We start from the raw sequence: 72089 nt of genomic DNA, 5'->3' as shown, positions 1-72089 counted from the left end.
TCTGTGGTGGAACCCGAAAGGGCGGGTCCCCGTGGTTCGCTGAGTGGTGGTCACAGACTCTCAAGACACAATTTCTCTCACCTTAGAAGGTTTATTACGAGCAGCCTGCAGTGCTGCAAGGTGACAGTCCCAAAAGACCTGAGGAACTGCCCAACAATTTCAGGAAAGGCTAACATATTTATAGGATCAGTTCCCCCCAGATACAATGGCAGAACCTTCCCACCAATCATAATACAGCTCTGCAATACAATAACCAATGAGAAGCAAAGCATTTAAGCATATACAGAGTTCAAGTACTTCTCTGACTAGAATACTATAATGGGTATTGCAATAGTTACAGGAAATACATCTCTATCTGTTTCCTAGTTGTGGTTAGCTTGCCTTAAAAATACGTCTTACTATCTGTTTAACTGTCTGTCTTGTGACATGGCATTTATGCATATGCAAAGTGCAGATAATTCCAAGACTAGAAAAACAATACGTAGATGGGTATTGCAATCCTGGAACATCTGTTCCTTTGTAGTTTCTACTCTTCCTGTCCTCACTGGGAGGCTCACACTCTGACTACACTTCTTGTTGGTTGAGCAAGTGTTGCTCAATATATTTTCAGCTACAGTTTGCATCAAATTGCTATAGAACTTAATTTCTAATAGCAAAGGGCTTACATCAAAACAGGGTGGGCACAGACAAAACAGCCCATTCACACATTTCCTCGACATGTCCCATGATAGCAACAGTCTCTTTACACAGGGAGAGAAAGAGGAAGCAGCAACGACCATGTGGCCTATTCAAGGGCTGTTTATATCACGCCGCTTTTCCTGTACACAGCAGGAAATAACGGAACATTCCATTAAAAAAAAGATGGATTAAAAGGAGTATATTTTGTGATGGAAAAAGGAGTGGGAGGCAGATGACACTGTCAAAAGGACACGTGAACATCCATAAGTGGGCACTAGCAGGTGTGCAATGAAACGCTCATCTGATGACACTCTAGATCTATAACCAAAGTCCCAGTCAACATGGTCAATAGTCAGAGATAATGGGATTTGTAGTACAAAACATCTGGAGGGCATCGGTCACCTACTGCTGGTGTGGACAATACTGAGCTAGATGGAGAAATTGTCCAATTCGGTATGACAGCATCTATCTATCTATCTTAGGCTGATATACCAACTGCGCCCTTATCTGGACAGAGATAGCCTAGCTACAGTTATCCATGCTCTGATAACCTCTCGTTTGGATTACTGCAATGTGTATAACGGTCTGGAAACTTCAACTGGTACAAAACAGGGCAGCATGGTTACTAACAGGGACTGGCCAACAAGACCACATCACGCCAGTCCTTTTCCAGCTTCATTGGCTGCCAGTCCAGGTCCGGGCCCGATTCAAAGTGCTGTTATTAACATTTAAAGCCCTAAACAGCTTGGGGCCAGGCAATCTGAAGGAACGCCTCCTCCCATATGTACCTGCCCGGACCCTAAGGTCATCCTCAGGGATCCTTCTCTGCGAGCCCCTGCCAAAGGAAGTGAGGCAGGTGGCTACCAGGAGGAGGGCCTTCTCCACTGTGGCACCCCAGCTGTGGAATGAGCTCCCTAAGGAGGTTCGCTTGGCACCTACATTATATGCTTTTAGACGCCAGGTGAAGACCTTTTTATTCTCTCAGCATTTTAACAGTCTATAAATTAATTTTAACTTGGTGTTTTAAATTTGTAATTTTGCATTGCTTCTGTTTTTATCTGGTTGAGCTTTTATATTGTATTTTATATTATGGTTTTATACTGTTGTTTTATACTTTGAATGGTTTTAATTTTTGTGAACCGCCCAGAGAGCTCCGGCTATGGGGCGGTATAGAAATGTAATAAATAAATAAATAAATAAAAATAAATGAATCTATTGTGATGATATGAAAAGGAGGACAGGGCTCTTGTATCTTTAATAGTTGTAGTGAAAAGGGAATTTCAGCAGGTGTCATTTGTATATATGGAGAACCTGGTGAAATTTCCTCTTCATCACACCAGTTAAAGCTGCAGGTGCCCTGCCCTCTTTTAAAACTGGTCACTCTAGTATAGCTCCTGCAGTTTTAACTGTTGCGATGAAGAGGGAATTTCACCAGGTGCTGCATGCATACAAATGACACCTGCTGAAATTCCCTTTTCAATACAACTGTTAAAGATACAGCAGCCCTGTCCTCATTTTCATATGGTCACCCATCTATCTATCATCTATCTATCTATCTATCTATCTATCTATCTATCTATCTATCTATAATTATACATATCCCTCTCCCAAAGAAATATATACAGATACAGTGAGTTGAAAAGTGCTGAAAATTGACACATTTGTACTTTTTACTTGGCATATAATTCTCCCCTCCCCAAATTTTGGGGAAAACTACTGATGTACTTTCATCAGGCTTTTTCAGGTGTGTCACTCATTGGTTTGGTGAAATCCTGGGCAGCTGTTTAAAACAAATAATCAAGGTTTTTCTGCTCCATGAAACCCTATGGCAGCAACGGCCAGCAAAGCTATGTTAGGCATGCTCAGTTTTACTCTGAAGCTAGAATGCTGCCAGCACACTCTAGTGTTCTGAATTCCACTGTTCCTGTCAGCATCCTGACAGTAGGGGGAGGGGTAGCAGGAAACTGTCAACCAAGATCAGAGTTGAGGTACTTCCGAAGTTTACGAGAATCACTCTTACTGATGAAGAGAGAGAGAGGAAAATGAAAAACCTATGCTGGAATCCTGTGCAGGCTTACTCGGAAGTATATTATTTTGAAAGCAGTGGGACTTATCTATTTATTTGTTCATACTTACATATTTAACTAGTCTCCCCCCTCACCTGAACACTGTAATACTAAATTTCCTCTTTAAAAACCAAGGAAATTCGATGATAAATAAACTGTGCCAAATTATCTCATGTTGACTCAAGCTCCACAAAGCCAGGAAACTAGAAGCTAAGATGCATATTAACAGATGAGCCCCTTGATCAATTACGATGTTGTGCGATATCGGAAATCGTGCTTGCTTACAACTTACCCTCCATACGCCTGCACTTTTCCAGTAACTTTCAGGCCCAAATCGAGATTGGGAGGATGGAGTGCCTGGGACCAGCAAAGATGTTCCACGTTGTCCCGGTCCTGTATTGTTTTATGAAGTAACTGAACCTTACTGCATTGCTAGAGGAATCCTTTTTTGAGGTGATCCATGCCTGTTTGTTGCTTGTACGCAAGTATGATTTGTGATATGGCACAACGTCATTACTCGTCATTGGGCACATCTGTTAAGGCATCAGCCTTAACTTCTAATTTCCTTGTTTTGTGGCGCTTGAACCAACATGAGACAACCTTAACTCTAGTTGCTAGTCTTTTATCATTGATTTTTTGTAGGTTTAATTTTGGTCTTGTCATCTAATTCGAAGATGAAAGACCTTTTGTATCAGAATGCAGGGTTTTTTTTGGGGGGGGGGAGAGCTTCTGATAGTTAACCCAATTATGGTTATTCCTGGAACTTCTCTAAGGACTTTTCCTTCCCACCCTGGAGAAAATGAGACAGAGTCCCAGGGGAACTGATATTTTGCTTTGCACGAAGCCGGGCTATTCCTTTGAGGAAGATGAGAACTGTAGCCCTTTAATGTGTAAAGCATTAGATATCAGAGGTCCCTGATTCTTCTTTTCTCTTGGTGCCTCTGTTAGCTAGGAATTGAGAGAAATGCCTCTGCATCCTTAAAGCTGACTCTCTTAAGCCTAAGCACTATATACCATTTGGGATGTGGATTTAGTTCTGAACAATTCATCTGAAATAGATATTTCACTTGCCTTCCTGAGGGATTTATTGGCGAAACTAGCCATCTATTAACATTATCTTGGGACTTTGCACAGTGAGAATAGATACTATAAATCTTAGTTGTATAAAGACCCAGGAGCTATAAGGTTTTACTGGGCAGCAAATACAAAACTCCAATAACTTCAGATCTGTTTATTTTATTTAGGCTGAAAGAACTTTGATTGAAGCTTAGTAAGGAGTGTTTTCTTTAGCTGCTACTATGCTGCTTCACTTATTTTTTTTTTTTTTTTTAATAATTTTTATTCATTTTCAACACTATATAAACATAAATGAACATTTCCAAAATATAATTGAAACAAACACAATAAGAAAAAGAAATACATCAAATATCTGCTTCATACATATTGAATAATTGTTGAGTACAAATATCAAAAACTATTACATATGCCTTATCACACTACAACATTTTCATTCTTAACATAAAAGTGCACCCCCCACCTCGGGATCATTCTTGAGTCCAAAATCTAATCGTTTCTTCTGATGGTGGTTTCCCATCTCCCTTAATAAACACGAACACTAGGAACTGTTTCCAAATTCCTTCGAACTCATTTATTTTAGTTACGCCTTTTCTCCACTTAATATTACATGTCAGTTTATCATTAATGGCTATATCCCATACTACTTTATACCACTCCTCAATAGAATATTCCCCTTGGATCTTCCAGTTCCTAGCTATCATCAATCGTGCTGCAACCAACAAACTCGATATCAGCTCTATAGTTCCTTTTCCACACTTTATATCTTCAAATAGTGACAGCAATGCTATTTTTGGTGTTTGTTCTATTTTCATTCCCACTATTTCTTCAATTTCTGAGAACACCATCTTCCATAATCTTTGTACATATTTGCATTGCCACCACATATGTAAATACGTTCCTTTTTCCCCACATCCTCTCCAACAATTTGCTGAATGTTGATCACTTATCTTGTTCAATCTAACCGGGGTTAGGTACCACCTCCATAAAATTTTAAAATAATTCTCCTTTATTCTTACTGATAAACTTCTCAACACTCTTTGTTTCCATAGTCCCTCCCAGCTCTGTCGCCCTATTTGTATCTTCAAATCTGATTCCCAAATCACTTTCTCTGTATTCTCTCTAAACTCCTTCTCTAACAATATTTTATATATTTCACTCATTAATCCTTTTGAAACTATACTACCTCCTTTTCCTTTCTCCTTACTTACTACTAATTCTTCAAACCTCGTCATCTTTCTGCACATTCTATTATCTTTAATCCACTTTTTATTCCATTGTTCTAATTGACCATATTCTAGCCAAGATAGCTTCTTCTCCTTTAACAAATTTTCCATATCTTCTCTTGTTTTAATATCTCTTACCCAATCCTTTAATTTTATTTTATTTTTCTCTTTTAATATTTTACATAATCTACCCTTTAGATCCTCTGGGAAATTCTTTAACATTATTATCGGTGCTAAGGGAGAGTTGCTCGGAAGCAGCTTCCCTTTAAATTTACTCCAAATTTCCCATTGAGTCCTCAGGAGTGGATTATCTATACTTCCAACCCATTTTCTTCCTCCATCTTTAAAAAAAACATTCTCCAAATTCATCTCTACCTTACTTATGATTTTTTCTTCCATCCAGTATAAATCTCCTACTCCCATAATTGCTTCTACAACATGTCTTAATCTATTTGCTACGTAGTATAATTTTATGTTTGGGAGACCCATTCCCCCCTTTTTTTGGCTTAGGTACCAATTATTTTTATTCACTCTTGCTCTCTTTTCTCCATTACAATATTTATTAATAATATTTTGCCAACTTTTTATCTCGGTTTCTGATATTTTTATAGGTAGCATCCTAAATACGAAATTAATTTTAGCTAATATCTTCATTTTTATCAAAGCTATTCTCCCAAACCAAGATAAATTTAATCTTTTATATTTCTCCAATTTCTCTAATACCTCCTTCTTTAACCTCGTTAAATTTTCCCTTTCTAAATTCTCTAGATTTTTTGTAATTTTAATTCCCAAGTATTTAATCTCATTCTTAACTTTCAATTCCATCCCCTTAAATTCCCAATCCTTTTCTTCCTTCTTAGTATAGTTAAACAACATCATCTCTGATTTAGACCAATTTATTTTTAACCCTGTAATTTCCTCAAATTCCCTCAACTGATATTTAATTCTTTCTAATTTTCTTAATGGATTCTTAATGGTCAATAAAGTATCATCCGCAAACATGTTTAGCTTTATCTCCCTTACCTCTCCAATTCCTTCTAATTCTTTATCCTCCCTTAGTGCCTTCGCCAAAACTTCCATAACCATTACAAAAAGGACCGGCGAGAGCGGACATCCTTGTCTTGTTCCTCTGGCTAGTCGTATCTTTTCAGTAAGTCCGTCATTTACCACCACTACCGCCGTATTTTGGGAATATAACTGTTCTATTACATTTTTAAATTTATTTCCAAATCCCAATTTATCTATAATACTCTTTAGTGCCTGCCAGCTCACACAATCAAAAGCTTTAAAAATATCTAATGCCATAATACCTGCCTTAATATTTGCTTTTTTTATTACATTTATTACATTTAAAACTCTACCCACTAAATTATGCATATATCTTCCTACCACAAACCCACATTGATCTGCTTCTATATATTCTGCCAAAAATTTATTTAATCGTTTGGCCATAATAGATGTAAAAATTTTAGCATCCTGATTTATTAAAGAAATAGGTCTATAAGAATCAGGATTAGTCAAATCTTTATCTGGTTTTGGGATCAGAATTATCACTGAATGTTCCCATGATTCAGGTATCTTCTCTCCTGATAATATCCTATTATAAAGTTCCATTAATTTTGGAACTAAACAATCTTTGAAGACCTTATAATATTCTGGACCCAAACCATCTGCTCCTGGTGATTTACCCACTTTTAACTTATCAATAACTTCTTCAACTTCTCTTTGAGTTATTACTGACTCCATTAACTCCTTATATTCTGATTTTATTTCCTTCTTTATAAACCTTCCAATATACTCCTCCACCTTTTCTTGTTGAATTTCTTTACCCTTGTACAATTCCTGATAAAATTCCTGAAAAATTTTTATTTTAGCTTTCATTGCATGACAATAATTCCCTCGACTATCTTTCAACGTTTCTATCCCATTCCTCCCTTTTTCTTTTTGTGTGAGCTTGGCAAGCAACCTCGAGTTCTTATCACTGTTTTCAAAATATTCCCTTTTCATATACATTAAATTCTTTTGAATCTCTTCTATATTTAAGTTTTCTAATTGTTTCTTCTTAGCTTGTATTTCCACTAATTTATATTTATCTTTACTTCGCCAATATCTTTCCTCCAAGTTTTTAATTTCTATCTCTAACTTTTCCTGTTCTGCACGTTGTTGTCTTTTTAAACTACATGTTTCTCTAATACAGATTCCTCTTGCTACAGCCTTCATGGTGTCCCAAATGACTGACCCAGCTGTTCCTCCTTTTTCATTAATTTCCCATGCCTCCGACAGTTCCTTCCGAATTTTATCTACTATTTTATTGTATTTCAATATCTTTGTGTTCAACTTCCATCTATATGCCTCTTTATAATCTTTCTTAACTGTAAATTCTAAACTTAACAAGGCATGATCGGTTACTTTTATTACCCCCATTTCCATTTTACAAATCCTCGTTGCAAAGTCTTTTGAAACAAATATATAATCTATCCTGGAGTATGTATGATGAACTGGGGAAAAGTATGAAAATCCAGGCCTATTCCCGTAAAGTAAGCGCCACGAATCTAAATAATCATTTTCTTTTACTAATTTATTCAATATAGTCATATTGTTCCTCTTTTCAGCATTAGTGGGATTTGACCTGTCCCTTTTATTATCCATAACCATATTAAAATCCCCAGCTAATAATGCATACCCCTCCTTAAATTCTTCTATTTCTTTGAACAGCTTTATAAAAAACTCTCTATGCCTCTCATTTGGGGCATAAACATTAATCAAAGTATAAACCTTTCCCTCAATTTTACCTTTTAACATAAGATATCTACCCTTATCATCCTTTTTTACCTCTTCTAATATAAACCCACTTTTTTTTGAAATCAAAGTGGCCACTCCATTTTTTTTTGATGTCCCTAATGATTTTTCATAATAGGCTAACCACTTTAATTTTATCATATTCGAATTCTCGGAGCCTTGGTGTGTCTCTTGGATCATTATAATATCTGATCCCTCTTTATTTAGCATTTGTTCTATTCTCTTCCTTTTCACGACTGCCCCTAAACCTTTAACATTGAGTGTTGATACCTTTATCTTTTTATCCATAATCACCCTTTTGAAATCTCTTCCGATCCCTTGTGCTCAGCAATTCAAACTTGCTTACATAAAAACACAAACTCCATACATAAAACCCACACCCTCCTACCCCGATCCCTCCTCCCCTACCTTCCCCCCCTCCCCACCCCCCCACTCTAATCCCCCCCCATATCCCCGTGAGTCTAATACTCCAGCCATCTACTTTAAAGGGGGAGGGGGGAGGCAGTGCTGTGCCTGGCTGGCAGGTCTCTATATTAGCATTTTTATTTGCAATTATCTCCAACATAATTAACAATTCTCTTACTCTCCAGATGTCCCAGCCTCATTCCCTCCCCCACCCACTCCAGCCCCATCTGCTTCCCCATCCAGACCCAGCCTCTTCAGCAAATCTTTACCTTGATCCAATGAGGTTACTCTGTATTCCCTCCTCCCATATGTAAATCTTAAGAAAACCGGGTAACCCCATGCATAAGGAATTTTATTCTTCATTAATGTTTCCGTTATTGGTTTAAGACTACGTCTCCAATTTAATGTGCGTTGAGAAAGATCATTATAAATTTGCACTGGTTTGCCTTTACACTGTATCTGAACCTTAGATCTCAATTCTTTCATAATTTGCTCTTTTTTGTAATAGTTGCCAAATTTCACCAATATGTCTCTAGTCCCTTTGTAGTTTTTCCCCCCCACACGGTGGACTCGGTCCAGATCCGATCCATCTATTGGAATGTCAGGCGTCAGCTCCTTGAACCAGTTCACGATAATTTCTCTAAGATCTTCTCCTTGCGTCTCCTTCAGCTGCTTTATTCGAAGCGAAGATCTACGAGATTGATCTTCTAAGGCGATCAAACGCAATTCCCATTCTTTAAATTGTATATTAGTTGATTTTTCGAAAGCCTCTTGTTTCTTCTGGTCCAGATCCACTTTAGCCTCTATCTTTTTGATCTTATCCGAGTTTTCCATCGTTTTATCCATAATAGTACGCATTTGTTTTCTGAATTCACTCATTTGCTGATCCATTTTTTTAAAAATAATCATGTTATTTTCTGCTATAATAGCCTTGATTTCCATTAAAGAGGGAGGGTTACTACCACTTTCTTTCCCCCCTTCTGCCATGTTTCCTTCTTTATTTGGTATTGTATCCAAAGAGACTGGGTCTATATCTTCCTCTTCCTGTTCAACTCCAGGGGCTGTACTTCCCAGGAAGGAGAGGTAAGCCAAATTATGATTTGAAGGTTTCTTTTTTTGTTTATTAAGCTTTTCCCAACTTTTGATCTTTTTTTTAACGTTGGGCATGGGTCCCTTCTGGGTAGGGCATAAATCTTAGAGTCCAACTCTCTTCCTTAGCAACTTATGCTGGCTTCTCTATTATATAGCACTCACAGCTCCTTCTTCACGAGGAGGGGGGAAAAATCCAGTTCACAACAGCATTCACTAGAGGGGATCAGATTTAATCACTCAAAGTCTCTCACATCCCACATCTCCCTCACCGAATGCCAAATGCAGCTTTTTTCACCCCTTCACCCCCCTTCTCGCCACGCCAATAAATCCAGTCAACCACTTTAACCTTAGAAAGCCAGCATTCCAATCGTTCCCATGTGAGATAAAGATGAGAGGTTATATCACAGATCAATGTCCAGCAAACATAAATTCCTTCTTTTTAAACTGCGTCAGTCAGCGTTTACTTTCACTTTTAATAGAGTTGCCGTTTAGACAGACATTGCATTAATCACAGTTCATCTCACCTCCCTTCTCCAAATCTCTCCACTTTCCCGGCTCCTGTTGGTTTTATAATCATTTTCTGTCAGTTGCTCAAAGATTTATGCCCATTAAAAAAGAGATAATTGCCTTTTCCGGCAAGCGCCGTTCAGAGCCTCAGAAGAAACCCGCCATCGCTCAGGCTGCCAAGCTCCGCCCCCCTATGCTGCTTCACTTAAAATGCACATATAAGCCCCACCCTGTCATGTGCTTTCTTGGTATTAAGGTATTAGTTGTATGCCCTGATTAACTGTGAAGGTGAATTAATGATCCTCAATTTTTTTGCATGGCTACAGTGTTAGATCTTCATATAAATAATAAATGTTCTTCATAAATGCAAATGCAATAGCTTAAAATACAACTCACCACTGTATACATGAATTTCAGAGACCTACCTGCTAGATATTTAGAATATAACTGACTGTGAAATGAACATAACATGAAGATCTGCAATTATCCTATGCACAGTTACCCGGGAGTAAGTTCAGCTGAACTCAATAGACATTCATAGGACTGTGCTATTAGTATATATGAGTGACACTGCCTCCAGGCAAGTTATTATTATAACATATGTGGGAAGTACTGTTGGGACTACATAGTGCTTTTGCTGTACTCCCTGTAGTTCTCTGTTGATTTTCAGTCTATTAAAAAAAGGGGGGGAAGAATCTTACTGTACTCCTAAATGGATTTATAAATCAGTATGTTGGTGATTTGAGATTAAATTGTTAGTATGACCACTGCTTGATTTTTGGGGTGTGTTTGTTAGGGGTGTTAACGAAATCCACAAGCCCCTCCTCCTGACTTCCCTCCAGTTCTAGTCTAGTCAAGTCAGAGGACTATTTGCAGTATGTTATGATTTCTATGTCTGTTAATGCTAAAATGGATGCACAGGTGCGCTTTTCATGGTTTAAATTTTTGTGAACCGCCCAGAGAGCTTCAGCTATTGGGCGGTATAAAAATGTAATAAATAAATAAATTTGCAATGTGCAATGATAAAAATGTTTTACAATTCCAAAATGTTTATATTGTTGTAATCTTTTACAGCCCCACTGAAGAAAGCCTTAAAATGAAAATAGGCTGAAACGTGTTGGGCTTTCTACAAATAAAATCTTTTTTCCAGCATCCGGAAACTTTCCCCTCCACTTTTTGGATCTATTTTGGATGTTCTCTCACTTTCCCACCTAGTCAAGTCATGGCCATCTTGTGGTCTTCTAAAGACACTTGTTCAGGGGGCAGCACAAAGGGCCAGGAGGACAGGGACCTTCTTCTCTCTGTTATTTGAGCATCATATGGCTGAGGACCAACATACTGAAACTGAATCCTGGCAAGGCAGAAGCCCTGTGGGTAAGTGGTTCCTGAGTCTGGAAGGCAAGCCCATTGCCTGTTCTGGAAGTGATTGTACTCCCTCTGAAAGATCAGGTTAATGGTTTGGGAGTACTCTTAGAACTATTTATTTATTTATTGCATTTTTATACTGCCCAATAGGTGAAGCTCTCTGGGAGGTTCACAAAAATTAAAACCATTCAAAGTATAAAACAACAGTATAAAAACATGATATAAGATACAATATAAAAACACAAACAGGATAAAATCAGCAGCAGTGCAGAAATACAAATTTGAAACAGCAAAGTTAAAATTAATTTATAGACAATTAAAATACTGAGAGAATAAAAAGGTCTTTACCTGGCGCCTGAAAGAATATAGTGTAGGTGCCAGGTGAACCTCCTTAGGGAGCTCATTCCACAGCTGGGGTGCCACAGCAGAGAAGGCCCTCCTCCTGGTAGCCACCTGCCTCACTTCCTTTGGCAGGGGCTCATGGAGAAGGACCCCTGAGGATGACCTTAGGGTCCGGGCAGGTACATATGGGAGGAGGCGTTCCTTCAGATAGCCTGGCCCCAAGCTATTTAGGGCTTTAAATGTTAATACCAGCACTTTGAATTGGGCCCGGCATCCAATGAAGCTGGAAGAGGACTGGCGTGATGTGGTCTTGTTGGCTAGTCCCTGTTAGTAAACATGCTGCCCTGTTTTGTACCAGTTGAAGTTTCCGGACTGTTTTCAAAGGCAGCTCCACATATAAAGCATTGCAGTATTCCAAACGAGAGGTTATGAGAGCATGGATAACTGTAGCTAGGCTGTCTCCATCAAGATAAGGGCACAGTTGGTATATCAGCCTAAGCTGATAAAAGGTGCTCTTTGCCACGGAGTTCACCTGTGCCTCAAGCGATAGGTCTGGATCCAAGAGCACCCCCAAACTACAAACCTGACCCTTTAGGCCGAGTGCCACCCCGCCCAGATCTATCACTGTCACTGGAGACCTAAGTAGCCACAACAGTTCAAAGTGCCTTTTTTCCAGCTTCACCTCATTTGCCAGCTATGCCCTTTCTTGGGCAGGGATTGCTTGTGAAAGGATAAATTTATTGATTACCTCTTGTTCTTGAGGGTTACTGAACCTATCAATAACTCTCAAGGTGGTTTCTAGGTAATGAGCCTACAGTACACAGAAACAAAATTTCACTCAGGCCGTTGCTAGACGGGGCTGTAGCGTGCGTTACATACCATCGTCGTCTTTACAGATCCACATGACGTTCACCGGGATCCGTGTTCATCCTGTGGTGAAACCTCTGTTTTCCCGTGTTTTATGAAACGGCTTTAAGCGCGGCTTTTTATTTATTTATTTATTTATTTATTTATTTATTTATTACATTTTTATACCGCCCAATAGCCGAAGCTCTCTGGGCGGTTCACAAAATTAAAACCACAATAAAACACCCAACAGGTTAAAACACTGTTGGCGTGCGCTAATTTGGATACGGGAGGCGGAGGTGTGGGACGAAATGAGGTCAGCGCAGTTTCCGGCGAGGTCAGCACTGTTCAGGAAAAGGCGTGCTAAGGGGAGTGGTCAGCGGTTTCGGCCAAACCTCCTCCGCCGTTTGCACCCGTGCGTAGCTGTGGCAGCGGCGTGGCACGGCGGCTTTTTTAAAAACCAAACGGGTCCACTTTGCGCATGAACGGAGGACCGAAAAAGTGTCTGCTGAGTGGTTGGGGTGTGTGTAGTGGATGTGTGGGTTATGTGCAGCTCGGTACCTCTGTGTGGGTCACTTTTCGGGAAGGCGGGCATCCAACTGTAATGGGAAGTTGGTGACCCGTCACGGTGGGCAGCCACAGGTACCGTCCTAATGCTGGTGGTTTACGTTGCGCGGAAGATGTAAAGGCGAGCGGGGAATGATGGGCACGGTAGAGACACGCAGGGCTGTGTGCCCATTGGTGTGGGTACGCGGCAGCTGGCTGTAAGGGGGCAACAAGTGAGGGTGGGAGGCCATCTTCCATAGGCCAGGCGGTGGCAGGCGGAAGGTCAGGGAAGCATCAGCCCGGGGGGGGGACTTGCCCTGGGGCCCCTTTGCACTGTGTGAATACACTCCCCTATCCTACCGACTGCATTTGCTGGGGGGGGGAGTGATGGCGGCAGGCTGCTGATGCCGGTTTCGGACCTCTGCTGGTGTGGAAACTGATGAGCCCCCCTTCTTTCTGCTAATGATGCCAATGAGCAGGGTTTGCCCTCCGGGGTAGACTCAGGAAGACTAGACGTCGTGCAGTTTGAGTGCATTTTATTGAATACATGTGGTGCGAAGGACGTTGGGATGGGGGGGGGAAGGGCCGGTCATCGCAGCCAAAACTCAGAGGCGTGATGGGATGTGTAGGCGCAGAGTGCCCATGCAGACGGCTGTCCTCGGATCACAGTACGCCTGTCATCACCCCCGAAAGCAAATGGCAGCATCCTTGCCTTGTCAATGTTGCCGCTCAACAATGCCACTCGTTCCCATCCTCCTGCCACCGCTGGCCACGCCCCCTGTGGGTCATCCCCCAATCCCAACTGGCTCCCCTGTGCCCAGCCTGAAGGGGTGGCGGTATGGAACAACAGCAGCAGCGCCACTTCAGCCGCCACCACCGCGGCCACCACCGCCGATCTACGCAAATTGCGTTCTTTTGCACTTGCACAAATCGTGCGGCAGGCGCAAAAAAAAACTCCCCGGAAATCAGGCCGGTGTGGCTGCGCATGCTGTGATTTACCCGACAGCACCACAACTGGAGCAAACTCCCGCAATCACCCCACTCCAACACCGGGATAATCCTCAAAAGGTGTGGACCATGAGGCGTCACACCTAAACGGGAAAATCCGAATTCACCCCTCCTCAACCATGGAACACCCGGTAGGTCTAGCAAGGCCCTCAGACTCAAAGAACAAACAATATTAGTATCTTAAAAACATTTATTAAAGCAATTCAAGGAAGTTAAACAGACACACAAACCTCCAATTAGCAAAGCAAATTAAAAGAACATACAAGTCTGCCAGATTTCTGGAGAACAAGATAAACATAGACAAACACAGGTAAACACAGACAATCACGCCCCCAATGACAACACTGGTGTTGAACTCCTCCCTCTTCTCCCAAGAAGGACCATGGCCTTAGGCCTAGCAACCAGGCTCAAGCCAGTGCTGAAAAATCAACTCAGGTCTTGATGGTTTGAGAGAAGAAAGTATCACTCGTACTGACTCTGCAATGGAGATCTTCTTCACAGAGGGACCCACATCTCTCCCAGGCAAGACAAAGGCGGGATCTACACTACTGCTTTAAAACAGTTTATAACAATATTGACAACTGTTGAGGCCCAGGACACACTCCCTATGCAGTCTTCAAAACATTTTCAAAGTGTTATATCCTGCTGAGTGTAGATCTGGCAAGTCATGACTGAGGGAGAGGGAAGACATCTTTGTTCTCTGTATTCAGATTTAAATAACCTTCTCAAAGACAAAGGACTCATCTACACCAAGCAGGATATTCTACTATGAAAATGGTATGAAAGAGGTATATAAGAAACAGGAGCCACACTACTGATTTATAGCTGTATTGAAGGGCACTGACAACTGTTGGGGCCCATGACCCATATCATATACCACTTCCATCATGTTATATCCTGCTTGGTGTAGATGTGTCATGGGCCCCAACAGTTGTCGGTGCACTTCAGTACCACTATAAAGCAGTAGTGTGGCTCTTGTATATCGCTTTCATAGCTCTTTTATAGTGCAATATCGTGCTTGGTGTAGATTAGGCCATGGGAAGAAATTGTGAGTGAAATAATAGGTGAATCAGGCTTAAGATGAAGACTTGAAGTGCAGGGGGTGGGACAAGTTGCAAAACTGTCCCCTTAACCTCCATAGACTATTTGCCATGAATACAGAAAGTTCATGCTCCTCTGGCTGTCATGAGCTCCCTCTCCTGTCCTGGCTTCTTACCCATTTTTCCTTCCTGAGGGTGTCAGGTTGCCCCTACACAGCTTCCCATCCTGGCTAAACAAATTGGGCTATTGAAGCTTGGTGTGTATTTGTCAACACAACCATCCCATTAGTTCTTGTGTGGCTGGAATAACTTATGCACTGGTACACTAGGATACTGGGTTATTCTGTGTGCTTCTTGAATGCATTCATGGTGTGTGTGTGTGTGTGTGTGTGTGTGTGTGTGTGTATGTACATTTGGATATATACATGTGGTGATTCTCTTCTGAGAAATGACCCCATGAAATAGCTATTCATTGCATATACTTGTGTGGTTTTCTATGTTCCCATTTCATATAGAAGGTGTATTGCTTATCATCAAATATCACTTGGTTTAGGAAGGAACAGTAATTTTATGTATTACAACACCCTTGCAGTGTATCTGTAATGAACTAGTCAGAGGATGTAAGAATAACGAAGCACAGAAATGTGCAATAAATATGTAAATAGAGTAATGATGGATATAGCTGCATTGTAAACCTTGGATTTTTGTACCCAGGGATTCTCTACCAAAATCCAGGACATTGTTCTCCATACTTAAGGTCTGCCTCCCAAGCCTTCAGCTTCCTCATACATTGACTAGCCTTTTTAGTAAACAGTTATCATGCTGTGTCCCCCCACTCTGTGCTCATTCATCTGTACAAGAAGTGCTGATGAAGCCAACAATTTCTGAAGCCGATAAAAATTCCACATGGCTGCAGTGAATGGGAAATATTCAGAGAAGGCAGGAAACTCTGAACTAAATAACATCTTTTGATCATTTCATTGGCCTTCCATTAGGTGATCTTCTGAGACACCCTTCCCACAATGGCTATCTCTTAGCTTAGTCTGGCCATCTCTCTGGATGACCCAGTTCTCTAGAAGGCAGGCGGTGACAGCAAGGGGATGAATGGGCCAATGATGGCATCAGGAGTGTGTGTACAGTATGTGTGTGTGTGTGTTTCTTGACTGCAATACAATGACAGTGGGAAGGGGGCATGTGACTGTGGTGGCAAGGGGAGTGGGGGAAGGCATCCCATGGTGGCTGTAGGTGCGTGGGCATGTTCTTCTGCCTCAGGTGGCAGGAGAGCTTCCACCACCTCCGCTGAAGGGTGGGTAGAGGATCAGGGAGCGAGTTTCGGCTTATGATTTCTTATTCCTGGTTCTCCAAACCATGCTTTGAAGGATAATCTGAATCATGCCAATGTGTAATTAATGTATGGACTTCATTACTGCATGGTGTGATAATGGTCACCAGCACAGATAAAATAGCGATGAATCAGTCTATTTTGGCTCTGTATTAGTTTACACCTGCATTGAATGGTAAGTCTATTCTGGGCCACTTCAATCTGCCAATGTTTATTTTTAAAAATCACTTGTAGGTTTGCATTAATTTTTTAAAAGTACTTATGTATGCATGTTAAAATACAAATTTTGGAGGGAATTTCCCCCACCCCTAAACAAACTGTTTTGTATATATTTTAATCTAAAATACACATTTTATACACCTTATGGTACATTTCTGAACTAAGAATTCTATCACAAAACCCACATTACAATCTGTAATGCCCACATTACAATCTGAAGGAGACCTATATTACACTTTGTCCAGGAGGTATGAATCAGGTTGATTTGCTTAAATATGCAGACCAAATGAAATTTTTGAGTGTCCCTAGTTGGGGACAAGCAGGGAATGGCCTTCAGATACATCCTCTGCTTTTAACCTCCTACAATCATCTGACTGGCTATTGATATAAACAGAAGATTCCTTTTTCCTTGTGTGTCATGACTTTTTAGGGTGTAAGCCTGCAAGCGGGGACCATCTTGATTACTTGAGTATATGTAAGCTGTTATGGGAGCCTCTTTGGCTGAAAGAAAGGAAAGGAGCCTCTCGTGCAAGCACTTGAGTCACTGCTGACTCCTAGAGGGAGGCCTGCTTTCACTGACGTTTTCTTGGCAGACTTTGTAGCAGGGTGGTTTGCCATTGCCTTCCCCAGTCACAGTTACCTTTCCCCCAGCTAGCTGGGTACTCATTTTAATGACCTCGGAAGGATGGAAGGCAGAGTCGACCTGAGCTGGCTGCCTGAGAACCAGCTTCCGCTGGGATCGAACTCAGGCCGTGGGGAGAGTTTCGGCTGCAGTAACTGCTGCTTACCACTCTGCGCCACACAAGGCTCCTTCGGCTGAGGAGAAGCATAACAATACTTCAAATAAATAAATAATAAAATATTGAGCTAGACAGACTTTGGGCCTTGCTAGACCAGGCCTTAGCGCGCCTTCCAACCCGGTTTCCCTGCTGTGCGTCCAGATGACGCACAGGGGAATCCGGCGGCAGGCCGCAGTGAGGCCTGGTCTAGCGCGCCATAAGCAAAGTCGCTTATGGCGCACTTTTTCCCCAGCTCCCGCCTCAGGCCGGGGCTGGGGGAAGTGTGGAGACTTCCGCGGCTTTTCGCGGCTCCTCGCTTACTCACAAGGAGCCGCGAAAAGCTGCGGACCTGGCACAGCGCTCATAGGAGCGCTGTGCCCATCGGCGGGGGGGAAGAGAGGGGAGGGCGAAGGATGGGAGGGTGGGTGGCACGGGGGGAGGGCGGGTGTGATCGCGCCACTCGCCACCTGAGCAAGCAGCCAAGCGGCGCTTGCCCGGGCAAGCGCCGCTCAGCTGCTTGCTCGGGCGGCGGTGGTGCGATCGCACCCGTCCTCCCCCCGTGCCACCCACCCTCCCATCCTTCGCCCCCCCCGTTTAAAAATAAAAAATAAAAAAGCCACTTACCTTCCCAGAGTCTTCGGGCCACCCGCGGCCCCTTTAAACAACAACAACAACAAAAATGGCGGATGCCGCAGGGCTTGCGTCCTCCCTGCGGCTCCGCCGTCTGGAAGCGTGGGGGAGGCGTGCTAACGGTAGCATGCCTCAGCCCCGCCTCCCTGCTGGCGTAAGCCGGCAGGTCTAGGAAGGCCCTTTGTTGTGATTCAACAACACAATTCTCACATTGTTATGTTTAACTCGATGAGGTGTTTTTGCTATACTTCGTTAACATGGCCCATTATCTTGCTTGCTGTGTCCACTTTTTCCTGCTTACTAAAGGTAGAGTGAGCCGAGAATGAGAGAATTATCCATTTGGAAGCCAGGCATATGAAGGACTGCACAGAAAACATGGTTTTAGAGCTGGCTGGTTTCATTCTTTTAACCAGACAGTACTTTATGTTGTGCTTTAATGCTCTGGCACTGGTTTATTAAACCACCGCAGGTAAGAAAAAATATTTTCTGGGCCAGTGAGCACTGGGAGCTTTTCACAGAGGATCAGCACAAAGTTGTGAGTCTCTCTCTCTCTCTCTCTCTCTCTCTCTCTCTCTCTCTCTCTCCTTTCTCTCTTCCCCTCAGCACGATTTCTATAATTGTAATGTGGTGGAGAAATTCAAAGTGCTCAATGACCCTCAAAGTCCCACTTCCACTTGCATATTGTGCAGCAGCAGTGTTATTTCAGTGGTCTATAAAAGAAAGCATCGAAAAGCACTGTGTGCCCAACAGTCTGTGAAAGACTCTCCCCCTCCTCCACCTCTTCTGCACTGCTTTGTTTGGCATTTTATTTTTATAACAGAGGGTGAAATACTTAGGGCATGGCCAGTAGCCCTGCTCTCCAGATGGGCACTGTTTGCTTAGCTAAGAGTGTAAGTTTCCCCCAGAGAAAGGTGGCTGCCTCTCCTTGCCCCCAGGTACTACCAACTGTACTGTGGGAAACCAGCTGTGCTGAATTCATAGCCCATTCCGGTCCTTCTCAGCTGTTTCTGCTCTTGTTTATCACTACGAACTTCCAAAACACCACACAAGAACTCTGCACTGAGGTAGTCAACTCTATTGCCTATCACAACTTGTTTAGTTTCATAGCTTCACTGTCATAAAGGCTTGGGTAGCTTAGGAAAGAAAACTCCGAAACCAATAAAAGTTCCTCAAATTGCCATTCGTTGACCTTTCCACAATATAATCCTTAGCAGTAGTCATGTCTGGCAGTAGGTCCAGGAGACACAAATACTGAAGGACTGCCCAGGGAGAATTGAATTCTTCCTCACTCATCATGGATGATTCCAACAGACATTCGAGCAGATGCTTGGCTACTACTTCTAGCCAAGTGGCTTGTAGGACTATCCTTTCCCTCACTCTTATAAAGCAAAATAAAGCAGCCTGGTGCCCTCCAGATGTTTTGGACTACAACTTCCATAATTTCTAACCATTTACATTCCTGGCTGGGGGTGTTTGGAACTGCAGAACAAAACATCTGGAGATCACCATGTTCTGCCCCTGCTATAAAACTATAATGTTCATCCTATCTCATCCAGGTTGTTCATCCTACCTCATCCATGCCACATCAGGTTAGCATGTTCACCTGGGATCAAACCCTGAATGGCAGATTAGCCTGTTCAGCACCTGCATTTGAAGGATGCAGCTGTATGATCACAGCTCCAGTTTGTTTGACAGAGAAGTAGACTTTGCACATACAAATCTGTCTGATATTTTGGGTGGCTGTCTGGTTGGGTGGGTGGGTAGAGACTTGTGTTAACAAACGCTACATAAAAGGACTGCCTGCGTTCCAAATGATCTACTTTTGCCTGTAGGTCTCAAAATAGTAATTTGTTGTTTACACTAAAATGTTGGATGCACTTAAGACTGCATACTACTTTGAAAATGATGGGTTGTTTCTTGACAAACAGGGAATGCAGAGGAAGCTAAACAATGTCTATAGGCACTCAGTTAACACTCCAGCCCTTTTGTTCCTCTGAATGTAAGCATTTCTCAAAGCGGCACCATTAGGGATGATTGTGATGGAGATGTTGACATGAAGGTTTCTATTTGGAGGTGAAGTTTAGAACAAAATGTGTGCCTTTTCGGAGCTGATTGGTTGATTTGCTCTGGTATTCTTTTAAGAAGAAGAAGAAGAAGTGTGTTTAATCCACCAGGGCATTCCGTCAGTAGTCAAATCCACTGACCGAGGTGTGATGTGTGTCTTTCCCTTTGCCCAATTCCCAAAGGATGTAAATCTCTTACAGCCTCAGTGTGTGCTTTCACAGAAGTAGCAGTGATTTCTCTGAACTGTCTGTCAGTTTATAAATGAGATTGCATGCTCACACTCTAAACATACTTTCCAGGTTTTTCTAGTAAGGATGACCAGGTGCAAAGGCAGGCAGGATGGGGCCAAGGTTCCTCTACTTTTAATAATTAGACTAGGGGAGTTGTTTAGATGCAGTTTGCCGGGCTGGATTATTCCCAAATCCCGTTGGTTGCAGATCTTAAAGAAACAGGAACCCTGTTTTGCATGGGATCACCCTACCAGTGGGATTCTAATAATGATACATATTTATTTGTGATAGAGGTTCCAAATGTATTTCTTGTGATATATACTAGCCTGCCAAATATTTTGGCTTAGCTCTGTAACACCAAATCAAATCCTAGAATGGCATGGTTTGTCTCAGGCCATTTGGGGTTTATATTGTTCTGCAAGGCTCATTCTCATCCAAGGGCTTTTCTACAGGAACCATTTATCATACACTTTTCATTCCGTACTCATTGTTGTTTACGGGTTCTTTAAATAATGTCCTGACCTTCTAGTTTCACATCTGTGTCTAACCAGCACTTTCAGCGAGTTTTCTTTTCAAAACAGAAAAATGCAGCATTTAATTGTGAAAGCGAAAGAAAGCACTATTTCCTCTTGTTTATTTGTGCTATTCTGCTATACCACAGTGCCACCTTGAATTTATGTAGTGGAAAAGCAGGAAAGGAAAGGCTCTGCAAAGAGTGCTTTGATCTCAATTCTGTGATGAAACTGAAACAGATACAGTGGATTAACAGCAGATTAACAGCCTTGCGTAGGAAAGCTTCAAGAATGCTTGGAGTTGACTGGCCACTTCCCTCTCAATAACCTTGCTCCCAAAAGGCAAATGAGATACTGGCTGATACTTTCCCAAGTCAGCAGGATCCAATAGTCTTCTTCTTCTTCTTCTTCTTCTTCTTCTTCTTCTTCGGCCAAAGCATCTGACAGTGTGGTCCGGGCTGGTGCCAGACTATTTTGCGCCCTAGGCAAGGAGAGTTACTTGCACACATACCCCAAAATTGCCAACTTCGATTTTTAAGAGCAGATGTTTTGTAGAAAAAATTAAAAGCACAAAACTTGAAACTGCTAAATTTATTATGTTTTTTCTTAAAACAGCTAATTTGTATAAAACTGTGACCCTTAAAATCAGTACTGTGCCCCTCTAAGGTCTGTGCCCCAGGTGGCTGCCTAGTTTGCCTAATGGTAGCAGCGGCCCTGGGTGTTTATCATGATACAAAGTAGAGGTGAAAACTGGAGCAATGCTAAACAGATATCACAGATATGCCACAATGTTATTAGTGATCCCATCTGATTCAAACTACTGAAAATGTTTAATTTAGTCTGGCTGCTGTGTTTAGTATTGACAACAAGGATATATGCTCTGACTGTGTCCCTAACGTAATGGAATCACATTTTCTAAGCTTTGCCCCGCAAACACCAATGAAGTAATTATGAATGCAATTCTTTCAATAACTCAGTTTCCATAATGTAATAGTGACTATTTAGGTGCTATCCTGCTGGGCTTTACAGCACTAGCCTATTTCTGGATTTATTACATATAAAAGACATTGATGTAGCTCACTTTTGTTGCACATTGCATAAAATAGCTCTCATCACTTCTTTTGCTTTCCCTTCTCTCCAGTGTGCCCGAAGTTCTGATTAGTAATTTGCTACACAGTGCTATAACAGTGAATACTCTGCTGCTGCTGTTAATTAAATCTGTGTGGGTAACTGTTCACTCACAAGAGAATAATCATTTCAGTAAGATATTGTCAGGCCTCAGGCTTTGCACTAATAGAATCTGTGTATATTCTTGAGGTTAGAAGTTACATATCTGTAGCAGAAGCATTGAGGTTGATCTTTTCAACTTCAGAACCCTGGAACTGGATGTTGAAAGACAGCATTATTGGAAAGGCAAGAAGTTGAACTGGGATCAGAATCTGTATGAAAGAGCATGACCAATCTTATGGTAGAGGTTTTATTTTATTAGGTTTGGGTTTGTTTGTTTTTTCTTATTCAAAAAATGCTGCTCACACTAACTAACAATAAAACCCAGCTTAAAAAACAAAGTCTTAATTAAAAACAACAACTACATAACATAAAAACAAATAAATTAAAAACATAATAAAACCACAATAATAAAAGAAATCAACAGCAACCACCAATTAATTTTGGGGATAGACGAACCCATAGATTTTGGTAATTTGGCCCAAATTTTGTTGTTAAAGGGCCATCTGATGTTTTCTTTTGTTGGAAACCCCCCCAATGTTGTTATATTTGTTTGTTTGTTTAAAAAAACTTGTCTCAGGACAACAAAGTAGTTAGCTCATATAAATTCTATCAATTTGAAAGGAAAGTATCCCTAGAGAAAAGTTGGAAAGACAGGGCACGAGGAGTTGAACACAATAGAGTCATATAGAAATTAATGTCTTTTCATGATGCAATTTGAAAGAAGAATCTCGTGGTGTGTCAGGTAGGATGAGAAAAACCATGGAAACGCAAATGGAGAGATACTTTCATTGCGCATGGTAGATTCAAATCAACATAACAGCCCATAGATTGGGGAGGGCAGTTTAACAGGCTGAAGGGGCCAATTTCCAGTGCCTGGAACACACCAGGGGCTGCATGCTGCCAAAATCAGCAGTACCGAATTTTGAACATGGCAGAAAATCTGCACTTTTACTTTAAAACAAGGTGTGTGTGGGAGTGCACACCTTGTTTTATTGCAAATTTGTGTTCCTGGAAGACCCAGGAGAGTGTGATTTGCTTTAAACTAAGGGCTCATTTACACCTAGCAGGATATTCCACTCTGAAAGCGGTATGAAAGCAGTATATAAAAGGAAGGAGCCACACTAGTGCTTTATAGTGGTATTGAAGTACACTGACAACCGTTGGGGCCCAGGACCACATCTACACCAAGCAGGATCTAACACTATGAAAGTGGTATGAAAGCAGTATATGGTATGTGTCATGGGTCCCAACAGTTGTCAGTGCACTTCAGTACTGCTATAAAGCAGTAGTGTGGCTCCTACCTGTATCACACACAGGGCTCATCTATACCAAGCAGGATATTCCACTTTGAAAGCGGTATATAAAAGGCAGGAGCCACGCTACTGCTTTATAGCAGTATTGAAGTGTACTGACAACTGTTGGGGCCCATGACACATACCATATACCACTTTCATAACACTTTCATAGTGTTATATCCTGCTTGGTATAGATGTGTCATGGGCCCCAACAGTTGTCAGTGCACTTCAGTACCACTATAAAGCAGTAGTGTAGATCCTGCAGTGCAGTTCAATACCTCTGTAAAGTAATAGTGTGGCTCCTGCCATAGTCTTCCCTTCCCTCAGATATCTTTTCTGACTGCAAATCCTTCACTGGATGACCATAGTCTAACCTTTCCTAACATTTAACACTGTTTCCCCATCACCTTACTGCATACTGCTACCACTGAACAAATGAAGCAGTTGACAAGTATACAACAACCAAACAACCAAGCATTCAGAAAGAGTATAAACTACTATTAGCCTGCAAACATTAGCCATGGAACAAAATGGATTAAAGGCTACCACCTCTTAGCCTGTTTCAACTTCAACCAGACATAACAGTCAAAAATGCATTATTTAATAGGAACATCACCTCCAAATCATCCCCCAACTCACAGAAAACTACAGCCACCCCCACTACAAACATGCACATGCATTCATTCAGTCAAACAACCAGGCATCCCATTCAGACATCAATACACTCACACTGCCAGAACACGTGTGCGTGCGCACACACACAGACTCAGCATCACTCACTCCAAAAACACGCATGCATGCACACACGCATTCACTCAAAGGCCCCATGCACCCCATTCACCAATACATTCTCTCCCTCCCTCTCTCTCACACACAAACCTCATTCTTACCTCCTACTGGAGTCTTCTCTTTCTTCTCCTCCTCCTCCTGCAGCTGCTTCTTTCTGCTGCTTCTTCCGCCTCTTTATTCTTCAGTGCTGGGGGGAGGGGGGTGCTGGAAGTTCCTGCACGCAGCCCCCAACCACTCACCTCGCTCTCACTGCCCACCCCTCACAGCGGCCATCTTGAATCTCACCCAAACTCACGCGAGATGTCGGGAGAGTTCCCAGCCAGCTGCTGAGATCTCGCGTGAGTTTGGGCGAGATTCAAGACGGCCGCCGCCACGCGCAGGGGAAACTTAGGCCCAGTAAATTGAGGTTGCGGTTGCTGCAGGCCCAGTAACCACAACCCCGGTATTTTGGGCCCTAACTCCGGTTCCTCCGGACCCCCAGATCTCCCAGGAGGTTTCCGGAATTTTCTGGAGGGTCTGGGCAGCCTCATCTTGCTGCCATTTCATCCCTTTAGTCCTGGTTGTGCTTTTCTCATGCTCTCTTCTGGCTCTGGTCATGGGGAGTGGAGAAGACTGAGTCCAAATATTAAAAGCAAGGAAGGACAATCCCAAAGCCAATCGAACAGGGCGCTCCGACTAGTTTGGGCTTCGGTGTGTTTAATTGTAAAATTGCATCAGACTCAGAATGGTGCAATATGATATATTGAGGCACGCAGTGCTCTCAGAGTTGATCTGTGTAGTTTCCATCAACTGAGAAGAATAAAGAACTCTCTAAAACCATCGCTATCCTAATCAAGACTTTCTGGCTTGGCAGCTACAGCAGGCTTTCCACTGAATACTCTTTGGCAGGGAACGATTTTCAGAATGACTGAACGGCATGCATCTCCAAAAGTAAAGGCAATGCCCTAAAAAGAAATGCAGTATGTCAAATGGGTGGGATCCCCTTAGCGAATAAATGTTAAATATCAGGGAAATGTTGTCATGTATCTCAAATTAAGTGAAATTACAATCCCTATGGTCCTAATTGTATGTAACGGTGCATCTGCCAATAACACCAATGTAATAGTTAGAATCATAGAAAAGTAGAGTTGGAAGGACACTATAAGGTCATTGAGTCCAACCCCCTGCTCAATGCAGGAATCCACCTTAAAGCATCCCTGACAGATGGTTGTCCAGTTGCCTCTTGAAGGCCTCTAGTGTGGGAGAGCCCACAACCTCCCTAGGCAACCGGTTCCACTGTCATACTGCTCTAACAGTCAGGAAGTTTTTCCTGATGTCCAGCCGGAATCTAGCTTCCTGTAACTTGAGCCCATAATTCCGTGTCCTGCACCCTGGGATACTTCAGTATGAATGAACATTGGTGCGTCACTTGGCATGCCACATCGTAAGCCATGAGTCCCCAACCTTTTTGAACCCATGTGGGCATTTGGGAATTTGAGATACTGCTGTGGCCACCTCCATAAAATGCCTAGTCAATGGGATGCCACTTTGATGTCTACTTTTCATGTCTATGGATCTTTGGCTGCATCTTATTCAGAAAAAACAACAACATTGGTTCGTGTCTATTGGTCACTACAATGTCTCTATAATAACGGATTGAATAAGGGATCACATCTAGGTCAAACATGCAGCTCCTGTCCCTCCTCTGTTGCTGCTCCAGCGTCATTTACTGAAAACAGGAAGTAATGAGCCCCATTTAATCCAGTAGGAGAGAGCAGCAACTGGACTTTCTCTGGGGTTTTTTGTGGTGCAACAAAGGCCAGAAGGGGCGGAAGATGTGTGAGAGGCAGACGATGTCATGTGAGCAATTCGTGAGTGCCCAGTAAAGAGCATGCAGTAAAACGCTCATTGGATGGAGCTCTAATTCAGCTAATTGCTGGTGGTGCAATACAGCTAATGCTTCTTTTAAACATATATATTGGCAATGTCCAATAGTCACTTCTTTTTTGGTGCAGGGAGGTTATTTCACAGAAAAAAATTGAACTGGAACAGTCTTTAATATCCACTGATGTACACACTCCTTTAAATTATTGACCTGCTTCATGGAATTTTTTTAAAAATGGTCTTTGTAAATGGTAAGGGTGTGCACGGACCCCCCGATCCGCTTCTCTTCCAGATTTGCAACTTCTGGATCAGGTCCGCTCCGCTCTGCAGAGTTCTAGCAACTCCCATGCTAGAACTCTGTCAATTTTCTTGTTAGAAACGTCAAATTAGGCACCATGACACCTGATCCATGTATACACATGCATGCCAAGCCTCCAGCAAATCCAAGCCTCCCCTGATTTTGGGGAGATTTTTGAAAATCGGGCACCCCAGTATCTCAGGGAAGCTGCAGGCAGCTCAATGGGCTTTATTCATGGCCATTTCAAAGGAAATCCCAACATGTCATGAATTGGGGAGTAGATAAACCTAAATATGAATCTTCTTCCACACTTGAAAAATTTATTTGGAACTTCAAAAAGTCTAAGTGAGAGCAGGAAGGACTTATCTCCTGAGTCAAAGCAAGACACGCACAAACCATCTCTGCGAGGCGGGCACAGAGGAGGACAGGCAGCACTGGGAGCAAGCATATCAGAGGCTTGTGGGGTTGAACCACAAAGCCCATCATGTAGTGCAGCTCCCAGGCGCCAGGTGGGCAGAGAGGCAGGCAGAGATATGCCATAGATCTATTTATTTATTTATTTATTTATTTATTTAAGGATTTTTATGCTGCCATTCAGTCAGTCCCGGAAGATGCCCCACCACAGCAGCACACAGCGGGAGGAGGGAAGGCAGCCAGGCAGGCATGGAGCAGAAATTTCTGGGGGCACAAGGAAGTGAGACAAGGATTGTTTCAAAGCCAGTAATGCAAACCATCCCTGTGAGGCGGGAGCAGCACAGAGAGATGCCTTTTCTTTTGCATCCCATAACTAAGAGGCTAGGAGGATAAGAGTAAAGCTTTGTGATCCTTGCTTCAGAGTTGATTGACTGCATTGTGATCATCACAGCCATTATTAAAGAACAAAATAATAACATTAACAATAGAAGTACTAATTAATATTAATAGCAATAACGACAACAACAATAAGGAGTTGAACCACAATGAAAGCCTGCCTGACTTCACTGAAGAGGAAAAGCCAGGAGAGCTTGGGCTATGGGGTGTATAAATACAAAATGTAATAAATAAAAACAAAAACAAAGGAGGGGTGGAAATAAAAGCAGCAGTGTTGCTGAATAAACAACAACAAGAATTTTTTTTAAAAAGGCTATGTCTGTCTTTTACCAGTAAGAGGAAAGGGCATGTGCCCAGGGGGAGGGGGATATGCCAATTTGACTGGCCCTAAGTAAGTACTAGTCTTTAAGAAGCTACCTGACACTTCAACTCATGACAGGCATTAGCTTCTAGAAGTTCTAGATTGTTTAAGCTTTGGAGTGTTCGGATGACCCTGCAAGAGCAGGAGTGTGTGCACTGGGCACGTCCACATGCCCTAGGGGACCTCATCCCCTTGCACCACATCTATTCAGCTGTTCACCAAGGTTAGGGTGGGTAGCAGTGCTGTGTTTTCTATCTATTATTTATTTACTTAGTATATGATTTCAGGCTGTGTTTGTGCATTTGGTGGGGCTACTGTTTAAAAAAACACTGGGAAAAGTCCGTTCGGAGACTAAGAAAGAGAAGTTTCCCAGTATTCCAAGTTACTAAGTATCCTGTTTTGCCTATCCCCCCTCCAACTTTGGGATTGGAGGATGCTTCATCAGGTGATCATGACTGGGAGCTGAATCTACCTCTCCCGCTTTTTTTACCCTATTTTTAAAAAAAATATAGCAAGCAAACTGCAACACGCAGAGTGCTGAAAATAGGCTCAAAATGACCCCCACCCACGACTCTCTAAGCACAGTGAGTTTCAAATAGTTAGCTTGAAAAACAAAAAAGTTATCCACTAATCTTTTCCTCAATGCAATGCTGTGGGCGAAAAAATCCAAAATGGCAGGCAGAGCACTCCGCGAAATTAATTATTAATTGCTATGGGCAAGTGCTTTGCAATGGATCCTTATGGGCAGGTATGGAAAGATGTCAGAGCTATTAGCATGTTTAAAATGATTTTTTTTTTGCCAAAAATCAGGGCATGCTCAGATTTGCTTGAAACATGCCATGAATGTGGATCTAGGTGGCATCTGTGAGGATGCCCATTTGGAAATTTGAATCTGTGAAAATATCAGAGTAAATCCCATTTCTTAAAATGGGGTGTAGGATTTTCAAAAATTCCCCAAAAATCAGTGGAGGCTTGGATTTGCTTCCAACTGGGTGTGAAGGTGGATACATGGCTAAGCTCTCATGGTGCCAATTTTGAGGTTTGTAACATGTAAACTGACAACGTTCTTGAAAGGGGTGTGAATTGGGGTTAGGGGGTGATGCTCAAAACGAATTAAAATCGACAAAAATCAGGGCATGCTCAGATTTGCTTGAAGCATGCCATCAATGTGGATCTAGATGACATCTGTGAGGGTTCCCATTTGCAAGTTTGAATCTGTAAAAATGTCAGAGTAAATCCCATTTCTGTAAATGGGGTGTCGGATTTTCAAAAATTCCCCCCAAATCCGGGCATGCTCAGATTTGCTTGGAGCTTGGCAGGAATGTGGGTACATGCCTAAGCTCTCATGGTGCCAACTTTGAGGTTTGTAATATTAACAGTAAAAAAGTTATAAGCATTTCAATTTCAACACAAGTCTATGGGGGAAAACATGGCGCTCCAATTCAGATCCAGAGATTCACAGTGGAGCGAAGAGGACCATAGGCGGATCGATGCGGGGCGGAGCGGACCTGATCTGGAAGTTGCAGATCGGGTTCCGGAGCAGGTCAGGGGGTCCATGCACAGCCCCAATTTTAACATTATGATGTTATGTAGAACAGGTTTGTCTTAATTGTGTGCTGTAGAATCAGATATGTGACCAAGGCTATGTTTAGGTGGGCACATCCTCTTGGTGCTGGACATGCCCCGTAGGGCCGGCCATGTTGTCCTCCTTTTTGATTTCCAAAATATGATCACCCTAGGTAATGACACGCATGGGAAGGGGAATGGCAGGAAGAGGAAGGGGAGGTGTTTTGAGTCAGTTTGGGTCCGGTTGATTTCCCCTGCTGGTGTTTATGCTCGCCTCAGGTTCCCTTGACTGAAGGATGGATCCAGGGCATTTGGGTCTTTCCTGTTTGCACTGGGTCTTCCATCATGGTCAGCTTGGGAATCTTCTGATCTGTTCCTCTCTCTAAATGGGTGCCATTAGGTTCCAGGCATATGTTTTCACAGCCTTCCTAAAAGCTTGAGGTGATGGGGCATGGAGGACAGCAGAGGGCCACTTCTTCCAGAGATGTGGGGTCACTGCAGAGCAGGCCTCCCACTTGTGATCAACTACTCTCACAGGTGGGTCAAGGAGAAGGCCTCTCTTGCTGATTGGAGCATGTGAGCAGGTTGATACAAGTGAAGGCAGTCTTTCAAGTTATATCCAAAGTATGACACTGGCACCAGCACTAGAGGTCACATGAACTGCGAAGCAAGTGGATTCACTAAAGGAATATTCTGTACATAAGGGAACATTAATATTTATTTGGGGTTTTTCCAAAGTGCTTGATGACAGTTTGGAAGGACTGAAAGCAACAGAAGTGTAAAGACAGAGTCTTCCTGCAGCTAATAATATGAAGAGGTCCTAAGCGTCAGACCTCTAAGGAGGAAGCTGTAAAATTCATCCCCTCATAATCATATTCCCATAAGCCACATGACCGCCTCCCCTGCAAGGAAGGCACCCAGTCTGCTCCTTAGCTGGCTGTGGGGTTTCCCTTGGTGACGCTCCCTCTGAGCAGACAACACATCCAGGAGTCTGCAGGACCACCCATTTGCCTGGAAGAGAGGGGCAGAACTCGGGTGGCCACAAAATGGGCCTGGCTAAGGAGGCCAGCCCAATGTTGGGCACCCTTGTAAACCACAGGCCATAGCCCCCCACTAAAACCACCAGTACTGAGCGGAACACTGGCCATGGCTGAGGAAGGTTGCTAAGTGATGGCGGCATGTCTTCCATTGTGACACGACCCCCAGCTGGAAGGGCTTCAGGAGGCCTGTGGGGGGAGGAGGTCTTTGTGGGTAGTGAGGAGAGAGAGAGAGGGAGCGGAGGAGAGAGTGGGAGTGCGTTTGAAGATTAGAGAGTGCTAGAGAGAGTAGTAGAGAGTGGTAGAGGGTGATAGAAACAGCTTAGAGAGTTAGTGTCATTTGGATTATAGAAACATCGCAGGATAGAGTTAGAATTCTAGTTTCTAGACAGTTAGAGGCAGTTGTTAGAGGGAGGTTTTGGATCTAGACGGAGACATTGAATCCGCAAAGATGTGAGTACAATATTTATAGTCTCCTTCTCACCCTAGGGGGGCTCTCCCACCTCTCTCTCATGGCCAGGTCAATATATGTGTGTGCACGTGTGTGTGTGTGTTATAAATGCTTGAGGTCCAAGGCCTGTCCTGCCTGTTTCACAGCTCCTACTGCTGACCTAGGGTGGGGCTGGAAGGGTTTTTTGGGGGTGGTTTCTTAATCTTACCTGAGACCCCTTCCCCAGGGTACCCACTGTTGAACCCTGTAATTGGCCCAGAGAGTTTGGCCCGGAAGAGCAGGGGGAGGGCCCCGGCGTTCCCCTGCTCCATGGAGGAATTGGTGGAGGCCATAGCGGTGAGTGTGATGCAGCCCCTGACCGCCATTGGGAAGGGTGGTGAAATCTCCCTCCTGGGGCAGGCTGGGGCTTGAGAGGGCCTTGAATCTCCTCTTTTGCCTTCTCCCTGTCAACATCTCTTGCCAGGTGGCCATGGAAACCAGGCCAGGACAATCGCTGCCACACTGCCTCCTGGCATGTGCCACGAAAGCCATTTACGGGCTCAGGTACGACGACGGCTGATGGGGTCTGCAGGGGGTCATGGATTGGTCTCTTCACCCTCACCCCTCTGGCGGCTTTGATCAAGGAGGGAGGAGAGCTTTTCAGGCAGTACTCTCTGCCAGCATGGAAGGCCTCTCCGAAGGACATGGCTGTGTGCGTGAGTGGGCCTGGGGGTATATCCGAATGGTGGTCCTTGGACAAGCCTGAATAACAGCCAATTCCTTTCTCTCTTCTCCTCCCAGCCAAATCTGGGGACACTACAACCGGGAGCTGGAGTCCCACGTCTTGTGGTTGGTTCTCCATGAGGTCCTCCGCCATCCAAGGCCTGGAGCAGCCCCTCGGCCACAGGTAAATCCTCCCCAAAGACTTTGGTGCTGGGCAGAGGCCGTTTCCGGAGCTTTGGCTCCCCTCTGGAACAGAAGTTGTGGCCGTCTGCTATAGGCTCAGGGGCAGGTGTCTGTTCCAGAGGGAAAGTGGGAAGGGCCCCCACGTTCCTTAGCTGCAGCATCTGCCCAGGGAACTGTTAGAGGAAGGTGGGTTCCTTGGAGAAGTGGAGTCACAGGGCTTTCTGCGGCCTGGGGGGAGGCCAAACCTTCAGGCCTGCAGGCCCCTCTGATGATGTTGTGTCTCCGTCGCCCCTCCTTGACCTCCAGAGAGAGGGGGAAAGGGGTTCCTGGCCGGAACGTGGCTGGAGGGAGGAGACCTTCATGCCCCAAAGTTCCTTGGTGTGGCATGAGCTTCTTCTGCTCTCAGGCCCTTTTCCAGCAGGGCACGCTTTCGCCCACCTCTGTCAAAGACGAAGGAATAGCATGGCTCCCTTGACCTTGTACAGATGGAAGAAGGGAAACTCATGGGCTAATGGAAGGAAGGGGCTTCAGTGCCGACACTCTGGCCGAATGCTCGCTTTCCTTTCAGTGCCTCTTCAAATCATATGGATTTGAAAATGCTGAGTTCATGCTGAGGGGCTTGCTGACCGGAGAGCCAACCGTCGGCCATTTACTGTTCATTCTGGAGGTGAGTGGGGTTGCAGGAGGACTTTGATTTTGCTCGCAAGGCATGTGAGGATTCAAAGCCCCGAATGCAAATGGGAAGGTCCTGCCTGGATTCTGAGCTCCTGCTTCTCTCCACAGCACATCCATTACTGGGCCCAGTCCGTGGATGATGTCGAGAGGTGGAGGGCCCTGACATGTGGGACAGCCCTCCTCCAATTGGCTCAGAAGATGCAGAATTTGGATGTGAGTAGCAATACTTGCTGGCATGGCTGGAGCCCTGGACTGGGACCATAGGAGAATCCAAAGCAGTGGACCCAAGCTGCTCTTGGAGGAAAGGGAGCTGTCTCCTCCATGGAAGGAGCAGGGGTGGGAGCCACCAAACCAGGGCCACTGTCAGGGGGCAAAGGGTTAACCCCCATCCCATTGCCAGGTCCCCTTACAGCTCCCATGGAGGGCCTTTTCTACAGAGGCCCCGTGAGGCTAAGGGTCCACCCGAGAGAGAAGTGTGGGTAGAGATCTGTCTTGTTTTCTTTCCCCCTAGATGTTAGGAGAAGAATCCACCCTTCGGAGGCTCCTGGGGGAAGTTGGAGGGCTGCTCTGTTATGAGAGGGAGGAGATCCGGCAGCAGGCCAGTGAAGCCCTCCTGGCCTATCAAGAGCTCCTCCATCGCCAAAGGGGTAAGTTGGCAACAGAGGAGGAGGAGATGCAGAGCAGGGGCACGGAAGAGGCTCTGTTCTAGGCTACCTGAGGTCCAGAAGGAAAGAAGGAACCGTAGCCTTCCTTGTCTCAAGACAGTTGTTCAATATTTGCCCCTAGCACCCCACAGCCTCCAGTTTTGAGGAGAGAGATTCCCCCAATGAGGCTGAACACCCTCTTTCCCCAATCTCACTAAAACACCCCCAAGGACTGTCGCTTTTCAGTGCGACCTCTGCAGTTCCGCTTGCTTTCAGGCTCTGAAGCTCTTCTTTTCTTCCCTTTCATCCAGAGGCCGTCATCATTGAGGACCTTTGAGGTCAAGATGTCTGGACACCTCCCAGTGAAGTAACGGAAGAAAGGCCGAAGGCTGGAGCAGCTGATGGAGGGAGCAGCCCAAGAGGAAAGAGAGGCCCTGCACAGGAGCCAGACGTCGATCCTGATAAAACGATCGCCAGCCAAGAATGCCAGGAGATGTCATTGGGCATTCAAGAGAAAAGAAAGTGTGGAAGGTGAAGCAGAACACCTCAAGGTGGAACGAGTGTCCCAAGGATTTGTGCAAAAGCATGGAGAAGACGTCCATGAAATTGTTGGCCCGGTTGGGAAATGCAGCAGCATCGGAACATTCCTGAAGCCAGCAACGCCCAGGAAGAGGCAAGCCAGGCTCCTGGAGACATTAAGATGTAACAGAAGAACTGTATACTGAGCAGCCTCCAGGTTTGCCAAACCCTGAGCAAGGAAATGCTGCGTGCAAACCCAAGAACAGACTTCGAGGACTCCACTTTGAGCGATGGAGAACCAGGTGGGTTGTTGCACTAGAAGTAAATAAGGGTTTGGAGAACATTACAAGAGAAGAACCAGAAGAAGACGCGGCAGGAGGAGAGAAGTGGCCAGAGCAAGAGGAAGACTCTGTTGGAAGAGCCTTCCTAAAGAAGGTCAGCTAGAAGCTACAGTGCCCTGGAATTGGGGCTGAAACACCAGAAGCAGTTTTAAAAACTGACTTTGGTAAATGAAGAGCTAAGCCAAAAGAGAGAATCTCTGGAGAACCCAACAGACGTGCTAACCTCGGAATTCAGTTACAGAATCAGCTGAGGGAAAGGAGATCATAGAGCCACACTGTCAAATGTAGCACTAAGAGATGCCATTTTCAAAGCTGCAAGAAACAAGCCTCCCCTGTTAATAGGGGGCACCACGGTGCAACTTTGCCAAGACTTGAGTCCTGAGACCCTCAACAGAAGAAAATCTTTTAACTTCTTCACTGAACAACTCTGCAGAGCTAACATTCAACAACGCGGTGATCCTGTGAAACGAATAACCCACAAGGACAGCAAGACTTCACGTATTCTCCACTCACAAGGTAGCAAGATCTCAACTTGAAATGCTCAAGCTGAATATTGAAGGCTTGTCAGAATCTGAGGAGCAAGAATCTGACCCTCAAGTTAGGGTGACCATATTTTGGAAACCAAAAAGGAGGGCAACATGGTCGCCCCCAAGGGGGCGTGTCCAGCACCAAGGGGGCGTGCCCACCTGAACATAGCCTTGGTCACATGTCTGATTTTACAGCACACATTTAAGACAAATCTGTTCTACATAACATCTTAATGTTAAAATCACTGAAATAAAGAACAAGTGAGAGATTCAATGTATCTGAAATTAACTTCACTCACTCCTACTTTTGTAGGTTTTGCTGTACTTTGAAGCTTTTGCTATACTCTGTGTGTTACATTCTCCCCTTCCCGCAAATATCTTTTCTGACTGTATCTTCACTCATTGCAAGCTGCTGTTATTGTTAACAAGGTTTGCTACTGGCCCCAGATCTGTTTCAAATTTGGTATGGCTAAAGCTCTACCTAAAAGCTATCATGGTGCCAACTTTCAGCTCTTTATCTTTAAAAATGACAGTTTAAAAATAATAATTTTAAAACCTCATTTTTTAAAAAAATCCTAAAAAATCAATGGATGAACAGATCTGTTTCAAATTTGGTGTGGCTAAAGCTCTATCTAAATCCTATCATAGTACAAAGTTTCATCTCCTTATCTTTAAAAATGACGATTTTAAAAATAATAATTTTAAAGCCTCAATTTTTAAAAAATCCTTAAAAACCAATGGATGAACGGATCTTTTTCAAATTTGGTGTGGCTAAAGCTCTACCTAAATCCTATCCTGGTACAAGTTTCATCTCTTTAACTTTAAAAATGACGATTTTAAAAATAATAATTTTAAAACCTCAATTTTTAAAAAATTCCTAAAAAATCAATGGATTAACGGATCTTTTTCAAATTTGGTGTTGCTAAAGCTCTACCTAAATCCTTTCACGGTGCAAAGTTTCATCTCTTTATCTTTAAAAATGATGATTTTAAAAATAATTTTAAAACCTCAATTTTTAAAAAATTCCTTAAAAAATCACTGGATGAACGGATCTGTTTCAAATTTGGTATGACTAAAGCCCTTCCTAAGAGCTACCACTGTGCCAAATTTCATGTCTTTATCTTAAAAAATGACAGAGTTATAAGCATTTTTGTTAATTCCCATTAGAGCTACTCTTTGAAGATAAATCCGGATTTCCCCTCCTTTCCCGGATTTGCCCTCAAAAACCCAGACAAGTCCGGTCAAATCCTCTCATATGGTAATCCTATTTTATATACCACTTCCATACCACTTTCATAGTGGAATATCTGCTTGGTGTACATGAGCCCTAAGGCACACATTCCCAGTTCACCAGCAATTCAGTGGTGGTGACTTGTGGGTGGTGGTGGCAGGGACCACAAAAAAGACTGGAGGAGGCCTGCATGTGGCCAGAGGCTCTGTGTTACCCACCCCTGTGGTAGATATAAAGAACATAATGTCTGATCCATTTGAGCATGGGTCCTTTAAGCTGTGATGGCAAGAGAGATTCAGCCTCCCAAAGAAGCCTCATTCATTGCATTGAAGCGAGCCTTTTCAGAAATAACTGTCAAAGATCTTCCTCCAGTATCATATATAAGTGCCTACATTGTAGACCTCACGGCTACTATTAAGAGAATTGCAAAATTGCTTGTGACTGACTCTGAAGTTGCAATGAAATTTTTCATGAAATATAGGGTGGATACCAAGGGACCAATGTCATTGCAAAAACATACCAAGAAAAATCTATTAAGGCATCTGTGAGGAACATACAAGGAGTGGCAGATGTCCACATTATTAAAGGTCCTATTAATAGGCTACTTGGGATGTGTTCTGAATATATGGATAACAGAGTCAACATGAAACCAGTGAGTGATGTTGCAATGAGGGTTTAATCAGACAGAGTTTGGCTGATCCTGGAAAGGAGGGCATTTGTATTCTTTAAACAGTGTTGGCTGTGTCACCAAATTCTGGAAGAGGAACCACTTCATTTGAATTGATTTGCTCAGTCAGGAAAAAGCTGAATCAAAGATGATTCTACATGCTTCACATGCAGTTTCATAGAAGGATGCTCCCATGGGACAGCATTCGCCATCTACTGAAACCAATGTTGTCATTTTTTATTAGCACATTGCAGAGGGCAAGACAGAGATGGACATTGGCCTTGGAATATAACATCTACGATCAATCCGAGATCAGGGTGATGAAGACAGGAGGCCTTTCTCTCTACATGCTCCTCTGCCCAAGGAACTGACCTGGCTATTCATGCCACTATTGTCCCCTGGGCAGCCAGCTCATGCTTGAGTTTTCTGACTATTACAGAGCTGGATGACCTCTGGGAGTCCAGGAGCCAAGTAATGGTGTATAGGATTGCAGCCTTCAAGTGCCAACAACTTTTCAGATTCAGATATAATATTATATAGTATAACAATCTCTCTCATCCCTGCTCCCATAGTAACTTCTGGTGGTAGTGTCCGCTCATAATTCCTTGACTTCCTGCCCCTTACTATAATGGTAGATTGCCAGAGGTTGGTGTAGTTAAGATCACAGTTAATTTCTGGGGTGAAAAGCTAGTTTTGTTGAACTTAATGGCAATATCACCCATTAAATGGCACTACATGTGCAATTCAGCTTGGTGTGTCGGATCGATTAAGAAGATAACTGAAGGACTGCCATCCTGGGTCAGCCCACTGGTCCGTCGAGCCGAGTATTCCACCTCTTGACAGTGGCCAGCACCGGAGGCTTCAGAGGAAATGAATGAGAAGTCACAGGCCAGTAATGGAGTGATCCATCATCCCCTGTCATTCAACCCCAGCTTCCTGTAATAAGCAGTTTAGGGATGCCTTGGCAATGAGGTTGCTCTTATATCTTTCTGAAGTTTTCACCTGGGAGGATGAAAATTTCCAGCTTTGGTCTTTGCTTGAAGATGAATGTTTATGGAAAGTTGCAAATGTCGGACTGAAAAATGTATTACAGAAGTGAGCAAAAGAAACGAAACAAAACAAGCTCCTTGTTTTGTCCTTTTCCTCCACACGCTGTCTCTCTCTTCTTCTGTGTACATTGGACAGAAAAGAAATTGAAAAAATTGGCATAGCATGGGTTGTCGTCAATGATGGCCGATTATAGTTTGGAAGTACAAGGACTTAAAATTGGCATTTTAATGCAATTTGGATGTTTTCTATTCATTACTAAGTCCTGATTGGGAGGCGGCGGGGGGGGGGGGAGGGGAAACGTAGCATAGAGGCCTGCCTGACTATAGTTTTGCATTGGTGACAAGAGTTAACCTCATTCTTTTTCATTGGGCCATTTTGAATTACATTCTGCTCTAGAGACCCTTCAAGATTTGCAAAGAACACATGTCTAAAGAGCAAGTGGCCCAACCAAATTGATATGATGAGGATCAAACAAATACATGTAAGCTTCCACATATACTAAAAAGGTTAGGCAGCTTCCTTGCCCACCTCAAAACAAAACAAAACAAAACAAAACATGTTTTCTGTTTCCAAGAGAGGGCTGATCGTTAGTGTGATAAACATGGGTTGCATAGTGAGTTCAGTGAAACCATCAAAGGCTTGCTTCTCTCTTTGCGACATTGTGCGTGCATACTCTCAGTACAACTATCTGATTTGTTTGTGTGAATTAGGTTTTGGTCTCATTGCTGGTGTTTACTTAAGAACTGATAAGCTAATATAATTCCAATTGGGAAAGGAGGAATAGCTTGTAAAAGGAATTGACTCTTACCCAAAAAGAGGTTCCATTTTCTTTGCACTTTAGAGAAATGGGTGAATTTGCCTGACAAGCGATACATCCTTGATAGGAAACCTTTTACTTTTTAGCTTTATGAAAATGACTCTGAGATGCATTAACATGCACACACCAGTGCTGAGTGTTTATTTATTTTTCAGGATTTATGTACCATACTATGGGCATGTCTACACCACAAGGGTGTAAGGCGAGGATTGCGGACTTACTGGCTTCTGCAATTCTCCCTGGGTGTCTAGATAGCCACGCGACATCCCAGAAGCATGGTCGCCATTTTTAAAAAACAACAACGAGAGGAGTGCACTCGCGTTCCAGCACAAAAGGTAAGGAACACCCCCCCTGACCCCGCTCCCCACTCCCAATGGGCATGTACTGCTGCTGTGCAGCTCCGTGCCCATTTTACAGTCCCCACTTTCTGCAGGGAGGACAAGACAACCCAGGAGCAGCAGCCACATGGCTGCACTCCACAGGATGTTCCTGGAACCATGGAAAAGTAGAGTTTTCCAAGTTTCCTTATATCCTGGGTTAAGTCCTTGCTAGTCCCGGGTTGCCCCCAGGATACCCTGTGCGTCAAGTGGATGCACAGGGATGATCCAAGGACTACCCCAGGATATAGGCATGGTGTAGACATGCCTTATATCTAACAAGATTTTCTAGCAGTACAATAAAAAATGGGGGGGGGAGAATAAAAATACAGGATTAAATTATTTAAAATCAGATTGGGAAGTATCCAAAGGCGTGGTCATGCTCTTGCTGATTCCATTCTATCCCATTAATTCCCTTCCACAAGCAGTGGGTCCCGCTGATTCCATTGTGCAAGAAGGATCCACTATTTATGCAACAGAGATTTAGCGCTTCCTAAACAGGTCAGCAAATCTCCCTTATTCAACCTTTTGCTGACCTGCCCCTTCCCAGAAATGGGTGTTTAAACTCTTTTTAGGTTGCCCCTGGAAGTGCTAAATCGGCATTGCGCAAGTGGTGATGTGTGTATGCACAATGGAATTGGTGGGACGGAATTGAATCAGAGAGGGTCTAAGCACCCCAGTGGATGCTGCTCATTATGTCAATAGAACCACAGCTGGTCAATCATGGAAGGCTTGCTGAAATAACCATGTCTTCACCTGCTTTTAGTAACATCTTACCTGATGAAGAGATCTGGAGTTCTTGGAAGCTCGTACATTTTTTCTATCCTTGAATTAGCCTAATTGGGAATTCCTAGGATCTCAGGCAACTTTTTGAGTTGAAGACAGTTAAAAAGATCAAATGACCTCATGCTGTTCATCAATACATAACTAAACATCATATTATTGCTGGATCAGGAGCCATGGACATAAAAATCTGATGCACAATTCAGTGTAAATCAGAATGCTCACCGAAGTGTTGACGTAGTCTATCTGCTTTCAATGGGATGTCGATTAGTCATGGATCACCGTTTTAAAGTGTGCCTAGAGCTGGATCTATGCTTATATGGTTGCTTGCTTATCTATGTCAGAATATAAACATAGTTTTACTATTGACAAGACAAACTTTCATCAGTATTGCTTACAGAGCCAAGCAAAAAAACTGAACAGTGTGAACAAATCACAGCATATAGAAAGACTAATATTATTTTGCTTTCTTTCCCCCTGTCAGTCTGCCACTAAATCAAATACATCTTTGCTATAATGGGTATAATATTTTTTTCCTGGCATTCTTTCTCATTGCAACTATCATATTGGATGCTTATGGATTTTGATGCTTTTTCATGGTAAGGCAAGCTATAATGATGGTGAATGATGAAGAGTGAAAAATAAATTGATTCAGTAAGATTATGGAAAAGCAAATACATGTACAGAACACTATTATCCTCAGAGCTTTATCCATACAATATAAATAGCTGAACTGCATCAATTGCTATCAGTGTGGGCTCCTTATTTACTGCAAAGGTTACACCCTATCCTCTGAAGTACAGAAATCTAGCCTCAAGGTGTTATTGCACATCAAAGCTTAGAATATACATAGATTCTGTTACTGAGCAAGTCAGCAATTCATTTATTAACTATTCAGCTGAACTCCATCCTACACAAACTACATCAGCAATATTACAATATGATAAAAAATTGGGAGGGCTACTGTGGTAGATTACTCCTATTAATAGTTAGCTGCAGGTCATTGAGACACAGGGTTATAGGTGAAAACCCATGAATGCAGTGTATCTGTTTAAAATAATAATTAAATACTGTAGGGAGAACCTTTTCCCAGTGGAGGCTGGTGGCTCCGATCTTAGTGGGGCTGTAAATCTACTCTGGGTTTCAGTCAAAACCAGCCAGAATGCTAAAGGAGCTATCCAAGGTGCTGATCCTATTTCAGGGATGTGGTTTAGCACCTTTGATAGCCCTTTTAGAGTTCTGACTGAAGCCCAGAATGGAGTCACAGTTCCACCAGAATTGGAGCCACCAGCCTCTACTGTCCCTTTCCCTACTGTGATCCTAATGAAACTACCCTCCTGTGGGGATATTAGCCCCTGGGAGGGATGCTTCCATTGGGTAATCCCAAGCCTGATCCCACCGCTCTCTCTCTAGGCCACCACTTGTCTTGAACTGGGGATTTCCATCTGCACAGTCTCCCTTCAGAAGAAAGGCAACCATAAATGAACAAGACTTAATGGACTTTTGAATCATGGCCATGATCTGCAATTGAAATACCAAAGAGATAAAAGGGCTTTCCACACTAGCAAAGAAAGTAGGCTAGGAGGATGTGTATGGTGCACTTACTCATATGTTCAACCCACTTGCTCATGCCATTAGCAAAGAAGTTGACTGGCAGTCCATACCTACTCAGAGGCAAGTTCCTTTGATTTCAAGGAGTCTTACTCCCAGATAAGTGAATATAGGAAGCTAAAAATTCGAACCATATTCAAAGCCACACTGAGAAGGTGGTGTGGAAAATTTCAGCTCCTGGTGAATAAGCCAGTGTGGCAGAATGAAAGCCAATGTAGTGTAGTGGTTAGAGTTTTGGATTAGGAGGGGAGAAACCTGGCTTCTAGTTCAACACTCTGTTATAAAGCACATTGGGTGACTTTGGGCCAGTCACTGACTGTCGGCCTAACCTAACTCACAGGGTTGTTGTGAGGATAAAATGGAGAGGAAGAGGGGGATCATGTATTCCACCATTTATTGTATGTAAATAAATGATGACTTACATGAATAGCCAGTTCATCCATTTGCAGGTGGTCACAGTGGGCACACGAAACAACCCAGCACCCACATTTGGTGTGTATGTATGCAAGTTTCATTGGCTCTTAGATCTGTCGCTCCAAATGACAACCCAGATAGATGCGACAGCCAGGAGTGACTACTATTAGCTTCGGCTGATACGCCAGCTGAGCCCCTTCCTAGAGTTAGAAGACCTAAAGATGGTAGTGCACATGCTGGTAACTTCGAGGCTCGACTTCTGCAATGTGCTGTAGATAGGGCTACCTTTGTCTCTAGTCTGGCAACTTCAACTAGTTCAAAATATGGCAGCCAGGTTGGTCACCAGTACACCTAGGGGTGACCATATTAAACCAGCTTTAAAAACATTTCACTGGCTGTCAGTTAGTTTCCGGGCAAAGTATAAAGTGTTGGTTACCTGCGGGATCGCCTTCCCCTGATCAATCTGCCCCACACACTTAGGTCTTCTGGGAAGAACTTACTGACAATTGTTACTCAGAGGACCTTCTCTTCTGCCAGTCTCAGACTGTGGAATGGCCTGCTGGGAGAGATTCATCAACTTAATATTCTTTTTGAATTCAAGAAGGCTATAAAGACTGATCTCTTCCAGCAGGCCTATCCAGATGAATTTTAATATGTTTAACTGTTATTTTAATATTGCATCAGTTTTATATGTTTTTAAATCAGTTTTATTTATTTTATGATATTTGCATCTAATGTTGTTCCCTGCCTTGATCCAGAGGGAGAGGCGGGTATGAAATAAAGAATTATTATTATTATTATTATTATTATTATTATTATTATTATTATTGATAATAATCTGGCTTTCCTCCCAGAAAACATATGTCCCACTATTAAATGGAGTAAGTTAGCCTTCTTCAAACAAATTGACTACCTTCTATTTCAGATCATGTGTTCAGATTACGATGGCAGCCTGTCCCACAGTTATGCTATACAAATATGAATACCAATGGGACTTAGAAAGACATCACTGTGGGCTAGATGGCAGCCTGTGCTTGAATATTCCACAAATGGTAAGAGATTCCAAGCACCGTGGGAAACAGACAGATATTTAACACTGTCTGAATGCTTGTAGTCTGACCTTGCAAAGGAATATTGGATTTCGATATAATGCAGTAGGGTCTGCTATAAAAAAATAGAGTTAGCATAATTCTAGATTTTAATTAAGAGGTGGCTTTGAGATAAGGGTGGCCATTTTAATGCCTATGGGGAACATAAATGGTACACAGCCCAGTCAGGTAGCTGTTTCTTGTCAAAGGCTAATAATGCAAATGAGAGACATCTCAAATGGTAGATTATTGAGTTGGCAATGCAATATGGACTTCTGCAATATGGAGCAGCTGTCACAACTGATATATTGTAAATACGCATTTATTCATTATTAAAAGCCTGTTAGTGATTTATAGACTCTAGTGGCTCATTGGCAAAGAGACGAACCGATCATGTACATCCACAAGCTGATTATGTACATTGATATTTAGATTTCTTTAGAAAGAACATTCACATTTTCTATTAAAATCCTGATAGACATGGTTTTTTAAAAAAAAACCAGCTAAATTTGAAAGGGATATTTATCTTTTGTCTTAGGGAAAAGCTCCTAAATGGATTTTTCTAAACACTCGGTTGTGAAATCCTCCCCGCCTAAACAAATGCATGATGGCCACAGTCCTGAACATAGTTGTATGCACTTAAATACCATAGAAATATAAGCATGCTTACTACCATGCTGAATTTAACATTTCACAAATGGGCAGTTACATCTACTGGAATCACTGTGTTTTAGATCAAGATAAGTAGGGAGTATAGATGTTAAAGCACACTCTCTCCATCTCTTTGACACACTTTCAGTGGTTCGTCACATGTTTTGCATGCGAAGATTCCTAAATGTTTGGCATCTCCAGCTAAAAGGATTAGGTAGCAGACAATGAGAAAAGCTTCCTGCCCAAGCCACTGGAGAGCTGCTACCAATCAGAGGAGGCAATACTGAGCTCTAGGGACAAACAATCTGACCCATTATATCACGGGTCCCCAAACATTTTGGACCCATGGGCACATTTGGGAATTTGAGAAACTGCTGTGGACACCACTACAAAATGGCTGCCAGGGAGAATGTGGCTAGTCACATAATGGCTGGCACAGGGGCCTGACCTGTCAAAAGAGGGTGTGGGGTGTGTGGGGAGAGAATAGCAAAGTTAGTGGCTGGGAAGGAGGGGAAAATAGCATGGCAGAGGAATGAGAAAGAGGGAGTGGGAGAGAAAAAGCAAGGAAAGGGGTTGGTGGAGAGAAATAACAAAGCCAAATATAATTGCTAGGAAGTTGTATTTTCATATATAGGCATTTCATATATATTCATTGCTAAAGAACATAAGAAATTATTTTTTTAAGAAAAGCTTTGTGGGTATTCGAGGGGGCCATGTTAGGAGCCCTTCACCAGCACCATTGTAGGGCTCTGCAGATGCCTTTTTAAAGACCCCTGCAGTATATGGTCATACAAAGTGTGCAGATGATGGGGGTAGGGATACTCAGATGGAATGGGCTTGATTCTGAATGATCTCCTTTGGGTACTATGGGGGGAAAGTATATTGACTGCAAAATTGAAAACAATTGGGGAGGGGGTGTATGTCTCCCTGCTGCTCGTGGTGGCTCCCTCTGTCTTCCTTGTACCTGTCAGAATGATGGGACCTTTACTAAGAGATGATGAAATTACATCAGAAGCATGCCGCTGAGAGATGGCATTATGATTGGTCATTAACTTCAAAGGGAGAGACACAAAGGGAGAGGTGCAATAAACATGGAAGATCTTAGAAACACACATGCTCTCCCTCTCCCTCTCTCTCTCTCTCTCTCTCTCTCTCTCTCTCTCTTTCTCTCTCTCTCACCCCCCCCCCCCAAAAATTGACCTTTTAGCAGTTGAGTAAAACAAGTGATCCTCACCAAAAAATTGGTCAAGAGCAGGTTTCCTAAGTAAAGGGTTTGAGAGCCACTAGTCTAACAATATTTGGCTTTCATTGCCATTCTCAGCATCTAAATGATTTGAACCAATATTATTTTCAGCATTCATCCCAGTGCCATGACTATGGAGCGTACCGTGTTTAATATTTGGATGAACAGTAAGAATGCATAAATCACATTTATTTTTTAATGTTAAGATGGGTTCACAGAGGGAGCTAACTTGCATTACACTGAAAGTCAATATTTATCTAGTTCTGCCACTGAGCAAGAGATTTTCATAGGGAGGTAATAATATTACATGATCCTGTGTGAATTTTGAGAAGGGTAAAGCCTGGAGTGGGGGAATAACATTTGAACTGGCCATGGTGTCTTTATACTTTTCACGCACCATATGCTGAAAATGCAAGTTTGGAGAGGACAGGGGATTGTCATGAGGGTTCAGACTGAAACACCTTAAAAACTTCATTGGGATTTCTAGCAGTTTAAGAACATGATTTAAAAAGAAGTTCAGTAGTACTCCTAAGAGCTTGTCTGTCTGACACTTGTGAAATGAGAGATAAGGCAATCGAATCTTTGGCCTGAGTAGCTTTAGAGAAATGAAAGATTAAAAATGTATGTATCAAATGCTTCCTTTATCCCCCAAAGCATAGCAAGCTCTCTCTCATGCACAGAGAGGGACCACACTCCTCTTTTGCCTATGGTGTACACCTGCCATATTGTTAAATAAGTGTGTAATGATGGGTGGTAGTCCAGGGGCTAGTGAAATCAAGTCAAAACTGGAAGATTTGGTTGTCGGTCAACACATCCTTGATTTAAAAACCTTCAGAATGTAAGCTTTCAAAGGTCCACCATGTCTTGGCTCAGCACAGGCCTCAGCTAGACCTACTGGGTCTAGGGCGATGGGGTGTGTGTGTGAGGATCTCAAGCTATTTTTATCGCGAGATCTCCCCCTCTGTTTACACGCAGCGTACGACAACCTTGGAGGGAAAGGACATCACGCCCGCCATTTTGTTTTTTTGTTTTTGCTAAAGGAGAAGAGCACATGAATGCTTGTGCGCAAAAGGTAATTTCTTTTATTTTAAATAATTTCTCCCGCTCCCCTACCCCACCCCTGATGGGCGCAGAGCTCCTGAGGAGCTCTGCACCCCATGCGTGGGTCCTGGCTTTTCGCGAGTAACTGCGAGGAGCCGGGAAAACTGAGATGCCCACCCACACAGTCCACAGTCTCGGGATCAGCCCGAGACCATGGAAAAAGCGGGCTCAAAGGGTAGGGCGAGATTCCAGGGAAAGGGAGGGATCATCCCTCCCTGCTCCCGGGATTCCCTGTGCATCATGTGGATGCACAGGGACGATCCTGGGGATCGCCCTGGGATACTGCCCCATCTAGCTATGGCCACAGAACCTAAATTGATACTACATAGAAAATGTTCGCTATAAGTTTTTAACAAAAACCTGAACACTTTTTTCTTCATTTTTCGTTATCATTACCATCTCTGCCTTCTTCTCCTGGACGTTCAGCTGCTGAGCAAAGACAGTCTGCTAGCTTTGATTAATTGGTAGCTAACTGCTACTTCAATAGGAAGAATAACAAAGGCAAAGCTACAGGCATTCAAAGTTGCCATAAAGTCTTCTGTTTTGAATCATTGTTGGACTTGCACTTTATCAACCCTGTTCTTTTTTAGAGAGAAAAAAAATCTCATAGCTATAGAGCATTAAAAATTGCATAACCAAAAGAAATGTTGCAAACATAAGAGCTTTTCAATAATGCCATATGCCTCAACAAGCAGATATATCCCAACAGAAAGAGGTATTTTAGATAAATGGCACCTAGAATTAAGTTACTACTCATTTCCCCATCTGCGTGGGAGCTGCCATCTCACATTGCTGTGACATGGGTAAGAATACCACAGGGGAAAGGGATGATCATCTGTGTATTTCTCAACTGATTGGTGTCTTGTCAAAGCTGCTGATTGGGTGGGAAAGACTCACACAATCAACTCTGCCCATGTGGCTGTGGTATTACTCACACATACAGCAGCAGCATGGATGATGTTATGAAAAATGGCTTCCACAAGGCTGGGTGAGTTTGTGAAGGGCCTCTAACTTTCTTCTAAATGTGTTAGAAGGTTTTAAGTTAGGGAACAGAGAAGCTAATTTTCCAAGGTATCCTGACTCCATGGCTCTGCCAAGTTGGCTGCTAGCACTCATCAAATTGCACTGTTGAAAGCTGATAAGTGTCCTAGCCATTGGGATGCGTGATGCTGGGAATTCCATTCTGTTTAAGCCCGATGGAATTCCGCAGTGTTTTCATCCGGATAAGTCATAGCGGAGTGTAGCAGATTAGTCCTTTTTTTGGGGGGGGGGGTCCCACAATTTGCACAAATAATACTTTGTGCAACTTGGAGGGGGGTGTATTGAAATTGTGCAAATGGAGGCATATCTCCTTCTTGTAAATATCCTTGTCAGTTTCATTCTCTCCACACCCTACTTTATTTAGCCCTGCAGAACCATATTCCATACTTGTCAAAGAATTTGTCAATCCCTCCTCCTTTTGCTCAGGAAGCACCAAAGTTGAGCTTGAAATCGACAATCATGGATCCCCCATGACTAATCCTTAATTTGATTCAGTAATATTTGAAGAGAAGAACCTATAGGTGATGTGTGTAAAGTGTCACTAGTTACATCCACTAGTTACTAGATGTAGTTGTATCTGGTGGAGTCAGACATTTCCTGTGGCTATTGTCTTCTTATTGGAGACAATAACATTCTTGCCTAGTTTCCTGACTTGTGTGTCTCTTAAATCTCCCATGACAGGTGGGGGAAAGTGTCTAGGTTTCTTCCCATACTAGCATTGGCAAAATGCCGATTCCTACTTCACTATCTAGTTCAACTGTTTTAAATTTTGCCCAATTCCATCCTGCTCTTCCCTGGTTCTCTAGCCCAACTTTGACATCTTTAATGTATCAGGGTAAAATCAAAGCTGTGACCTCAGTGATCGCCTTACCCATTCTTCCAGTTAGAATATGTGTGAGACACACACCAGGGCCAGATCTACACAAAGCAGGTACAACACTAGTCTGAAAACAATATATGGAATGGGTCCTGGGCCCCAACAGTTGTCAATACACCGTTATAAAGCAGTAGTGTAGATTCTGCCCAAGTGTGCTAGGTCTACTTCTGTTACAGTAGACTACATTAACAAGACATGGATTCCTACAATTATTATTATTATTATTATTATTATTAATTTATATAGCACCATCAGTGTACATGGTGCTGTACAGAGTAAAACAATAAAATAGCAAAACCCTGCCACATAGGCTTACATTCTAATAAAATCATAATAAAACAATAAAAAGGGGAAGAGAATGCACCAAACAGGCACAGGGTACAGTAAAACTAACAGTATAAAAGTCAGATCAAAATCAAGTTTTAAAAGCTTTAGAAAAAAGAAAAGTTTTTAGCTGAGCTTTAAAAGCTGCGATTGAACTTGTAGTTCGCAAATGTTCTGGAAGAGCGTTCCAGGCGTAAGGGGCAGCGGGAGAAAATGGACGAAGCCGAGCAAGGGAAGTAGAGACCCTTGGGCAGGTGAGAAACATGGCATCAGAGGAGCGAAGAGCATGAGTGGGGAAATAGTGTGAGATGAGAGAGGAAAGATAGGAAGGAGCTAGACAGTGAAAAGCTTTGTAGGTTAACAGGAGAAGTTTATATTGGATTCTGAGGTGAATTGGAAGCCAATGAAGAGATTTTAGAAGTGGAGTAACATGGTCAGAGCGGCGAGCCAAGAAGATGATCTTAGCAGCAGAGTGGTGAACAGAAACCAACAAACTGATGTGAGAAGAAGGAAGGCCAGTGAGAAGAAGGTTGCAGTAGTCCAACCGAGAAATAACCAATGCATGAACAAGAGTCTTGGCAGAAGAGACAGACAAAAATGATCGAATCCTGGCAGTAGAAACTTGAATAATGAGGTTGACATAATGGGATCTGACTGGTAATAACATCTGTAAGCCTTTGTGATATAAAAGGAACCCATTCCTGTTGTGGTAAAGATTCAAATTTACGGACTCGAGACATTTTTTGCTTGAGAAGTGGCCAAGACAAAGTCAGGCTTTGCCTGGAGGAAAAATAAATCTTTATGCTTGCTGAATAATGAATTAGGAAACTAGATTAAATTGTTACAGTACATTGTAAATCCCCAGGTTTCTCTCCCTCCCCCCTTGAAGCCTTATCCTGGGAAACTGTTGTAGATGTCCTCCTTTTCCCTTCTTAACTGAGAGATGATTCACGTGCTTTGGGGAGAGGCCGTAACTCAGTAAGTTAAGCACAGGTTTTCCATGGCTATGGTGCCAGGCTCCCTCCCTGGGACTGATGGGAATGTTGAGAGTTGCAGTCTAACACATCTGGAGGGCATCAGGTCAGGGATGGCTGGTCTACATCAACTATCACCAGCTCTCCAAGGCATCTTTTGTCTGTTGCCATTAGTTTTTCTCTCTCCCCAACTCCAACCAATCAGGAGGATTGTTTCTTTTCTCTCTCTCTCTTTTTTTTAAAATTAAACTCTATTTAACAAAGCGGTTAAAAAAGTTAAATATATATATATATAAAAACATACAAGTCAGACAGCTTTCTTAAAAAAGATACAGACCTCATGATTTCTGTAGATGCTGAACCGAGCTTGTTTCCTTCAATTTACTGTGGTCAAAGGAAGATTAGTTAAACCAGAGTTGGATGTCACATCTGTACCATTGATGTAATCGAGAAAAGGAGACCATATTTCATCGAAAGGGTCATAGCTAAGTTGGCCCAACGAAATTCTGCGGTGGTAGGTTAATTTTTCAGAGCAGCCTATATCCCACACTTTCCCTTTCCATCCAGTGAGTGTAGGGCTCTTCGGATCCTTCCAATGTTCGGCAATTTCCAAACGAGCTGCCGTAAGGAGGATAAATACCAATTCTTTATGGGTAAGGGAGGGGTTTAGAGCATTGGGCAGGGACAGCAGGGCCAGGCTTGGTTCTGGTAAGATTATCTGATCAGTGGCCTTAGAAATTATATTGAAGATAGTTTCCCAGAACTGCTTCAGGGCCTTACACTCCCACCACATATGTAAGTAAAAGCCCTTTTCGTTGCATCCTCTCCAACACAACGGGTAGATTGAAGTTGTTGCATGTGAGAGTTGAATTGGAGTTATATACCATCTTAATATGGCCTTGAGGGCTGACTCCTGTATGCGGGATGATATTGTTCGAAGGGGGGGATTTATCCAAATTTGTTTCCATTTTGTATCTTCAATCTGTATATGTAGATCAGTTTCCCATATTCTCCTCAGAGCCAGGGAGAAGCCGTCACCCCTCTCAAGCAATAGGTCATAAATTGCTGAGGTCACGCCTTTATCTTTCCCATTGGATCTCACACATAGATACTCAAAGGGGGAGAGAGGGCGAAGATCTGTCTCGTTACTGAATCTTTTGTTTAAGAATGTTCTGACTTGTGTCAGTTGGAGCCAAGAGGGATTGATCCCTTTGAGCTTGTCTTTTAGTTGACTATCGTTAATTATTTGGTCTTTGACTAAAAGGTCCCTCAAACGATAGATCCCCTTACTATCCCACCCAGTAAACTGGGCATATTTATCTTCATGTCTAAAAGATGGATGATCTAAAAAAGGTAGCATTGGAGACTCTGGGGGAGAGAGATAGGTTGACCATTTCCCCCACATTGCCAGGGTAAGGCGCGTGAATGGATTGGAGATTTGTTTGATGGTGGCCCAGGAAGATTTTAAGAAGGGGAGAGCTGGAATTATGGGTTGTTGGGATATCATTTCTATTTGTACCCAGGGAATACTAGTCTCACAGTTGATTATTTTGACTAGCTGCCTAAGCTGGAAGGCCTCAAAGTACATCAGTAAATTGGGCGTTCCTAGGCCTCCTTTCGTGCGTTTCCTATATAACGTTCCCTTATTTATACGGGAACGTTTGCTGTGATTGACAAAGCGGTCTAGTGTAGCTTGCCATTTGGGGAAGGACTTAGCAGGGATATTTATAGGTAAGGCCTGATAAAGGAATAATATTTTGGGGAATAAAGACATTTTTATTGCGGCTATTCTGCCAAGATATGTGAGTTTTAGTTGGTTCCATTTAGTGAGGTCATGGAGGATCTGATTAGACAGTTTCCCAAAATTTCTTTTAAGCAGCTGCAGTGGGTCTTTTGTAATAGTCACTCCTAGATAGCGAAACCCCCCATAGCATGGTTTGAAGCCTGTTTGGACACACAGAGAATTCGTAGTCTCTAGGGGGGTGTTCAGTAGGAGGATTGTTTCTTGTTCATTTCTGCTAGGGTGACCATATTTTGGAAACCAAAAAGGAGGACAAAATGGCCGCCCTCAGGAGGCGTGGCCACCCCAACATGCCCACCCCCAAGGTGGAGCCAACTCAACATGTCCGGCCCCCAAGGGGGTGTGGCCTCGGTCACATTTATTTATTTATTACATTTTTATACTGCCCAATAGCCGAAGCTCTCTGGGTGGTTCACAAAAAGTAAATGATAGCAACCAATGAGTGCCAAAGGCACACAACTACTATAATAATGTATTAAATACTAAAAAAAGAATTAACACTTATATAAAACTATTTCTTTATTTTTATAACTTAATAAACAACCACAACAGTCATAGAACACATTAGAATAGTGGTTCCCAATTGGTGGTCTGCGTAACCCACCCAGGAGGTCCACCATGGCTTGGCATTTGAAAAACAATATACAATTGTAGAAACATATAATCACAAAATCTCAGCAATATTTTATCAATTGCCATAAACTTCTTTCAATAGGCTTTTAGCCCATATTGTCACAAAAATTGAAACCATAAAAAAGTAATAAAACATCAAGACTAAAAACACAAATACAAAATACAATATGAGTCCACATGGTTTTGCAAATCCAAAGCACCTTTATGTGCAACAGACACGTAAGTGCCAGGCCTGCATATGGTGCACTCAGCCTCATTCTCATCACGACCCTTCTTGAAGCAGGTAAATTTGGCCATCAGCTGTGGTGTGAACTTGCACTTCGTTTTTGGCATGATAATGTATTTATGCAGTATTGTAAACCAGAATCTAAAAGACAAGACAGTAAGAGATCACTGAGCATCTCTGAATCCTACAACAAATCTGTTACTGTCGTGAAACGCAGGAAAAAGGGACAGAACTACAACAACAACACTTCCTTTAACATAGATTTCAACTTTGAAAAACTGTATAACTTCTTGTCCAAGGCAAAAATAATCTGGACATACTGCAATTCTTAATTTTAAAGTTCAGTTGTATTGAACACCAAAGAATCCACATTAAGTGTATGTTCAACACAATAAAACAAAACCACCTTCAAAGCAGTTAGCTACAATTCACAGGCAAGTTCCTTTTAAATGCAATCTCAAACACGTCACTTATTTCAGCTCACCCTAACAACAACCCTGCCACTACACAGTATAGCATAAGTATATGGATTTAAAGCATCCATTTTTCAGAAGCAGGTAAGATTCAAGGCTCAAGTACATTTTACACAACTGTTTCACATGCTAAGGAAATTTTGCAGAACTGCATCACATGCAAGTGAAATGGCCCAAAGTTATTTCCTTGTCTGGAGACCTGTGTAGAAAGAGTAGCAATGAAGATGCAGGGCAGTTGTTAGATATCAAGATGTATATCACATGAAAACACTTTCAGACAACATGTAAAATTACCATCCTAAGTATTATTTCTGACATAGACCTCTCCAGACCTGCCCCTTTGTTATCTATGTTTCCCCTCTACATACACACATGCACAATTAGGGAGAAATCGGTCCTGGGTTCCAAATATGACAAGAGTCTTCAGCTTATCAGGATTCTTTCTCTCAAGACCATTTTGCCACCCTATGACATACACAATCACAAAGGGAATTTCCAAAGCCACATCATAAGGCAGAAAGAGAACATGAACTCTCCCCAAACTGAGGCGGGGGGGGGGGGAACATGGCATATTTTCAGCCCTACTCTATTCCCAACCAAGCACTAAAAGTAGGGTTTCAATTTCCTCTTTCCCTCCCCATAATTAGCACAAGGCAATTGTCATTACATACAGACCAGGAGTTCTTATTGTCAACATCAGGGGGGGGGGAGGCAGAGGGAAAAAAGACGTGGGGAAGCTCGGGAGGGGGTATAAATTCCACCATTTAAGTCTCATATATAACCTCACCATTGTTTAATTTTAGTACTAGTGTGGTTAGGCTTCTGGCATCTTTACTTATCTCACCAAAGGAAGGATACACCACCACCCCCAAAAATAAAAAACCCAGCAAACGCATCCCTACTGCATGACTCTCTCTCTCTCACACACACACACACACACCGATCGCTATGAACTTTGCTTCTATGTAAACACATATAGGGATAGGATCGGGCTGTCCTAGTTTCCTTTCCACAAAGACAAACTCCTTGTCTTCTTATAAACATGACGACCACCGCCCCACTACCTAAAGAAGGGGGGTGCAGAGAGACCCATCTTATGCTTTTCAATGGGGGCAGCACAACATGACGGCCTACCCATTCTCCTCCTCCCAGTCCCGGGCTTCCCTCAGTCCACCCCTCTCCAAATTGCCCCTGACGGGACCAGTCCCTTTCGCCCCACCTCTAGGCGCAGCCTAACCCGCCGGCGCAACTCCCAGGCGCGTTTGTGTCTTGGCGGCCACGTGGCCGCGGCGGGCCAGCGGCGGCGGCGGCCGCGCCACAAGCAGCGGCACTTACTCTGCCAGCCAGCTTGCTGTGGCTTGTCCTCCGCCCGCGTCCGCCTCGCTTGCCTTGCCATTGTCGCTGCAGCTTGTGTCCCCTCTCCGCCTCACTTCCACCGCCTCTTCTTGTCCGCTGCACCTGTGGCTGCGCTGACCCGGCCAGCGCAGCTTCCAGGCGCGCGCGGGAATCATGCAAGTTTTCAGCTGCTAGCTGGGTCTTGCGAGAGTTCCCAGACCCAGCCAGCAGCCGACAACTCGCATGATTCTCGCAAGAGTTGGGGTTAAATTCAAGCCGAAAAAACGGCTGCAGGCAAGTAAGGCGGCCGCGGCCAAGTCCCGGTGTTTCATTGGCCCACTCCGGATCCTCCGGATCCTGCGTGTTCCCCGGTGGTTACCGGAGTAAACCGGTGCCTATAGTCAGCCTAATTTCTGCAAATTGCATTTCTGTTTCCTGAGTAAAAAACCCTCTCTCCCTCTGACCTTTTGTTGAACTGTATAATCTTCTGGTTTCCTGAGCAAATTTCCTGGTTTCTACATTCTTATTTAAACTTTTGACCTCTAAGTGATTAACATTTTGGCTGAAACTGAGGCCTAATCTACACTGAGCAGGATATTGCACTATGAAAGCAGTTTGAAAGTGGTATATAAAAGGCAGGAGCCACACTACTGCTTTATAGTGGTATTGAAGTGCATTGGCAACTGTTGGGGCCCATTGACACATACCATATGCTGCTGTCATACCTCTATATCCTGCTTGGTGTGGCTCCTGCCTTTTATATACTGCTTTCATAGTGCAATAACTTGCTTGGTGTAGATTAGGCCTGTGTAGCACACACACACACAATGTAACTACATAATATCCTAAAACTAAGCTAAATTAAAAATGGAGGACATTTTTTTGTTCCTTTACAGGCTTACTAAAATACATATGTTGTCACACCACAAGTTGAAATGCTTGTATAAATGAGACCTGGCAAGAACAACATCTCTGTTTAAGAATATGGGATTTCTTCCCCCTCCCTGCAGAGAAAATGATTTTAAATGCCAACAATTACAGCATTTGGGTGTTGCACTGTGACATCACACCGAAGTACGACATTATTACAAAACTCTACAAATGTTCATTATCTATTTGTAGCTTTTACGTATAAGGCTAAAACAGTTGTAATATTTGGAAAGAACAAAGATCAGAGTCTAGAATTTATCTATGGCAGCAGGATTCCATTGCTACTCTAGAGTAAATTGGTAATGGATTGTAGCCCCAATCTATATTTTTGTACCTAAATCTTAAATACAGAAATCCTGGTTGCATCTATTTGAGGGTACAAATATTTTAGCTTGTCTAAGGCATCTGCAGATGGCATGAAACAAATTATAATACCTTTACAGATTGTGCTGACAAATGGCCATTGCTTTTGTTTCTATATTCAGAATACTAGTAACATTTGTCACCAGTAATAAGGTGGAGTAAATGAATTCTACCAGTGCATTGCAAGGACAGGAAAACAGCATAATCTTGTTGTTATTTGGGAAAAGAATTAATCTTTCCCTTTTCTAGCTATGCCTTATTTGTATTTTCGTAACAGGACAAATGAAGAGAACATGTTTTTCTAGCAGTGCAAGAACCACTCCGATTTTAAAATCTCTGTTAAGAAATGAAATGAGCAGATGTCTCCATTGCAATTCAACAATGGCTTCCACATACCAATATATCTTAGAAGCACCACTACCACCTATTATACAGAGGCTAAGTGACGAAGATTTCAAGAGATAGCAAGGGGTGGTGGGCAACTCCCCCCGCAATATTGACTGCTACCCCACTCACATCTTAAGCTTTCAATCACAGTATATTTCTATTTAATGTGTAAAGTTCTTGTTTCTCTAATAATCGCCTTTGCTACTCCTTTGCTGCATAAAAAATAGTTTTTCTCCCTAGTGTTGGCCCTAGACACTAGAAATTTTGTTTATTTAGACCTTAGGATCTAGGCAAACCTTTTGGACCTGGGGGCACATTTGAGAACCTGGTCTGGGCACCACCACAAAATGGCTGCCATGGGAAACATGGCTACTCAGAAAGGGCAAGCAACCTGCCCAAGAGACTGACCACAAGGTAGAGGTGAGGTCTGATCCCCAACACATTGGATCTGTTAAGAACACACTAAACCATGATTAGGATGCTACCCCTTTTGCAGCAAACGGTTAGTGAGCATGTTTTGACTGTGGTTATGTAGCCACCGTGGTTAGGAATGGATCACATGACACGCTAAGCCATAATATTTAGCTCAGAATGCTTAACCACCGTATCTTAGTGTGTTGTCTGAACAGGGTCAATAAGGGCACAATCCTATGCATGTTTGAGGCAGAAAAAAAAGCCCTACTGCATACATAGGATTGGACATAAGAAAAGCCGTGCTGGATCAGACCAACGGTACATCTAGTCCAGCACTCTGTTCATAGAGTGGCCAGCCAGCAGGGCATCAGTGAAACAGCCCCCTCCCACCTATGTTCCCCAACAACTAGTGTATACAGACTTACTGCTTCTGATACTGGAGGTTACACTTAGCAATCAGGACTATTAGCAATTGATAACCTTGTCCTCAAGGAATTTTTCCAACCCCCTTTTAAAGCCATCCAAATTGGTGGCCATCTCCACATCTTGTGGTAGGGAATTCCACAGTTTAACTATGCGCTGTGTGAAGAAGTACTTCCTTTTATCTGACCTGAATCTCCCACCAACCCCAAGTTCTAGTATTATGGGAGAAGGAGAAAAATCTCTCCCTAAACTAACTATTCCTAACACACCCCAGCCTTTATTTAGCTGTAATGATGGCCAAAGGCCCTAACGCTAGTGTTCTCAGCTTATCTACAAGTCTGTACAAAAACATGCCCAAATGCAGCTTGATAAGCTAAACAGATAAAATTATTTGGCTCAGAATGCCGCAGCAGCCGATTTAGGTGAGATGCAGGGGAAACCATTAACCATTTATTGCCTCATTCCTTCATCAGCTGCATCCTATTAAGCACTCTGCAAAGGTCAGTGAATCTGTAATTAACGCTGCAGCATTTGGTTGGAGAAATACGGCATTTTATCGTTTTTCCTCAGTGGCATTGCACCCTGAGCTTAAATTGCTCACATGGAGAAAGAAAGAAATGATGAGGTACTGTGCCCTTGGAAGCTAAAAGGGTGAGAAGGATTAAATTATAGTCACACCTGTTTTATATATCCTTTTTACCCTCATGCAGTTGCCAAAATATTATGAGAAGAAGGAGGGGGTGTGAAATGCCTGAACAGAAAGTGTGACAGGTAAAGCAGCCCATCTTAAGGTGGAGACTGCTTAGTAATTACATTTCTGCAGCATCAGCCGTGGTGCAACAATGAAGGTTGAACTGATATATCAGGGATGTGCAAGCTGGGAATAACTGGATGTTGGATTCCAGTTCCCATCCCTGGCCTAATAGTAAGGGATGATGGGAGTTGTAGTCCGAAATGGCAGGAAGGCTCCAGATTCCCCACCTTTGTTATAAATGTTGCCACCGTGTTTTGCCTGAAGCAAAATTTCAAGGCAAAATGGGAGATGGGTGTTTGGGTAAACTATCCAGGCAGTTTTGTGAAGGGAAGCAAATGGAGGTTTGGGAAGACTAGTGGGATGTCTTGGAGGGGAACAAAGTTGGCACACTCTCCAATAGTCATGGGTTTTATGTAAAACACGTGCACGCATATCTGAATATAATGATGACTCTCATCCATATAATGTATTTGGAAGCATGACATATTGATCTAGTGCAGGGGAGGATAGCTTGTGGGCCTTCAGATATCAATTGTACTGCAATCTCCAGCAGCCCTAGCTAACATTGCCAATATTGAGGGATTATGGGAGTTGCAGTCCAAACACATCTAGATGGCCATACGTTTCCCACCTCTGATCTAATAATGGAATTCCCAGGCAAGCTTGCTTAGGATTTCAGCATCAGAAGGTCTTCTTCTTTTCTTGTTGGTCAAGTACTGCTGAGGCCTGTGATTTATACTACAATACTTTATACAGTGACTTGGGAGTAAGCTTCATCGAATTCAAAGGGACTTCTAAGCACCCTGGTGTCCACCTTGGTTGGGAATGATGGGAGTTGCAGTCCAACACATCTGGAAAGCACCATGTGTGGAATGGTAATATATGGGAACATTCCCATATTTTTTTCCAAGGCAACTGCCTTATTATGCATTTTATGTGCTCGGAGTTCTACTGCAAGGCTAGCCTGCCAACGCTCCCAGTAAAGAGCATCAAAATGTTTTTGAAAGGAAGGAAATAGGAAGGAAAGGATTAAGACACAATTCACCCAGCAGAAGCCTCATACATTTCACTGGGTTGCGTGCAGCACATTGCAATTTTTAAAGTTATTTAAATAAATAACGTCAGTGTAAGTATAATGATGAAATCTGTGCTGTTGGCAGATCTGTTTCCAGGATAACCTTGGTCCTTGGATATGGTGATCTATTTGAATCACCCAAGTTGGATCTACACCTTGTGTGAAATCATTATTATCTCATCATTTTAACCTATATTCCTCTTGTAGGACTTACAGTGGCATTTGTTGCAACATTTGGGATAATATGGAATAAAAAGCAGGAAATAACATTATGAAAGCGGCATATGGAATGTGTAATGTGCACCAACACTGATCAGTAAACTTCAATAACACTATAAAGCAGTAGTGTAGTCTATCCATACCCCAGTGAATAGTATGAATTTGGAGATGCATCTGGTTGGTGTCTGGATGGGAGACCATTGGGAGCTCCATGTAAGCTGCTGTAAGATTCCATCCTGAAGAAAACAGTTGTGATATAATGTGTATAGCACCTTTGGGTGCTTTGATGCAAAGAGGTGGCCCATAGAATCAAGCATACACGATACAATTAAAATAACTAAATATTTGTACCTTACTCCTCATAGATCTACAATTTCTGTAATTTTGAGAAATTGTCTCTAGTTCACCTTTTTTATTTTTAGCATTTTTAAAAAAGCACATTCATATACACCCCAGATTCCAGTAAATGGCTCTTCCATGCTTCTTCATAACATCCAAAGGTCATCTTTTTTGGCTCCAAACCCATGCATTACAGAAGTACATTTAGTCATCCATTTGCATTTTTTCTGTAGTTAGCAACTGTTCTACTTACTTACATTTTACATCAAATGCATATGTATCACACAGCAAACGATCGGGGCGCGATCTTCAATTAAGGATGTATAAAAAGTGGCACTATGCCAATGGCTATTAAGATCTTTGTGAACACAATTGGTTGAATAATTGGGAAAGTGAGAATGGAGGAGTCATTAACATGGGGAACTGTGAAATGGGCTGGGGAAGGCGTGTGTGTGTGTGTGTGTGTGTGTGTGTGTGTTGCATAGTTCAACGCCATTTCTGTATGTACTCCAGAACAAAGCTTGGCATCAAGACTGATAAAACATGATAGCCCATTCATTTTCAGAAACATTAGCTGCATCAAAGAAGTTGAATACTTTTGAAGAGACTTGTTTTAGATCCTCTCTAGACAAACAACATATGGCATTTCTGTCGTAGGTGTACTGTAAGAGTAATACATTACTTTTTAAAAAGCAAAGGAATAATTCACACAGATATCTCTATCTATCTATCTATCTATCTATCTATCTATCTATCTATCATCATATATCTATATTCAAAAACTACAACCACCCCCTTATATGTCATTGAACACACAGACAAACACAATGAAAGACATTCCATAGAATAAAGAACCTAGGACAATATTCCATGTGCACCCCTAGGGATGTTAGAGAAAGCCAGAACAGATCAAAGTGATACCAAGTTTCTGTAAATCTGTCCTGCAGAATCTGCAGAGGACTGGCTTTTCAGAGCTGCATGGGTTCTGTGGACCTGTGGACCATTATTGAAACTTTCCACAGTTCTATGCAACTTTGGTTGTACCAAACTGTGAAAGTTGTGTAACAATGCAGCAGTGTATATGCCATAACAACCAAACCAACAAACCAAACCACAATGTTTTACACATCTCTGACCCCTCTTCAGCCTCTGCAGTGTAGAGTTTGGTGCATTCACAGAAGGGAACCCCGCTGACCTGTCCCAATCCAGAAATTTCTGCTTGTTTCTGGAATTGCTTTAGGAAACGCCAACTCCTTGTTGCACTAGCAGTGGGTACTTCTGGTGCAACAGAATGAGCAGGAGTGCTAATCCCCAAACACTGCCTTAACTCACGTCCTGCTGTGGAAGGAAGGTTTAAGGTCATAATTTAGTTTACAGGTGCCAGATCTACACCAAGCAGGATATAACACTTTGAAAATGGTTTGAAAACTGTATATGGATGTGTCCTGGGCCGCAGCAGTTGTCAATACTGTTATAAATTTTTTTAAAGCAGTAGTGTAGATCATGCCAGTGTTACACAATCCTGATTCAGTACCACTTGGACCATTGTTCAGAATTGCTGACATCCTTTCCAGTGCTGGCAATACTTGAATTCCTCTGTTTTCCCAACACTGCTGCATATCTGTGTTTGGTTTCAATGAATCATATCCTAAATATCCTTCTCCATATCCGAACTGAATACAGAAAATTTAAAAAATAAATCTATTTAAAGGCAGGGGAAACAGGACATCAAATAGAGAGTGCCAGGCTCCACTCAATACTACTTATGGGGAGCTCATGAGTTCCCCTTTCAGTGGCTTTGATCTGTGAGAAGAATCCTATTTGAGGAATGGGTTGAGCATCTGACCTCATTCACTTGAGCCATAGCTAGACCTAAGGTTTATCCCTGGATCGTCCAGGGGTCAAACCTGTTCATCTAGGTGACACACAGGGGATCCAGTGCTCAGGCAGGGGCGAACCCTGGATGATCCCAGGATAAACCTTAGGTCTAGCTGTGGCCTTGATCTCTTTTAGGCCTCAGCTAGACCTACCTGGTCTAGCATGACAGAGGGGTGAATATCTCGTGATATTTTTATTATGCGATCTCCCCCTCTGTTTTACAAGCAGCACACGATGACCTCGGAGGGAGAGGATGTCACGCTCCCAATTTTGTTTTGTTTTTTGTTAAGAAGAGTGCACAAATGCTCGTGCGCAAAAGGTAAGTTTTTTTTATTTTAAATAATTTTTCCTGCTCCCCCCACCCCACCCCAGATGGGTGCAGAGCTCCTGAGGAGCTCTATGACCCATGCGCTGGTCCCAGCTCCTCGCGAGTAACTGCGAGGCGCCAGGACAAACCACGATGCCTGCACACATGTTCTGCGTTCTTGGGATCATCCCTCCCTGCTCCCAGGATCCCCTGTACATCATGTGGATGCACAGGGACTATCCTGGGGATCACCCGGGGATATTGCCCAATCTAGCTATGGTCTTAGTATCAGTTGATTGTTTAGAGCAGTTGGTCTCTCCTCCCCTAGGATGGGAGACCTTGGTCCTTTCTACACCTAAGGATTATCACAGGAAAATGGAGGGATCATCCCTGCCTGCTCCTGGGATCTCCTGTGTATCATTTGCATGCACAGGGATGACCCCAGGATAAATGGCTGGTGTAGAAATGGCCCTTGATGATAGCAGCTTATCAGGATCACATTGGGTTCCTCAACCTACAATCTGCGAAGCACTTCAGCTTGCCCTGAAATCCCACACAAAATCAGAACATTGCTTAGTATAGATGGATTGTAGCACTTGATTTGAGCTCCACCATATTGTCCAGAGAATTACTGAATTCTGGCTTTTCTTAGCAGGAACAGTGGAGACAGTTTAAAAGTTTACCAAATGATGCTCAGGATTACGAATACACAGTTTTTTTTCTCCAAATAAAAAAGTTCTGGGGAATGTTTTTCTTTTTATTATTATTATTATTATTTGTTCTCAAAATCTAAGTCAAGTCCTTTGAGAATCTCCTACCCCTTCTACTGGCTGGGTTTCTTATTTGCATCTTCTTCATAAAGGCCTACCAACTGTTTTTCTCCCCCATCCTCCTCCCACCATTTATTCTGGTTCTGGAAGAGAGAGTGGAGTTATATGCCAAAATATAAAAAATGACTTGGCTGTATGCTCAGCTTGTTTGTTTGTTTACTTGTCTTGCTGCTATTAAGACTACCACCTACTGTCTGATCATTGCTTTTCCTCTCAAAGGCCCACTGAGAAGCTACAGATACTAGCAAAATAACCAGTCCAGTTTTGACTCGCTCGTGTTTAATTGGCCCAGCTTCAGAGGGGTTGATGAAGCATTTCTTGAAAACCCTGAGGCAGCTCATAATTGGTCATGTTGTAAAACATTTGAATAAATATTAAGGAGATAATAATACTTAATGTAATCCTGTTCTTCCACTTTGCAAAAGGGTTGTGGGGAAGCACAAGGGCATTCTGAAGAAAAGTTCAAATATTGTGGAGTTAACTTTGGAAAAATGATATTGCTGTAAGGCCAATTTATTTCAAATGTGAAGGATGATTCTTGGATGGGTTAGAGAACCTCTTTTGCTGTCCAGCAAAGGAATTACACACCCAGGTTCCCATAATGTTGTACTGCAGTTTGAAATTCAGCAATGAACATGAATTAAATATGTTCTCTCTGCTTCTATTCTATGTCTTCCAAAGTGTTTAGAGGCAGTAATAGCAGTTTAAGGAAAAAGAAATCCCTGAACACCACATTAAAAATTATTATTCTTGAAATACAGAAAGTAAAATAACCTTGCAGTATGCTTACTTGTTCATCTGAGCTTTCAGTCCTTACGACTAAAGCTAGTAAAATGATGGGCCAGTCCAGGAATATTAGGAACTTCGATTTAATTTTACATGCACAAGTCAAAAGCTTCTGCTTTTTGAGTTAAACCTGCCATAGTTCTCCATCATGTCAGAACTTGGGGAACTCTGGTGGTCATTTTGAAGTCTGCTTAGCTCAAACAAGCCAGGATCAAACTCTGGTTTATGATCTTGGCTTTTTTGAATTAATTAGAGTTTAAACTAATCAGGGTTCCCTCTGTTTGGAGCTGTGGTTAGTATAAATCAAAAGCAAAACCTGTATATCTTATATGTGAGAAAGAGGAAAGTCATGGGAACATGTTAACACAAAGCTCACTATAGCTTATGCATGTAGCAGGATAACACATTCCAAACCATTCCATACCAAGTTGGGTATGGTGACCAGGTGTTATGGTGGACATGAAGTGGTAAACAAGTAATGTTCTTTAAAACAAACAAAATATTATAGAAACTTGAACATAGTTTAATTGGTGATGTAGACTTTTCAAATTTCTATTGTTTTCAATGAGAAGTGTCTTTTTAAAAAAATTGTAGGCCAGCTGTTCTCAAAGCCTTTCCAACACAATACTGCATGCTTTGTAGAAAACTCCATTTAGAATTTATTTTCTTTGAAAACCATTTAAAACATAAGGATGTTTTTTACTTATCACGTGCACTTTAACAATTAATTCCTAATTATATTTAACATAAATTGATAAAATTGTCTAAGAGAGGCCTTGTTTGAAGAGGCTGTAAATATATTAGAATCCTGTTCTCCTTCTCCCCTGTTTTTTCGGTTCTTTTTGGTCTCTCTCTGTGCTGTAAAACAGATTATTTCTTTTGTTAAGGCAGAGAATTGTGTGACTGGGGAAAAGTCCAAAAGGTGGTGAAAAACTCACCTTTTGATAACTGTGCTATGTTAAAAATGAATCTATAAGTCGGTGGAGGAGATTTTCAGACTAAACAGCAGTTCCACAGGAAAGCAATTTGCTAGTAATGTCCATACAGTACAATGGAAGCAAAGTGAAGCAAACAAACAAAGCCCACTGAAAATCTTTCTGAGTGGTTTGCTCAGAAGAAATAGGATTACAGTAATAAACGGAAGTCTGCAAATCCAAATGCACTTCTGATTGCTGAGCTTCACTGAAATCAATGGCACAGATTTAGGATCATGGACGTCCTTGCCTGCAAGCTGAAGTAAAACAAAAAAGAGTGCTAACGTTTTGGACAACTGACCATAACAGTTTGCTTTCAAGGACAACTTGGATCCAATTCACATATTGGCCATAGCTAAATGAAATTCCAGGGCGATCCCCAGGATCATCCCTGTATGATGCATGCATCCCTGTATGATGCATCCCTGTATGATCCCGCATGATGCACAGGGGATCCTGGGATCAGGGAGGAATGATCCCTCCCTTGCCCCAGGATCTCGCCCTTGCCTTTGAGGCCACTTTTTCCATGGTCTCGGGATGATCCCGGGACCGTGGAACATGTGGGCGGGCATTGCGGATTTTCCCAGTTCCTTGCGGTTCCTTGTGAGGAGCCTAGGGTGACCATATGAAAAGGAGGACAGGGCTCCTGTATCTTTAACTGTAATGTAGAAAAGGGAATTTCAGCAGATGTCAATTGAAGAGGGTGAAATTCTCTCTTCATCAACACAGTTAAAGCTGCAGAAGCCCTGCCCTCTTTTGTATCTGGCCACTCTACTATAGCTAGTGTAGCTTTAACTGTTGTGATGAAGAGGGAATTTCATCCACTTCAATTGACACCTGTTTCAATTCCCTTTTCTACATTACTGCTAAAGAGACAGGAGCCCTGTCCTCCTTTTCATATGGTCACCCTAGAGGAGCCTGGACCTGTGCATGGGGCACAGAGCTCCTCAGCTGATCTGCGCCCATCAGGGATGGGGTGGGGGAGGGGAAAAATAAGTTTTAATTTTAAAAAACCCTACCTTTCTGTACATGAGCATTCATGCGCTCTTCTTCTTAAGAAAAATAAAAAAATGGTGGCCATGACATCCTTTCCCTCCGGGGCCATTGCATGCCACGTGTGAACAGAGGGGGGAGATCTCGCAATAAAAATATTGCAAGATCTTCACCCCTCCATCCCGCTAGACCGCCAGGTCTAGCTGAGGCCATTGTGTGAGCCTGTGAACTCGTTGTGCTGGAAAACAGGAATTGGCCACAGGGCAAAAAAAAATTCTTTAATTAAAAAAAAGAAAGAAATCATAACCTGCTCTTCAGGTGAAAATTGGGTATGGGGAACCTGTTAATTTCACTCATCTTTTTTGAGCAGTCAAAAAAGGACTGCTCAAAAAAGGAGTTTTCCTCCAACGGAAGAAGCTCTTTTTGTTAAAGGAAGTTCCACCCTTCAGAGGAGGGGATCCTTTGGATCCCATCCAGGGCCTGTTGGCATTATGACACTTCTACCAGTTTAAGAGAAGTTGATAGAAAAACCTGTAATGTACTTTGATTATGTTGAAGAAACCATGATTCCAAATTTGTGTCATGGAAGCCAAATATAAGACATCTAAAATTTCTCATATTTTCCTCCTGGAAATATGAATTTCATTTAACCGGTAGATGTGTTTTTCTGGCATGTCATCTTTTCTAAATTTAATCTAAAGCCACTTATAAGAACTTCTTAGAATTGAGCATTTCTTAGAACAGCCTTCCCCAATCTGGTGCCCTTCAGCTGTCTGGACCACAACTCCCAGTAATGGCCATGGTGGCCAAGGCTTGTGGAAATTGAATACCAAAACATCTGGAGGTCACCAAGTTCGGAAAGGCTGCTTTAGAGAATGGAACCAATGTTTCTGTACTAAAAACAGCTGTGACATCATGTAGGATGGGTCACACCTCTATTAGGTCATGTTCACATTTGCAGTCGCTCATTGACACTTGTCTGGTCTGGGAGATAGGCCGGCACACTTGTTTAGGATTTGGTGCACATTTCAGTTTCATCATTTGAAACGCTGTCTTGATAGAACAACTGCAGGAACTCCTAATCTAGTGAATCCTTGCAAGTCAATGGAATTAACTCAGGCCATTTTCACACCTGCTGCTAAAACTGCTTTGTGCAAGGGCAACTCTTGCATGTTTCGATATTGTTAATATGAGAAAGAAAGTTGGAAAGACCTATACAAATAAACTGACATCTGATCAATCCAAGCTTTGCAATGGTAGAGTGTGGAAATAGCCAAAAACAAAATACAATGCTTTGCAATCATCTGTGAAAATGCCCTCTGTTTATAAGCCAAGTAATCTTGTTTAAATGGCTTGTGGATCAGGCTGTTAGGCTGGAATACAAAAATCAATTACTCAATTAGTACCTGTGATTTGTCTGTCACTACCCTGGAGCCAGTTTGTAATAGGATGCAGAACATTCCTTGACTCTGAAAAGATTGGTGCAACCCTGCTTGGTTTGAGTTCTGTAGAGTTCTGGGTTATGGACATTAATACACAATCTCCCCCAAAAGTTATGGGACCTCAAGACCGAGTGACACTAATGGAACCTAATTAAGAGAGTAATTCTATGTTGAATGATGGCGTTCTCTGATATTGGAGCCTCCAATCTAAAGATGTCAGAAAAATCTGCAATGGAATCAAATGAGTTCAGATTTCTACTGCAGCGACCGGCTTTTTCTGAATCACATGGTTTCTGCAGACTTGTGGACCATTCTTTTTTACATTCCAGAATTTTATTCAAATTTAGTTGTAGAAAAATGTGTAAAATAATAATAATAATAGTAATAATAATAAAGCACATTGAGGGGGGATTTGTGCATTTTGGAGTGGATTTCCACATTTTTGCAGGTGCAAATTTGTGTAAGTGCAAATTTGGGAAATTGAATCCCCCCCAATTCCACTAATGAGTGGACAATGGAACAAAAAACACCTAAGAATCCATGACATGCAGACAACACATTTTACAAAACCTATACATCCCTATTCAAATCTAGCCTGAACCTGGATGGGCAATTTCCAGGAGGGCAGGAGGGAGCCATGTGTTTCATTTTCCCCACCCTCTGTTTTTTTTCCTTTTGGGGTGGTGTAAAAGTTAGTTCCACCTTGAAAGCTGATATAACTTCTGCCTTTTGGAGGGATCTGCATCCCGTGGATTCACAACTGCTCCCTCCTTGCCCACTGGTACAAGCCTGACAAACCTCACTTTTCCACTTCATGAGGTCAGAGTTTCCCAAGGTCAGAGTTGGGAGGCGGGATCCAAGGTCATATCTCCCCTTCTGTGGGCAGACTTCACTCTCCATCCATGTAAGAAGAAATCCATCTTATTCAATGGGACACCCTGTGGCCCCAGGACCATAGGTTTGTTCTCTATGTCTGGCTATCTGCCTTTTAATTCCTCCATCTTGAGGCTCAAATGAAACTGAAGTAATTTACACCAAAGACATATAAGTTACAATCAGGGCTTTAATCTATCCTGAAGAACCATGAACCTATTTTCAAAATTTCCACAGTGGTAGCCATGCCAGCCTGTTGCACAAAAGCCTAAAAGACTAATAGATGTATAATGGCATAAGCTTTCAAGGACTACAGGTCATTTCATCAGTTGCATGAAGTGTGAAGTGGATGATAGTCTATGAAGGCTTATGCCATAATAAATCTGTTAGCCTTTAAGGTGCCATAGGTTTCTTTGCTATTTTCCAAAGGTTATCCTAAAAATTAGTTTTTGGTCTAATTCTAGGATTCTATTTTCTTATTGTAATTCTATTTTTTTAAAAAATAGACATATTTCTGTTCACCCACTTAGACATTCTGTAACCTTTGAGGAAACTGTAACTTACTGCCTTTTAAACTCCCTTCCCTCCCTCTTCTCTTTCCTCTTTTCTTCTTTTCATAGGAAGCAAATACTTATTCCATTATGTTCTTTTATTCATGAGGAGTGAATTCAGATCCCTTCTCTATTAAAGTATCGGCAGGGAGTCACTACAACCTCTGAGTTGATTCAGACATAAATGCCGCTTTTCTGTGCGAAAGGAAAGATTCACAGAGTATTTGCCTCAGGATTAGTGTGCAAAAATATATATATGAAAAGCTAGTCTGATTTTTCTAGTTTTCTTCCAAGAGGGAAATAAAAACACTAAGAAAGAAAAATGAATGGCCCAGATCTATTTGTTTACTTTGAAAACAGCTGCTGTTAGCTGCCTTTGAATGTTCTTTCTGTCCTAAACAGTCTCTTCAGAAATACCCCCAAATGGAGCACATACTCCAGTGCAAACCTTCTAGCAAGAAAAGAAAATCAGATCAGTCTAGAATAAGGTATTGACAATCTCTGTTGGAAAGAAAGCACGGAGGGAGGCCTATAAGTGCATGGCAGGGCTATAGGAGAAATTTGTTTTAGTTCGCTTTTGACCAGAATTTACCCAGCATCTAACGTGGATCCAAACACAATCTGTACATCCCAAGCATATTTCTGAGATTGTGATGCAATTTGTGAAACAACAACAACAGGTGTTCAAAAATGATTACATTCGAGAAATGCACATCACAGGATGTGTACTTATAAAAAATGTACACAAACACATTTTGATCTGTGAAAGAAAAATGCGTCCATTTTAAAAATGTGCAAAAATTGATGTGTGCTTTTGGAACAGTGCACATGAAAATACACATGTACCAAAAGAAAAACAGTGCTCGCAAGTTGATACAGACACCAGTTGGAATGAGCTCCAAGGTGAAATTCAGGAAATCTGATGAGCTTGAATTTTGCTGAATTGTACATCCTCAGGGGAAGGGCAGTTCCCAAAGTTTTCCATTGGTTTCTACCAGTTGACAAAACTGGAGAGAGGGATGGAGGGGGGGCGGGGCGTGCGGGCAGGGAAGCAGCGGACAAGTTTTCAGTCACAATTTCGCACCAGAATCTCCCCCTTGAATAATCTGTTTCTTGTTCTTGGCATGTGTGGAGCTGTCAGAGCTACAAGCAAAATGAGCAGTGGCATCCCTTTGGAGATCAACAGTGGGACTGAGAATGTTCTCCAGTAAATTTGAAGGTGAATGAGTACCATATGGCTGCAAAATTTTGTACACAGGAAAATTTGCCCACACCTGCTGTGATCTAGTTGTGTTTGGCACTAGACAAGATGGTTTTCAAACTCTAGTTCAGCCATGGGTTCAGGTCAGCTGACCATTCTTTTCCAGGGCAGGACTTCCGGGCAATGGGACTTCTGGTTTCCCAAGGGGGCAGGGCACCTGACACTTTTGAAAAAGGGGTGTGGTTTAGAGTTTGATATGAAATACTCTTTCTCACTGCTGACACCTTAGGATGAATGTAATGATACTGTATATAGTTCTATTACATTTACACCCCACCCTTTGTCAGGGAAGTGTACAAGGTCTCTCCCGCTGCCCCACACACACTTTATCCTCATATCAATCCTGTGAGGTGTGTTATGCTGGGAATCTCTTACACTCAACTACTAGGAAATGGATTATGAAAATATAGAAATCAAAATTATTTTGATTATTTACATCTGAATGTTGCCATACAAATACAAGCACATCCAGAAAATGTGATGTGGAAAGGGTAAAAGAACAGGGATTCATTCTGTTCTTGTTTAGGTTACCCCCTGAAAACAACAACAACAACAACAACAACAACAACAGCTATTTCTGCTTGCAGTTCACTCCTAGATTCCATCCTGAACTGGGATGCCTAGGTTTCAGTCGTGGTTGGGAGTAACATCGGGGCCTGCTCCTGCTGGACTCTTCCCCCCCCCCCCACAGGGCAAACTGCCATCTTGGCCCTGTGGGGAAGAAGAAGAACCGAGGGGACAGGAGCAGGTAGAAGTAACATCGGGGCCTGCTCCTGCTGGACTCTCCCCCCCCCACAGGGCAAACTGCCATCTTGGCCCTGTGGGGAAGAAGAAGGACCGAGGGGACAGGAGCAGGCAGAAGTAACATCGGGGCCTGCTCCTGCTGGACTCTTCCCCCCTCCCAGGGCAAACTGCCATCTTGGCCCTGTGGGGAAGAAGAAGGACCGAGGGGACAGGAGCAGGCAGAAGTAACATCGGGGCCTGCTCCTGCTGGACTCTTCCCCCCCCCCCCACAGGGCAAACTGCCATCTTGGCCCTGTGGGGAAGAAGAAGGACCGAGGGGACAGGAGCAGGCAGAAGTAACATCGGGGCCTGCTCCTGCTGGACTCTTCCCCCCCCCACAGGGCAAACTGCCATCTTGGCCCTGTGGGGAAGAAGAAGGACTGAGGGGACAGGAGCAGGCAGAAGTAACATCGGGGCCTGCTCCTGCTGGACTCTCTCTCTCTCTCTCTCTTTCTTTCTCTCTCCTCCCTCCCTCCCTCCTTGACTCCTTTTCCTTGTGTGTCATGTCTTTATTAGATTGTAAGCCTGAGGGCAGGGACTGTCTTTTTTCCTAAGTGTAAGCCGCTCTGAGAGCTTTTTTTGGCTGAGGAGCGGGGTATAAGTATGATAAATAAATAAATAAATAAATAAATAAATACATTTGCATAGCTGAAGCTAGTGCACCAACTACTCCTATTCCTAGAGATGTCTGATCTGGCCACAATTACATCCCATTTGGACTACTGCAACACACTCTGTGTAGGGCTGCCTTTGAAAAGTGTTCAAAAACTTCAGCTGGTCCATTATGTTTCAACCAGAATGTTCCAAAGAGAATGTGACTCCCTTGGTACAACATCTTCACCGGTTGTTGCTTTCTAGAACTCAGGGTCAACCCAAGAAAATGGCTGGTGGGAGGTTTAGGACAGATAAAGGGAAGTACTTCTTCACAAAGCACATAGTTATGGAATTTGCTACCACAAGACATAGTGATGGCCACCAATTTGGCCAGCTCTAAAGGGGGTTAGATAAATTCCTGGAGGAGAAGGCTATCAATGGCTTATAGTCCTAAAGGCTATATGCTACCTCCAGTAGCAAAGGCAATAAGCCTATGTACACCAGTTGCTGGAGAACATGGATGTGAGGGAGCTGTTGCACTTTGTGTTGCTTGTGGAATCCTGGTCAAAAAGCTGGTTGGCCACTGTGTGACTAGAATGCTGGACTAGATTTATTTATTTATTGCATTTTTATACTGCCCAATAGCCAAAGCTCTCTGGGTAGTTTACAAAAATTAAAACCATAAAAACCATTCAAAGTATAAGCAAACATTATAAAAGCATAATATAAAAATACAATATAAAGACACAACCAGGATGGACCCTTGGTCTGATCCAGTGTGGGTCTTCTTATTTATTTATTTATTTATTTATTTATTTATTTATTTATTTATTTATTTATAACTTTCCTTGGCCACCTTTCAGGGCAAAGCCCTCACAAGGCAGTTTACAATGTAAGTGGGGTAAATAGATGCCAGAGTTGAGATTATGTGTTTTTTGTGTGGCTACCTCTATTGATGCAAAGACCTGGAAGCTTCTTCTATAGCCCACCAAACTTTTTTTTATCTGCAGCACTCAGATGTGTATTGAAAAGAAAGATATGGCAGAATTAACCACTCAGGATTGCTCATTATTCCAAGGCCACTTTAACACATTTTTGTTTTAGAGCTAAATGGCTGGGGTTTATGCAGTGAGATACAAGGGAAGATCTAGAATCATTAGCATTGTCGAACTTAAATAGCAAGGTCAGCCTGACTCCTGATAATGGCAAATCAACTCAGACATAATTGTGTGAGCAAAGCTCTGAGATAAAATGGTCTGTATTGACTCCTTAGAAAAGCCCTTTGCAAGCAACTCATCTTTAGCTTGCTATGACTCAAAAAAGAGACATGAAAAACTTCCACAGGGGAAAAAAAAAACTTTAGCCGCAGTGATGGGCACCCAGTTTACCAGGGATGGACTTAATCGTCTATTTCCACAAAGCAATTTTCTTTTATTGAAAAAGATTGGTATGCCTGATCATGATTTTGCCAAACTTTGGGATCATTGTTGTTCTGAAGGATTGACCCAATTTTCTCCTTCACTTGAACTCTTTTATTTCATTGAAGGTCAGAATTAGAAATTGTTATATTTATAGGGTGCTAATAAAGAACTGGAAATCATTCAACAAACAGGATTTAACGAGAGGGGAAAACGGGGCCATTCCACCAGCCCTGCTGACATTTTTACCTCTTCCCTGCCCATCCTTTCTTCCTTGTGTGTCACGTCTTTTTAGATTGTAAACCATTTTTGGTGCTTATCCAGATTATGCCTTCTTGTCTCATTGAGAAATAAACAAAAGCTCCCATATTTCAATGTCTTGAGCCTCCCAGAAATAGGGGATATATATTACATCCCAGAATAAAAACCTCTTATTGTACCTTTGTTGAAAGGAATACCTGATAGATCCCTGCTTGAGCAAATACTGGTTATTGCTGCTGAAAAGGGAAGAGTTTAAAAGCTATAGCTTCAAGTTGTGCATATGATGAACTGATTTGATCAGTATGTTCAATTTTTCCCCTCAGTAAGATTGGAAGAATCTGTGGTTATATACAATAAAATGGTCAGATTATAAATCTATTTCTAACATGTGTCACTTTTGAGTATGCTCACTGATACATCTGTTCCATCCTACTTCCTCATCCATCTGCAATTAAAAAAAATCTGCAGGGGAATTTTTATTTAAAGATGCATTTAAATTGAGAGATGTTATGAATATTGACAGAGGAGCTTTTAGCCCAGTTCAGATATTCAACAGTGACCATCTTATGTCCTGCAGAAGGACACAAGTTCTATACAACATAGCAGGGATTGTGTGGAAGCACAGAGTGTATGAAAGACCATGAGCCATGCTGACTGGATCTAATGGGAGTTGAAGTCCAAAACTCCTGGAGGACACCATGTTGTGGAAGGCTGAATAGGTGGATCTTTGGTGTGATCCAACATCATGATTCTTAAATTCTTCACATGCACTTGTGGATGATTTGCAGGCAGGTGTCAGCCATCTCCCTTTCATATCAGAAATTAAGCACTTGTGACTAATATTGGGATACTGATGTTCATTCTTAATCCAATGTACATCCAGGTATTCCAGTTACAGGTTTAGATCCAGATTATGTTAGATCCAACGCTGTTGCTGGTGGAAACGGACTTCCCTGCCCTTTCATCTCAAGGAGCCCCTCCAGATCTCTGTAAATAGTACACAAAGGATGGTTTTGCACAATATGCAATTCAGTAACTATGGGTTCATCTACAGCAAGCAGACATTCCACTCTGAAAGTGGTATGAAAGTGGTATATAAAAGGCAGGAGCCACACTACTGCTTTATAGTTGTATTGAAGTGAACTGACAACTGTTGGGACTCATGACACATACCATATACTGCTTTCATACCACTTTTATAGTGTTACATCCTGCTTGGTGTAGATGTGTCATGGGCCCCAACAGTTGTCAGTTCACTTCAATACAACTATAAAGCAGTAGTGTAGATCCTGCAGTACACTTCAATATCACTCTTAAGCAGTAGTGTGGCTCCTGCCTTTTATATACCGCTTTCATAGTGGAATATCTGCTTGGTGTAGATGAGCCCTGAGTGTGGGTTATTGTTGAACTATGGATTTTTTGTTGAACCATGAGTTACTGTGTTGTCTGAACCCAG

The sequence above is a fragment of the Elgaria multicarinata genome, chromosome 9 (genome assembly GCF_023053635.1).
Source record: "Elgaria multicarinata webbii isolate HBS135686 ecotype San Diego chromosome 9, rElgMul1.1.pri, whole genome shotgun sequence".
Classification (NCBI taxonomy): domain Eukaryota; kingdom Metazoa; phylum Chordata; class Lepidosauria; order Squamata; family Anguidae; genus Elgaria; species Elgaria multicarinata.
Note: the sequence above shows the minus strand (reverse complement) of the source record.